This window comes from Zea mays, chromosome 6, assembly GCF_902167145.1.
Source record: "Zea mays cultivar B73 chromosome 6, Zm-B73-REFERENCE-NAM-5.0, whole genome shotgun sequence".
Lineage (NCBI taxonomy): Eukaryota > Viridiplantae > Streptophyta > Magnoliopsida > Poales > Poaceae > Zea > Zea mays.
The window spans coordinates 139,107,849-139,179,122 of NC_050101.1; the positions used below are offsets into that span (position 1 = coordinate 139,107,849).

At 44.7% G+C, this 71,274-nt stretch overlaps 4 protein-coding genes across 6 annotated transcripts in view; 2 read left to right on the plus strand and 2 right to left on the minus strand.

The window, feature by feature from the left end:
- The first annotated feature begins 12,471 nt into the window (after positions 1–12,471).
- LOC103630073 (serine/threonine protein phosphatase 2A 57 kDa regulatory subunit B' kappa isoform) lies at positions 12,472–21,963 on the plus strand. Its single transcript, XM_008651167.4, has 2 exons — positions 12,472–14,049; positions 21,297–21,963. Exons 1-2 carry the CDS (start codon positions 12,958–12,960, stop codon positions 21,663–21,665), a joined length of 1,461 nt encoding a protein of 486 aa, XP_008649389.1. The 5' UTR covers positions 12,472–12,957; the 3' UTR covers positions 21,666–21,963.
- A 6,121-nt stretch (positions 21,964–28,084) lies between these two features.
- ga3ox2 (gibberellin 3-oxidase2) lies at positions 28,085–29,812 on the plus strand. Of its 2 annotated transcripts, none has more exons than XM_008649524.2 (3): positions 28,085–28,646; positions 28,807–28,965; positions 29,088–29,743. In XM_008649524.2, the coding sequence occupies exons 1-3, from the start codon at positions 28,153–28,155 to the stop codon at positions 29,557–29,559; spliced, it is 1,125 nt and encodes a 374-aa protein (XP_008647746.1). In that variant the 5' UTR covers positions 28,085–28,152; the 3' UTR covers positions 29,560–29,743. The 2 variants fall into 2 exon arrangements, with proteins under 2 accessions (XP_008647746.1, NP_001146525.1); NM_001153053.1 differs by having other exon boundaries at positions 28,116–28,646; positions 29,097–29,812.
- A 1,246-nt stretch (positions 29,813–31,058) lies between these two features.
- LOC103631433 (Putative ankyrin repeat domain family protein) lies at positions 31,059–35,024 on the minus strand. Its single transcript, XM_020539496.2, has 6 exons — positions 34,187–35,024; positions 33,988–34,084; positions 33,769–33,880; positions 32,980–33,633; positions 32,212–32,894; positions 31,059–32,085 (listed from the first exon to the last, which is right to left on the minus strand). The coding sequence occupies exons 1-6, from the start codon at positions 34,375–34,377 to the stop codon at positions 31,186–31,188; spliced, it is 2,637 nt and encodes an 878-aa protein (XP_020395085.1). The 5' UTR covers positions 34,378–35,024; the 3' UTR covers positions 31,059–31,185.
- A 27,998-nt stretch (positions 35,025–63,022) lies between these two features.
- LOC103630074 (uncharacterized) overlaps positions 63,023–71,274 on the minus strand; it is an 18,989-nt gene continuing 10,737 nt past the window's right edge. The window contains exons 2-6 of one of the 2 annotated variants that reach the window (XM_008651169.4): positions 64,826–64,966; positions 64,442–64,752; positions 64,278–64,356; positions 63,551–64,140; positions 63,044–63,463 (exon numbers count right to left, since the gene is read on the minus strand). In XM_008651169.4, the coding sequence (XP_008649391.1) occupies positions 63,554–64,140; positions 64,278–64,356; positions 64,442–64,447 (672 nt within the window). In that variant the 5' untranslated portion in view covers positions 64,448–64,752; positions 64,826–64,966 and the 3' untranslated portion in view covers positions 63,044–63,463; positions 63,551–63,553. Of the gene's footprint in view, positions 63,464–63,550; positions 64,141–64,277; positions 64,357–64,441; positions 64,753–64,825; positions 64,967–71,274 lie in introns of both variants that reach the window. The other variant, XR_002262843.3, reaches the window with a different exon arrangement.

The window sequence follows — 71,274 nt, forward strand, 5'->3', positions numbered from 1 at the left end:
CAACATAACATGTGGACTATTGTGTTTGCTAATGTTTGTATTTATAGTTCAAATGATGCTAAAGTGACTTGGACTAAGACATTGAGAAAGCAACACCTCAAAAGAAGATATTATGAAGACCATACATAAGTGAATATCAACAAGTATCAAGCAAAGTCCAAGACATGAAGAAAGTGTAGCCACTCACGGAATGTCCGGCTGAGAGCAGCAGACTGTCCAGTGGCACACCGAACAGTCCGGTTCCACCCGACGGACTATCTGGTGCACCAAGGAACAGTAGTCCAATTGCTAGTTTATGGTGGCACTGTGAAGGAGAGCCACTAGACTGTCCGGTGAGACAGCCACTACAGGAAACGCCTAAATTTTCGTGGGCCTATATATTTTCGTCGGTCGGCCCACGAAAATAAATAGTTATTTTCGTCGGCCTACGGAACCGACGAAAATACACCTTATTTTCGTGGGCCCGAACCTATTTTCGTCGGCCTGCCGACGAAAATAGGAACGACATTTTCGTGGGCCCCAAGACCGACGAAAATGAGGTTTATTTTCGTCGGTCCACGCCAGGCCGACGAACATAAGTCATGTATTTTCGTCGGTCTTCTCCCGGCCGACGAAAATACGGCATTAACTGACCACTATTTTCGTCGGCCTCACTGAGGCCGACGAAAATAATGGTCCGTTAATCGGCCTCCCCGCGCAGTTTCTCTCTCTCGCTCGGCATTCACTCTTCGCGCCGCCGCCCGCCCGACCTCCGTCGCCGCGCCGCCGTCGTAGCCCTCACCCGCTGCGCGCCCGCCGTCGCCTTCACCCGCTGCGCGCTCTCACCCGCTGCGCGCCCGCCGTCGCCGCTGCGCGCCCGCCGCCGCCGCCGCGCGCCCGCCGCTACGCGCCCGCCGAGCCGCTGCGTCGCCGGCTCGCGCCCGCCGAGCCGCAGCGCGCCCGCCTCGCGCCCGCCGCGCCGCTGCGCGCCCGCCGCGCCGCCCTCGCCTCGCGCCCTCGCCGCTCGCCCGCCGCGCCGCCCTCGCCTCGCGCCCTCGCCTCGCGCCCTCGCCGCTCGCCCGCCGCGCCGCCCTCGCCTCGCGCCCTCGCCTCTCGAAGGGGCACCCACTGCGCGGCAGCCTCGCCCCCACCACCGCCCTCGGCCCGAGAGCCTCGGGCACCGGCTCTCTCCACCGCACCGAGCTCCGCCTCGCCTCCTAGTCCGACAGGTAAAATTTTAAATTTTTTTAGTTACTTAGCACATGGTAAAGTGAGTATATAGTTAGTGAGTATATAGTTAGCATATACTTGTAGGAAAGTTAGTGAGTATATAGTTAGCATATACTTGTAGCATATTGTTTAGCATATACTGGTCAGCATATTGTTTATTATGTAGCTATCGTGTAGTTTTCTGTGTTGGCAACCATCGTGTTGTCGTTTATTTGCAGGTTTTAGAAACATCAGTTTATAGGGGAGGTGCTGCCGAATTTTTTACTGACAATAATATTTTTTGTACATAGGTGTTCTTCCGACTTGACCTTCTCCACCGTTAGCTAGACTCGTACATTATTCTCAGGTATACATTGTTTTCGTAATTTCTCAGGTATACATTATTCTCAGTTTTAATCGTTAACCGTAGCGAACCGTATGCGTCACCCGTTCGGGAACGGCGAACGTCACATTGGCTTGTGAGGTTCGCCGTTCCGGAATTGTCCACGTATTTTGGACAGCCTGAGAGTGTAAGCCGATGCTTGTGATTTGTGACATGTGCCTTACGATTGACGCGGAATTTCGGTTGTGTAACCCAGTTGTTCTCCAACACACCATGTTCAGGCGTGTGCTTGGAGAGCAGCGGGGTTATGCTGCCGAAATTTAGCGACAATCGTAGGCTACACGTCATAAATCACAAGCATCAGCCTACACTCTTGGGTGGGTTTAGGGCCTTTACCTAATAGGGAGTTCACCTAATTAAGCCACGGACGATCGTTGATGTTCTTTGACTTTTGTTTAGCCTTTAAAATGGACGGTGATCGGAGGGTGATGTATGACGGGTGGAGAAAGGATGGGGCACATTCGAATGAATGGATGGGTGTAACAAAGGCTTTTCTTGAGCACGCTTTCAAAGATGCAACTGGTCGTCTAGTGAAGTGTCCTTGCAATCGCTGCGAGAACAAGTGGCCTCAGAAGAAGGAAGAAATGGAGAAACACCTTTGCAAAAGTGGGTTTATGTCGAACTACCTTGTATGGTACCGGCATGGAGAGTCTATTAGACACGTTGACGCGGAGGTGGAGCTTGATGACGATCATGATAGGATGGACGATATGTTGCATGATCTTGGTAGGGAGGTTGAAATGAACGCTGAGGAGCCGGGGCAGCTTCCACGCGATGCTCAAGAATTCTTCCGGCTACTCGCCGCGGGAGAAGAGAGACTGCACGAGCACACTCAGATGTCAGTTCTTGGGACTCTCACAAGACTAATGGCGATAAAGTCGAAGCACAACATTTCAAACAGTGCTTACAACGACATCGTCCAACTTATGGGCGAGGTTCTCCCGGAGAATCATAAGTTGCCAAAGAATATGTACTTCGCAAAGAAGATGTTGGCTGGTCTTGGGATGACATATGAGAAGATCGACGTGTGTCCCAACAGTTGCATGCTATTCTTTGAGGAGGATGACAAGCTGGACCGTTGTAAGCATTGTGAAGCTTCTAGATATGTCGAGGTGACAAATGATGAGGGTGAATTGGTAGTTACGAAGGTCGCAGCTAAGCAACTTCGTCGGTTGCCCATCATTCCTCGGCTTTCAAGGCTGTTCCTCAACAAGGAAATAGCTCTGCATATGACGTGGCCAAAGAATGGTGTACGTCTCGTCACTGATCCAGACATAATGGTCCATCCGTCGGACGGTGATGCGTGGAAGGCATTTGACGAGTTTGATCCCGAATTTGCAAATGACCCTAGGAGTGTACGGCTTGGTCTATCGACGGACGGATTCACACCTTTCAATACCAGTGCAAGCCCTTACTCATGTTGGCCTGTCTTCATTGTGCCATATAATCTTCCTCCTGAGTTGGTCAATAAAGAAGAGTTCATGTTCCTTGCACTAGTCATCCCAGGCCCCGAGCATCCAGGGCCAAAGCTGAATATGTTTGTTCGCCCTTTAATCGAAGAGCTGAAACAATTGTGGAGAGGTGTGAAGGCTTATGACAGCCATACTGAAAAGGAGTTTACCATGCGCGCTGCTTATTTGTGGTCAGTGCATGATCTGCTGGCGTATGGAGATTGGTCTGGATGGTGTGTCCATGGTCGGTTGTGCTGTCCCATATGTATGAATGATACGGATGCATTCAGATTGAAGCATGGTGGGAAAGTGTCATTCTTTGATGCTCATCGACGTTGGACTCCATTCAAGCATGATTTTAGGAATTCGCTTACTGCATTCAGAGGTGGAGCCAAAATCAGAAATGGGCCACCAAAGAGGCAAACTGCACCGCAGATAATGGCATGGCATGCTTGTCTGAAGCAAGGAGAAAATGATAGGTTCCAAGGCTACGGGGAGGACCATAACTGGACCCATATTTCATCAATATGGGAGCTTCCGTATGCAAAAGCCTTGATCATGCCGCACAACATAGACTTGATGCACCAAGAGCGTAACGTTGCTGAAAGCATCATAAGCACATGTTTCGATGTGACTGATAAAACGAAAGATAATATGAAGGCAAGAAAAGACATGGCTGAAATTTGTAAGAGGCCGATGCTCGAGTTGAAAGTAAGCGATAAAGGGCATGAAAGTAGGCCGCGAGCTGATTACTGCCTCAAGCCGGATGAAAGGAAAGAAATATTTAAGTGGTTGAAGAATCTGAAATTTCCAGATCGGTATGCGGCAAATCTGAAACGGGCAGTCAATCTGAAGACCGGTAAATTGATCGGTTTGAAAAGCCATGACTACCATATTATTATGGAGAGGCTGATGCCCGTGATGTTTCGAGGCTATTTTAAGGATGAGCTTTGGAGCATATTTGCAGAGTTGAGTTACTTCTATAGGGAAGTATGCGCAAAGACGGTATCGAAGAGGTTGATGCAGAAATTTGAGAAAGAAATTCCAATTCTTATTTGTAAATTTGAAAAGGTTTTCCCGCCAGGATTCTTCAATGTGATGCAACATCTAATTGTGCATTTGCCTTGGGAAGCTTTGGTAGGCGGACCAGTGCAATTCAGGTGGATGTATCCTATAGAAAGGGCGTTGAAAAAGCTCAGGGCGTCTGTTCGGAACAAGGCTAGAGTCGAAGGGTGTATTGCGGAGGCTTTTGCCCTTAAGGAGATATCTCAATTCTCAACCAGGTATTTCGCTCGAGCCAACAATGTGTTTGCGCCTTCAGTGCGACTTCATGTCGATAATGAATCACCCCAAAGCACCCTTCAAATTTTTGCGAATCCGGGTAAAGCAGTTGGAAAAGGGAGTGTACGTCACATTGAAGCATCAGATTTGAACACGCTAATGCTATATATGTATAGCAATATTGACAGCACACAGGAGGCGTTCGAGTAAGTTTTCCTCATAGTTACGTCCATTTTCTCATCTCATAATTTCTATAGTGTGTAATCTCCATGTTTGTAATATGTCCAGCATGTTTGATGAAGAATGTTGGAAATCTACTAGTAAACCTACGGCCATCCAATTAGAAAATCTTCGACGTGATGGGTTGAAAGGTGGACCAAACTTCGTGCAGTGGTTTCGTAATTATGTTAGTAATTGTCGTTCTCTCATTGTCCATACTTAATCTTTGAATTTTGGACTTGGAAGATATAATGCATATACTAATTACTTGTATAGGTTTCCAAAAACTCTGTGCACCCGGACTTGCAGCAAATGGCACATACCTCTGTGTCCGTCCGAAACTATACTCGCTATGATGTAAATGGATATCGCTTCCGAACCGCGAAATTGGAGAAGAGTCGACCATTGGCAGCCACCACCAATAGTGGTGTGTTGGCAAGTTCATATGTTGACGATGACAAAGTAGTGGACTATTACGGTGTTCTTCAAAACATTGTAGAGTTGATTTTCGATGGCCCCAAAGAACTTAAAGTCGTGTTTTTCGAGTGCGACTGGTTTGATGCTCATAGTGGGACTCGTGTCGACAAGTATGGTAATGTCGAGGTGAAGCATAGCTCTAGGATTCCGAGCAGTATGAGCGATGTTGTCCTTGCAAATCAGGCAAAACAGGTGTACTACCTGCCATATCCTCACCCAAGCCTTAGGGCTTGGTGGGTTGCAATCAAAGTCAACCCACAAGTCGTCGCTCCAGAGAGTGCTGACTACGTGAGTATAATCAGGGACAACGATGATGCTGTTTTTCAACCAGAAGCGGCGTCGAATCAAGACATAGCTCACCGATTCCATGTGACCAATGGAGAAGGACTTGAAAATCTCTGTTGCAATTCAAGCGACTTAATTGAAGAACCTAGGTCAAAGCGCAAACGACCTGTCGTCGTTAGAAGATCAGTAAGGATCCAACGAAATCAAGAGCGTATGAATAAACAACGAGCCGAAGAAGCATCATCGGATGCGGATGACTTTTGATTAGTATGTTTCTTTTAGCTATGTATTCCAATTTCCACATTATTAATTTTCATATTATTTGTTTCATATACTGTGGTTTGACATTAATTTATCTACAGTTGAACATGTTCAAGCATAGGAGATCGAGGAGGAGTGGGGGCAGCGCGGCCAGCGAGGACAGCTCGGGCAGTGGGCTTTTTCAGGGCACCTCACAGAGCCGACAGAGGCAGCAACAACTTCTCGACTGTCTAGACGAAGTGCAGGGTGAGGAGGGTGAGCAGGAGACTCCTCAGCAGGATGCTCATGTGCAGGGTGAGGAGGGTGAGCAGGATGACGAGGGTGAGCAGGATGAGGAGGTTGACCCAATGGGGGCAGGCAGCGCGGGCGACGCGTCAGATGGTTCTACGTCCTTCAGGTATTATTATGCATATTACTTTAATTGATATTAGTTTCTAATCATTTCATCATATTGAATTTACTTGTATACTTAGGTATAAGAAGAGCAATGCGCTTGGTCCGAGACCTGCCGAGAGGAGGCTCATCCGGCCGCATGGAGAATGGTGGGGCTTATTTCTGTTTTGTTAATTTTTTAATGTGAACGTGATTGCACTAGTTTACTTGTTTTATTAATTTTTGTAGGTCATGGGAAGACTTGACTTGGGACGGTACAGGCAGACGTCCTAAGGTGAACGCGGTGTTGGGTAGCCTCTGTCGCTTCTACTACCCTGGCATGGTGGAGCTCAATGGCGAGAGGTTCGCGGCTATGCAGTGGGCTGACTGGGGTCTAAAGGACTATGTCGAGCCAGGGGAGTCAGGGGAAAGCAGTAGCGGAGGGGGAAGTTCGGAAAAAAACGAAGGACTTGTCAGGTGGCTGTGTGGGACGAGTTCTGGGTGAGTTTACTTTCGTATATAAGCAATTCATTGAATTATTGCTTCACCTAATCTTACTTTAACTTAACTTCTCCATTGATATGTAGGGGAGGTTCCAATTGCCGGATGACATCGAGGAGGATCAGGCTCAGTGGACACGTGTGAAGAGGCACTTTCGGAAGTGCGCTGATAAGATAATCAAGGATGCCATGTACAATGCTCGCATCGCGGCCGTCAACTACTACTACAAGAAGATAAAGGGTCAGAAAATGAGCAAAGCATTAGGGGCCAATGAGATCTACCTCACAGAGGAGCAGTACCTGGAGAGCGTTGTGGATTGGCTGTCCAAGGACATGGAAGCATGGAGGTGGTTGGCTAAGAGATGGGCGTCGCCTGAGTGGATTGCAGAGTCCAACAAGCACCGTGTCAACCGTGGCACTGAAGGACCGGGGCATAGGTACGGCGCCGATGGACACCTTGGTACCGCACGCCGCATGGTCAGTATATAAATCAAACTTGTATGTTACATCTATCAAAATTATATGGTTTAACTCTTCTTTTTCATGCAGGAAGCTGAAAGTGGAGTTGCTCCAAGTTTTATGGAGGTTTACGTCCGTGGTCACCGTGGCCCTGATCCGACGAACCCTGATGAGCTATGCAGCGAGGCGGCAAGGGAGAAAATGGTAAACAAGTTTGTATTTACGAATTAAATTGCATGTTTTGTGTCTAACTCCAACTTTAACTTTCTTTGCAGAATGCATATGGGGAGGAAATGACTCAACGCCATGGGCCTGATTTCGACTGGATGCATTCAGACTTAGATGCCTCGGCGTTGTACCATAGTGGTGGGGGTAGAAAGCATGGCAGGTGAGGTGTTTGTGTTTGATTCGACGATTTCATTAACAAGAATGTGTCCACTTAATGGCTCAACTATGTGTATCATGCAGGTTTGCCTTTGGCACCGGCGTTGTGGAATATAACAGGACAATAGGTCAAGGGAAGGCATCGTCTTTGGGAGGGAGTTCTCGCTCCTCCAGGTCTGCTCGAGAGGCTCAGCTGGAGGAGGAGACTCGGGCAGCACAGGAGCAGGCTCGAGCAGCACAGGAGCAGGCTCGAGCAGCGCAGGAGCAGGTTGGACAGCTGACGCAATATATGGCTTCTTATTTTCAGGTAATTCGTCTATCTCATCACGTGTCGTCATTGAATTCAAAGTATAATGTTGTGATTCTAACGTTGCATCCATTTGCAGGAAATGACTACTCGACTCGGCCCTGATATGAACTTGCCCGCTTTTCGCCCTCCCCAGGTAACACTTTCTGAACACTTCAATTCCATAGCAACTTTTTCTTTATTATCAAAAATGGCTCGCAGGCACAAGGATGGGGACAGTGGCCAGGACAAGCTCCAGCGTCGCAGCCACAGTGGACCGGTGTTGGGTGGACGCAGGCACCTCCAGGCACTTGGACGCCTCCACCACCCCAAGGATCGCAGCCAGTCCCGGGATGGGTGCCACCGGTCTCCCAGCCACCGGCGGGCTCTCAGCCATATCAAGCGTGGATGGCACCGCCACCGACGGGGTGGGTGCCACCACCTCTGGGGTGGCCACCACAACAGTACTCGTGGATGCATGCACAACCTCCTCCTCACCATGGATCACAGGTGATATTCCATGTTTAGTTTTACGCAAATATTGACCAAACACAACAATGTATATGTATACAGCCTTATTTGAATGATTGATGAATTGCAGGGTTCAGCGTCACATGCTCATGGATCGGAGGGTGGTGTCAACGTCCAAGACTTCCTCGTCCATGGTGCTGGAGGGAGTGGCCACCTTCCTGGTGGCGGAGGAGGGAGTGGCCAAAACTCCCACAGCCCGCCGGAGTGAGGAGTGAGTAGTGAGTGTGTACTATGGACTGTTTATGGACTTATGGACTATTTATGGACTCTGGACTGGACTTATTTGAATGGACTATGGAATGTGTTTTGTGAATTATGTGAATGTGTTTTGTTAATTATGTATTTTGCTTGTGAATGTGTATATGTTAATTGTGATAATGTTTATTTTGCTGTGAATTATTAATAGGTGCAGAAAAATCTGTTTTTGGGGGGGAAACATCAATTTTCGTCGGCCTCGGTGGTGGCCGACGAAAATAAGTTCCCAGGCTATTTTCGTCGGCCTCAGTGTTGGCCGACGAAAATAACCTGGGAACTTATTTTCGTCGGCCACCATCGGGCCGACGAAAATAGTTGGTCCACTCACTATTTTCGTCGGCTCTGGGAAAGCCGACGAAAATAGCTATTTTTCGTCGGGACCGACGAAAATAGTTGCCTAATTTCGTCGAATTTATTTTCGGCGGCTATTTTCGTCGGCCTGCCGACGAAAATATTCTATTTTCGTCGGTTTAGGCTTATTTTCGTGGGTTTTTGGCCCACGAAAATTTAGGCGTTTCCTGTAGTGAGCAGACTGTCTGATGCAAGGCTGACGTGCGACAATGGTCACCTGCATCGGACATATCCAACGACTAGTGGGGCACCATACATGGCATTGGACTATCCAGTGGGCTGCAGAGAGCAGCAACTTTTCTCCAACGACTATATTCGAGTTGGGGCCTATATATACTTCACCCAACCAACCATTTGAAGGGATGGGAGCCCAAGCAACATACCAACACATGTTATAGACATTTTCAAGTGCTCAAACACCCAAGTGCTTAATAGAATCACTCGTTGATTAGTGTAGGTACTTTGCGAAGTGCTTAGGTTAGTTAGACTGCTTATGCGCTTGCTCTAGGTGATTCCTAGTTAGTTGAGTGAGTTTAGAAAAACCCAAAAAATCCTCGGCTCTTGTGTGAGTCATTGTAATATTGTATCGAGTGGGGCAAGAGTGTTGCAAGACCGTGACTATCGAGTTTGTGTCACGGCTGCCACCGTGTACCAGAGGGAACAAGGCCCACAGTATTTCGGCCGAAAGCTCGATAGTGGAGACGGAGGGGAGCGTCCGAGAGGAGCCGGAAGTGGAGCACCACTTGCGCGTGGAGAAGGTTCATGGCTGTCTACGGAGTTACTCGACCATGGTGCTTGGCCCTCGTGTGGGCTACCCTTTCCATAGGTACACCAACGAGGATTAGTCGGGACCTTGCATGGTTTCGGATACCTCGGTAAAAATATCGGCATCTCTACTTAAGTTGCAATCTTTACTATTCTTAGTGTAGTTTATATAGGATTGGAACTTAGGTCGCATAACTTCTTTTGCGGTAGAGATAGCAACAAATAGACAAAACCTAGTTTGCACAATCTAGTTAAGTTATTTGCATAGGTTTTGTTCTAGGGATATATTTTGTGGCATAGTTTAGAGATAGTTTTTGGAAGTCCAAATTCACCTCCCTCTTAGGCGTCACCGTTTCCTATAGATGGATCTCCGCTCTGCTCGACCAGTCTAGAGGTGGTGTCGCGGCTGGTGGAGTGTGGATCCGGAGGGCATGGGATGGGAGGCGTCGGCGCGGTTGCGGCACAGTATGGGGCAGCGACGACGTGCTGGGCTACTTTCGTCGTCGCCTCGGTTAAAAGTCTAGTCAGGGATCCTTTGGAATATAGGAATTCTAAAGGAATCATATAGGAATTTTACAAGAATCAATTTATTTTTACACGGAAAACACAGGAAATGGAAAAAAATCCCGCAATCTAAAGAGCCCTCAAGGTTTGGTGCTGGACTTTTTCTAAAGTGGCGAACGTCAAGGCGACTGTGTGATCCAACAAATATTAATCGTTTGATGTGATTAAGAGATGTGAGGGAAATAAAGCGATATGTAATGTTGGTTTTGATAGTGGGATTTGGCTAGGGTACATTTGATGGGTGAATTTAATGTAGGTTATGAGTGTGGGGGTGTTTGGTTGTCTGGATGTAGCGTTTTTGAAGTGGTGAATTTTATAAGGGGTATAGAATAGATAAATTCGTCTCCCATTTAATCTTCACCTGTGTATTTGTTTTTTTTAATTAAATTATATTTAATACTTAACATTCAAACACTTGATATGACATATGAACCGAGTCAGGGAAAACAAACACCGTCAGTTTAGCTAGGCGAACCATATTTGCAGTAACCATTAGTAATACCTACGTGAAATTCAAACATAAGGCTAGTTCCAGTGCGGGCGACAGCGTGAGCGGGAGGGAGCCGCTGCCGCCCGGACGCGGGCGAGAGGCGGGCGAGAATGGGTCCCCCGGCGACGGTGCTTATGCCCGACGAGAGCGGGTGGTATCGCCCCGCTCTCGTCCGCGCTGGAGAGCATGCCCGGGCGAGTGGGAGGTGACATGGAGGCGAGGCACTGGCCAGGCACGTGCGTGGGCGAGATGGCATGAGTCGATTGGTCCATGTGGCGCTATCTGATTGGTCCATGTGTGCTAGTCGTTGCAACTATCCATTTTTGATCGTTTGGAGTCCAAAATTTTTTGTAAAAATTCACAAATTTCATCCCCAATCCCTCTATAATACCCCTACCCGGGTGGAGCTCATTCCACACACCATTCCATCTCATTTCTCTCTTCCAAACTCGCCTTTTCTACTCATCTTCATGCCATGTCTTCCTCGAGCACAATCTCAAGTGAAGGAGCTAAAGGTGCAATGTGCAAATGCATTGCAAACAACCATGGAGGAGGCTATGCTCAACCTCAATGAAGAGTCGTCGACGCTACATCAATCATGATCGTGTGTTTGCCCATGACCGGCTTCATCAATACTACTTTGCCAATGACTATTTGTATCCTCCAAATTACTTTAGGCACATGTATCGCATGAGGCGACAATTTTTTGAGTATTATGCGACAAATTTTTTGAGTATTATGCTTAGATTAGGTGAATACTCTCCATATTTTACCCAAAGAGAAGATGCTCTGGGTAGACTCGGTCTCTCTCCCCTACAAAAGTGCATTGTAGCTCTATGCTTGTTAGCCTATGGATTCGCTGTAGATTCGATAGATGAGTACTTAAAGCTAGCTAGATCAACTACATTAGAGTGTCTAGAGAAGTTTTGTGAGGGTATCATTCATTGTTATGGGAAGGAGTTCTGTCGTCGACCAAATGTCGTGGATTCTGAGCATCTACTAGCAAAAGCAGAAGAGCATGGCTTTCTAGGCATTGCTAGGAAGTATCAATTGCATGCATTGGCAATGGAGGAATTGTTGAGTCAGCCATGTCGATCAATTCACAAGGGGGATATCAAACATCCCACCATCATCTTAGAAGCTATTGCATCGTATGATCGGTGGATCTAGCATGCTTTTTTGGGGGTAGCCTGGTCCAACAATGACATTAACGTACTCAATCAGTTGCCATTATTCAAGGATGTCCTTTAAGGTCAAGCACCCATAGTGAACTTCATGGTTAATGGACACGACCACAATATGGGATACTATCTTTCTGATGGCATCTACCATTCCTGGCCGGTGTTCATCAAGGGTATTTCTCTTCCACAAAGCGAGAAACATCGGTTATTCACAAATGCTGAAGCAACATGGCGCAAAGATGTTGAGTGCGCTTTTGGATGTTGAAATCTCGGTTCAACATTATAGCAGTTCCTGGACGTTCTTACTATTAACATACTCTTGGTTTGATCATGCGTGCATTTGTCATTTTGCACAACATGATCATCGACGACGACGTGATGCCGATTTGGACGATACATATGAGACAGTTGATTCTACAGTCAGCCCGTCGATCTACTACAATGCAACTCCGAGCCTGGCAGCTAGGATTCAAATGGACAACGAGATGATAGACACATGGATGTATACATAACTCCTAAATAATTTGGTTGAATATATATGGGGACATAATAATCATTAGATTTACGTTATATATTTTTAAATCATTATATAATTTTATTTTAATTATTATGTATTTTATAATTTTTAATTCAATAAAATATTATGTTGTGTGATTTCTGAACGTTAAAATAAATTCTTGTGATTTACTTAATTGTGAAATAAAAAACTGACGTGACTATAGACTAAAACTGAAGCCTATTGAAGTCTGTGCATTGCAGCAAAATGGCGACGAGAGTGGAGTCGACAGACGTGGGCGAGAGGAGGCTGTGCACGGGACCAACCTAAGTAGACACATGCCAACGGTCGATACATCACGCTCCGTGGAGATCGACGGCTGAGAATGAGATGGATGGAGCTACCATCGTCGTCTTCCGTACGCCCACCCGACACCAAGCTGTAAACTCGAGCTCCCCCACACTGCGAGTCCGCCGAAAACTCCAAAAGCTCTGCGCTTTCTGCCCCCTCCTCCACTCCTCGAGATCCCATCCATGGTGGCGGCCTTCGCACCTCGCCCCCGGATCTGAGCCCCTCCAGCTACTGCGGGATATTTTCTCCAGCGCCTCCGCTTCGCTGGTCCGACCGCCGCACGGTTCTCTGCCGTGCAAGATTCGCCGCTCAGTTTTCGTGGAGTCGGTAGTTGTCCGTGGCTCGGCCATGTGTTCCTGAAACGGGCCTTTGATGCCAGTGGTGGGCGCCCACGCTCTCCTGCCGCTATGTGGAAGCAGTTTCTCGGCAAAATCTCGCGGAAGTCCCCCAAATCAGGCGGGCGCGGGGGCTCGCGGCCGGCGAAGTCGCCGTCGTCGCGTGGCGCCGCCAATGGGGCGCCGCCGGAGCTGAGCGCTTCGTCGCCGGCGGCGGCGGCGTCGCCCTTCCCCCCGCCGTCCGGGGCGGAGACCAGGGAGGACGTGTTCCTCCGCAAGCTCAACGTCTGCTGCGTGGTGTTCGACTTCGCGGCCGAGCGGGGGAAGGACTCGCCGGAGGTGGAAAGGAAGCGGCAGGTGCTCGTGTCCCTCGTCGACTGCGTCTCTGAGGCGGAGGAGCCCCTCACGGAGGCGATGCTCTCGGCCTGCGTACGCATGTTCGCCATCAACCTCTTCAGGGTCTTCCCGCCCAAGCTCCGGTCCGGTGCCAGTGCCGCCACCGACGAGGACGAGCCGTTCTTTGACCCCTCGTGGTACCACCTCCAGGTCGTGTATGAATTGCTCCTACGGTTCGTCATGTCCCCGGTCGTCGATGTCAAGGTTGCTAGGAAGTACATGGACAACTCCTTCATCTCTAGGCTTCTTGACCTTTTCGATTCTGATGATCCTAGGGAGAGGGAATGCTTGAAGACAGTGCTGCACAGGATATACGGGAAATTTATGGGCAATCGCCCGTTCATTCGCAAGGCTGTGAGCAACATCTTCTATAGGTTTGTGTTTGAGACAGATCACCACAATGGGATTGCCGAGCTACTGGAGGTGTTTGGGAGTGTGATTACCGGCTTTGCGAAGCCATTGAAGGAGGAGCATAAGTTGTTTCTATGGAAGGCATTGATTCCACTTCACAAACCAAAGACGGTTGGAGTATATTTACCACAGTTGACATACTGCATTACCCAGTTTATCGAGAAGGAACCAAAGCTCACAGGGACTGTTATCAGAGGCCTCCTGAAGTACTGGCCGGTGACGAACAGTCAGAAGGAGATGATGTTCTTAGGAGAGTTGGAGGAGGTGCTGGAGCTGACAGAAATGGCAGATTTCCAGAAGTGTGCTGTTCCTTTGTTTCGCAGGATCGCACAGTGCCTGAATAGCTCTCATTTTCAGGTAACGTTTCTTCCATGAATACTGGATATTGTTTGTATACGTTTATTTAGTGTATTTTTCTTTGCGAGACCCACTATGCAGACACTCATATACACTCACCTGTTGAATAATTAGACAAATTCCAAATTAAATTCCGAATATAAATCATGACCAAATCAGAAGAACTGAAATAAAAGCCAAATCAGATGATGCGTACTGATTAGACTTACTGATTGTTGGCGCGCGCCAGGATCAGCTGGGTCGACGATGTCAGAAGATCACGAGCAGTCGCGTGAAGACGCTTCCCAAAAACCTTATTCGCCCTCTCCCGGTGCAGGATCTAGAAGACGAAGGGTTCCGGAGACCTGCTCTCCTGATCGCAGATGCACCTCTGCGGTCGGGACGAAGGGAACTAAAAGGCGGCTCAGCTATGAAGAGAGGCGAAAGCGAACTGGGATCTGGGATGATTTGGAGGCTGGCTGCCGGGCTCCTTTTATAGGGCCGAGTCCGTGACCCCCGTGCTTATCCGCCCACGAAAATCTCGCAATCAGTTGAGATTTTATAGGGATCGGTTAGGATAAGCGTAACAGCCAAGAAACCAAAAAATCAAATGGCAAAAGGTAGTCGTGCCCCCGCAAGGCGAGGGGCCGGATTTCGGCGGACCATTCACGCGCATGTCGTGCGCCCGCGCCCTTCGCCCCGGCCCGGCCCGGCCCGGCCAGGCCAGGCCAGGCGAGGCGAGCGAGCGCGCGCGCGCGTGTGGCTCTCCACACTCTCTCCTCTCATCCATGACTTGGTGAGTGAGTGTGGCTTCCATATTTAAGCTAGCTCTACTCCACAAGAGCTAGCAATATGGTGCTATTGGTTCCACCTATCCCTTTGCCATCCACTTATATGGGCTTTTGAGATTTTCCTGGAATTATTAGAAATTCTTAATTGGGCCAAGCCCATAAATCCTAACAATCCCCCACCAGATCTCAAATGCCCATCTGCAGTTTTCGCCACTGTTCACTACTGTTTAATATACTAGTTTTTCAGCAGAGACTGTTAAGTTGAACTTCCGCCTAGAACTCCAAGTTACACCAACCCACAACTTGGACAATGGACTATGCCTTGAATTGCAAGTTTTGCGTGAATGGGTTTCACTTGAAGTCATGACCAGTACTTGGCTACCAGTAGTCCCCTTCTCGGGTGGAGCATATACGTCGTACTCCAAGGTCTCTTCATGAGTTTACTAGAGATCACCCAAATCTCATAGACTGCGACGTTAGACAGTCTAACTCATATAGGTGTGTTCTTTCAAAGAATGTTCTGCAGGACAACATCTTCGCTAATACAAGCCAACAGAACATATTAAGGCACAAAGCCAACCTGCCTTACAGCATTTGAGAGTATTGCATCTTTACTTAGAGAGGGTCAAAAGTTACTCTCCTCAGTTCACCAATGGCTTGTTCTTCCCAGGACCTAATTCACGGGATCTCCGATCACATAGACTGGGTTTCCACCATGGCAACTTTATTCGGGTCTCATACCCATCTCTCTCGATGCGATTTCTATCACATTACGTGGTAGTCCCTTGGTAAAAGGATCTGCCAGATTCTTATCTGTTGAAATATAAGTCACACTTATAACTCCGGAGTTTCTCAACTTTCTGACAGACTTCAATCGTCTTTTGACATGTCTTGATGACTTTCCATTATCCTTAGAACTCGTCACTTTAGCAATCACTGTCTGATTGTCACAGTTCATAAGGATAGCTGGTATTGGTTTCTCAACCACCGGCAAGTCCATCAAGAGTTCACGCAACCATTCTGCCTCAACGGTTGCTGTGTCAAGTGCAGTTAGCTCGGCTTCCATGGTTGACCTCGTCAAAATGGTCTGCTTGCATGACCTCCATGATACCGCACCTCCACCAATAGTAAAGACATAACCACTGGTGGCATAAAGCTCGTCTGCATCAGATATCCAGTTCGAATCACTATATCCTTCAAGTACTGCATGCTGACCAGAATAGTGAATTTCATAACTCATTGTACCTTGCAGGTAGCGCATAACCCGCTCAAGTGCATGCCAATGATCAGTCCCGGGGTTTGACATGAACCTACTCAATTTGCTCACAGCAAACGAGATATCGGGCCTTGTTGCACCAGCAAGATACATGAGTGAACCGACAATCTGAGAGTATCTCAATTGGTCTAAACCAATTCTCTTGTTCTTTCGCAGTGTCACACTGGGATCATAAGGTGTTGAAGAAGGTTTGCACTCAGAGAAGCCAAATCGCTTCAAAACCTTTTCAACATAGTGAGATTGCGAGAGAGTAATCCCACCATCTGCCTTAATCAGCTTGATGTTTAGAATCACATCAGCTTCTCCCAGATCTTTCATATCAAAACTCTTTGATAGAAAAGACTTGACTTCATTGATCACATCAATGTTTGTGCCAAATATCAATATATCATCAACATATAAGCACAAAATAACTCCTTCGCCCCCACCACAGCGATAATATACACACCTGTCTGCCTCATTAATGGCAAAGCCTGCAGACGTTAGAGTAGTGTCAAACTTCTCATGCCACTGCTTTGGTGCTTGCTTCAGACCATACAAAGATTTCAATAACTTGCACACCTTGCTTTCTTGACCCTTTACTACAAATCCATCAGGCTGTTCCATATAGATTTCCTCGTCCAGCTCTCCATTAAGAAAAGTTGTCTTTACATCCATCTGATGAACAAGGAGACCATACGAGGCAGCCAAAGAAAGTAGTACTCGAATAGTGGTCATTCTAGCAACAGGTGAGTAAGTATCAAAGAAGTCTTCTCCTTCTTTCTGAGTATAGCCTTTAGCCACAAGCCTAGCCTTGTACTTTTCAATTGTACCATCAGGCTTGAGCTTCTTTTTAAACACCCACTTACAACCCACGGGTTTGCATCCATAGGGTCGATCAGTGACTTCCCACGTACCATTTGAAAGAATAGAGTCCATCTCATTATGAACTGCTTCTTTCCAATCATCTGCATCTGGAGATGCAAATGCTTCTGCAATGGTAGTAGGAGTATCGTCCACAAGGTACACAATGAAATCATTACCAAAGGATTTTTCAACCCTTTGTCTCTTGCTCCTTTTAGGAGCATCATTGTCATCCTCCTCTAGGACAATTTCATGTGGCTGTTCAAAACTCTCAATAGGTGTATTATGTTCAGGAATTATCTCAGAAGAGTATCTAGAATTGCTATGAATGTCTTTCATTGGAAATATATGCTCAAAGAAAGTAGCATCACGTGATTCCATAATAGTATCAACATACACATCAGGAACTTCAGATTTAACTACTAAAAATCTATAAGCTATGCTACACGAAGCATATCCAAGAAAGACACAATCCACTGTCCTTGGACCAAGCTTGCGCTTTTTATTAATTGGTACATTGACTTTCGCCATGCACCCCCAAGTGCGCAAGTATGAAAGTGATGGTTTCCTCCCAACCCACTTCTCATAAGGGGTTTTCTCTTCTTTGCCCATAGGAATTCTATTCAGAACATGACATGAAGCCAGGACTGCCTCCCCCCACCATGCCTTAGATAAACCACAAGTGTCTAACATGGCATTCACCAGGTCAGTCAACGTACGGTTTTTCCTTTCAGCAATCCCGTTTGACTCGGGTGAATAGGGAGGAGTCCTCTCATGAATAATGCCATGTTCTGCACAGAAATCGTCAAAGACTTTGGGAAAGAACTCGCCACCACGATCTGATCTAAGACGTTTGATCTTTCTCTCTAGTTGGTTTTCAACTTCAGCCTTATAGATTTTAAAGTAGTCTAAAGCCTCATCTTTAGTTTTTAGCAAGTATACATAGCAAAATCTAGACGCATCATCAATCAATGTCATGAAGTATCTCTTACCACCTTTTGTCAACACACCATTCATCTCACAAAGATCAGAATGTATGAGTTCTAGTGGTGCCAGGTGTCTCTCCTCAGCAGCCTTATGAGGCTTTCGAGGTTGCTTCGACTGCACACAACTATGGCACTTAGAACCTTTGACTATGGTGATATTCGGAATTAAACTCATGGTTGCAAGCCGAGACATAGAGCCAAAATTAATATGACACAAACGAGAATGCCAAATACTCGCAAGATCATCAACATTAGCACAAATATGGTTCACAGACTTATTATTAAAATCTAACAAAGAAAAGCGGAACAAGCCTCCGCAATCATAGCCTTTACCAATAAATTGTCCAGACTTGGACACAACTAATTTATTGGACTCCAAAACTACCTTGAACCCATCTCTACATAGAAGGGTTCCGCTAACGAGATTCTTGTGTATAGAAGGGACATGATGCACGTTCTTCAGCTGCACGATCTTTCCCGAAGTAAACTTCAGATCCACCGTGCCAGTGCCATGAACAGAAGCATGTGACCCATTCCCCATTAGCACGGAAGAATCCCGGGCGCCCTGATAAGAAGAGAACAAGTTAATGTCAAAACATACATGAACATTAGCACCAGTATCAAGCCACCAACTAGGTGATTGAAATACTGAGAAGATGAAAGGTAGATTACCATACCCTTTGTCTTCCTCATTGCTAGCGATCACTGTGTTGACATTGCCCTTTTTGCCACGGCGATCCGCTCGATCAGGACAATCCTTGGCAAAATGACCCGCCTCGCCACATGCGAAACATGTCAATTCAGCCTTGTTCTTCTTCTTCTTGAAGTTGGTAGTTTTGTTGGGCTTGTTAGATTTTGGCTTTCCTTTGCCCTTGTTGTGGTTCTTCTGAACCATGTTGGCGCTGGAGTGGCCCTCGCCTCCTTTAGATCCCGTGTCCTTAGCCCGAGCTTTCTCCTCAACATCCAGAGACGCTATCAGATTTTCAACTGATATCTCCTGTCTCTTATGTTTCAGAGCTGTGGCGAAGTTCCTCCATGTAGAAGGCAACTTTGCAATAATGCACCCAGCCACAAATCGGTCAGGAAGGACTATCTTAAGGTGGTCGAGCTCCTTGGCTATACACTGTATTTCATGAGCTTGCTCTACAATAGAGCGATTATCAACCATCTTATAATCATGAAAGCTCTCCATGATATACAGGTCACTGCCAGCATCTGATGCACCATACTTAGTAGTAAGTGCATCCCACAACTGTTTCCCGTCTGTGTACTGCATATTCGCATCAACCAGACGGTCAACAAGGGCGCTAAGAACGGCTCCCGTGAACATAGTATTGGCATGGTCGTACTCTTTCTCCTGTTCAGGAGTCAGTGGACCCTCAGGTCTGCCTTTACTAACATGGAAGACATTCATAGCAGTAAGCCAGAGCGTGGCCTTGACTTGCCATCTCTTAAAGTGCATACCATTAAACTTTTCTGGCTTCAGCGCGTCGGCAAAAGCAGCCATAGAAAAACTAGGAAATTGTCTACAATAAGGTTTTTGGATTGTTGAATAATTAGACAAATTCCAAATTAAATTCCGAATATAAATCATGACCAAATCAGAAGAACTGAAATAAAAGCCAAATCAGATGATGCGTACTGATTAGACTTACTGATTGTTGGCGCGCGCCAGGATCAGCTGGGTCGACGATGTCAGAAGATCACGAGCAGTCGCGTGAAGACGCTTCCCAAAAACCTTATTCGCCCTCTCCCGGTGCAGGATCTAGAAGACGAAGGGTTCCGGAGACCTGCTCTCCTGATCGCAGATGCACCTCTGCGGTCGGGACGAAGGGAACTAAAAGGCGGCTCAGCTATGAAGAGAGGCGAAAGCGAACTGGGATCTGGGATGATTTGGAGGCTGGCTGCCGGGCTCCTTTTATAGGGCCGAGTCCGTGACCCCCGTGCTTATCCGCCCACGAAAATCTCGCAATCAGTTGAGATTTTATAGGGATCGGTTAGGATAAGCGTAACAGCCAAGAAACCAAAAAATCAAATGGCAAAAGGTAGTCGCGCCCCCGCAAGGCGAGGGGCCGGATTTCGGCGGACCATTCACGCGCATGTCGTGCGCCCGCGCCCTTCGCCCCGGCCCGGCCCGGCCCGGCCCGGCCAGGCCAGGCCAGGCCAGGCGAGGCGAGCGAGCGCGCGCGCGTGTGGCTCTCCACACTCTCTCCTCTCATCCATGACTTGGTGAGTGAGTGTGGCTTCCATATTTAAGCTAGCTCTACTCCACAAGAGCTAGCAATATGGTGCTATTGGTTCCACCTATCCCTTTGCCATCCACTTATATGGGCTTTTGAGATTTTCCTGGAATTATTAGAAATTCTTAATTGGGCCAAGCCCATAAATCCTAACATCACCCACTCACCTCTATGAACACACGCACGCACAACCTACCCTTACGAGCACCTCCTATGAGCACCTCCGAAAAAGGTAGTAGCCAAGGGGTTGCCACATATCATCTGTCTGTTTTCCTTTGGAGGACTAGAAATTGTGAAGTATCTTGATAGTCAGATTTGAACAAGATTTGACATATTGTTTCGTCTGCATGTGTGGGGTATCTTATCAAGAAACAAAAACATGATTGAATTGGCCCTTTAGAATTTATGAAGCTTGAGATATGGTGAGGAAAACTCTGTAGTCATTTCAATCCACAAGGTTTATTAGGTATCTTATAAAGAAACAAAACAGGACATGACTGAATTACCCCTTTATAATTTATGAAGCATCAAGATGTGATGAGGAAAACTCTAGTCATTTCAATTCACAAGGTTTATTTATGTTTGGGCCATGTCTAACTTGCAAGGAAAAATGATACATAATAGTGGTACATCACATGTTAGGAACACAACGTAAATATATTTTACTCTCTAGTGAACTACCAGAGCCCAAACTTCATAGTCGTTTGCTAGAGGCTAAATATTCAAGACGAATTATAAGAGAAAGAAAGACATTATGATCCAACATGTAAGATTAGCATTACATAGCCTTTTTAGTTCTTAGATTTCATTATGTGATTAATGTGCAGGTTCAGGAACAGATCCTTCTTATTTTGTAGGAAATGTTTTTTCTTCTGTTTTGATCACAAATAACCTCATACTAGGATCAAAATCAAATGCTAATAATCCCATGTAAATTCCCAGAAAGTTTAATCTATAAGCAATTTTGTTTTTCTAGCTATCCATTAGAGAAATGCTCTGCACTTTACAGGATGCTTTGCACAACATGACATCCGTGAACACTATGAAAATGATATGAAAAAACCAGCCGCTGCTTTTATAATTTGAACACTAAGTCGAGCAGAAGCTTAGGAATATTCTTTCTTTGTAACAGGTTGCTGAAAGGGCCTTATTCCTGTGGAATAATGAACATTTGTTCGACCTGATCTCCCAAAACTGCCAAGTTATCCTGCCAATCATCTATCCAGCTCTGGAGAGGAATGCCCGTTGGCACTGGAACCAGTCAGTTCTAAATGTTACAATGAATGTCAGGAAAATGTTCTTTGACATGGATGAGAGATTGCTGCTGGCTTGTCAGACCAATTTTCAAGAGGAGGAAAAGAAGCGGGCTGCATCTGAGGAGCGAAGAAGACTTGTGTGGGAGCATCTCGAGAGGAATGCCGCATTTCATCCTGTAACCGGAGACATTGGCTTTGCAGTTCCTCCTACATCTGCTCCTCTGGTTGCTCCCACTATGACATGATTAATAATGGGCTCATATGTAATTCATACCGCCTGATTGTTAGCTAGGTTTGGGTGTTTGGTGTTGCCCCAGGAATTTTGTTGCCTTTGTAAGCCCCTTGTGAAGTCTGTAATTAATAGATGCTGGTTTGACAATGAATGCTTGATTCTTTGGTGTACTCTCAAGTTATGGTCATATCTTTGTATCTCAAGATAATGCCTAGTTCTACTTTGCTGGAGGGGTGAAAAGGTGTTTCCTTAGAAAATTTCCAGGGGAGCTGAACAGCTGATGCTATGCACATATTGATGCATTTCTTTTATCTTTTGGGTTCTCATGGATCTACACAAATGTCATGTTTAATGGGTGAACATGAAACTGAGGTAAGTTCATATCACTTATCACGATTTGATAAGTCCAATGTTTTTTTTTCTTTTTTACTCGTAAGGGATCGGAATTTGCAACTAGAATTTGTAGTTGTTCATGGAAATTGTAAGTCCTGTCAGGCCATCTTCAGCGGATCATCTATCTCATTTTCCATTTCATCATCTATTTCAAACTTTACTCTACAAACACTATCAAACAATGTCATCTATAGTTTTGCGTCCCCCTATTTTACATAATCCACCGAAGACAGCCTCAATCTATGACCTGAACAGTTCTACCTAATTAATATTTCCACCTTGACTATCTCATTTTCCATTCCATCATCTATTTCAAACTTTACTCTGCAAACACTATCAAACAATGTCATCTATAGTTTCGTGTCCCCCTATTTTACATAATCCACCAAAGACAGCCTCAATCTATGACCTGAACAGTTCTACCTAATTAATATTTCCACCTTGACTTCTTTGCCCTTGGTACTTGAAATGAGGAGTCATTATGCATTTTTAGGTACAAAATAGTGTTGAACAGCGATAAAGCCTAAATGGAATTTAACATGGTAAATCTCAAATCCAGATTTTGTCATGCTCGATTTGGGGGTTTCTTAGCTAAACAAAAACTAGTTTAGGTAGAACATTTCTAGAAGTCTTTCTAAAGCTCACTCTTTTCATAGTCATCATTTGGAGCCATTCATATAAAAAATTGCTCTCCATATCTTTTCGTATTCGAACACTTTTTCTATATTTTGTTTCCATTCTAGAGAGTTATTCTCGTTTTCTGTTTTTGGCAATCAACATGTGAAAATAGAAAATGACTATATTTAGTTAACAAATAAAGAATCATTATTTGATATTTTTTTATAAAAGTTTATATTCTTTGAAATTATGAAGAGTATAGAGAGTATCTTTGGAGTTGCTCTTAATATGGTAAAACTAGGCTAACAAATGTTCGAATTATGGGCTTTCCATTCCGGTTTGTTTTTCATGAAACTAGAAAGTGAAGGTGAGTTAAGGCACCAGATAATATTGAGTGGTCAAATCTGCGTTAATAAAGGAAAAAAAACATCGAGTTAATTATTGCATAGAGATAGTTTTTGATATTAGGTGCCAGAAACCTTTTATTTTGACCTAATCTTAGGTTCATATATATTAGCTCACCCATAAAAAGTAACTGTTTGATTCAAGATTCCTAAAACTTTTCTAGAAGATGTACACTGAAGAAAGTACCGTATTATCCCTCTCCCCCCTCTCGTCAGCGCGAGTTTTATCCTTTGTCATTGCGGATCAATGGATGTTGCAGTTTAAATGATGGCAGTTGGTCCAGATAACAAGCGTGGTCCCTCATGTGACCACTTGTTAGTGAATGTGGGAGGGACCTAACTTCACATTAAAATCAGATCACCATTTTCGATCCAGCTATGAGCCTACTGCAGACTTTCAGCTATAAACCTGTAAATATCTCTATTTTTCACCACGTAATTAATCCATGTGGATTAGATGATGTTGAGTCGGTTTAAATTCATAATAACTTAAAATCCAATCCAATATATTCCAACCCACATGGAATTGGAATAACCAAACAAGGTCTAAGTATGATCCTCGTAGTGTTCTTCGATTTGTGACGGTCAAAGCAATCTCACCCTAGCTGGTGTGTGAACCGAAATCAATCAGTGTCAACGCACATACAACTAACAGACTCTCTGTACAGCTCCCTGTTTTGTTCAGAGCCCTTTCTCTTCTGTCCTTGCAAATCGAAGATACTTAACAGGGATCTTCTGTCCTTGCATGAGCGTCCACAGGCTCGGGCAGTCCTGTAGATACGGCCTATTTGCGCGTATGGATGGAGACAAATAAGCCTAGGCTGCATTAGTGTGTGTGCACCTAGCTTAGCGAACTAAATACGTGCTAAACTATAGTCCATATATATGAGAAGTCCGACTCCTATGATGCAGCCAACCAAACACATATAGGGTGTTTGGTTTAAGGAATAAGCTAATCCATCATCTTCTCACTCCTCACTATTTTTGTTTGGTTTGTGGAATGGAATGAGTTGATCCATCATCACCTCATTCCTCATAGTTAGTTAGTTAGTACTAATTTGAGGAATGAGGTCATCCCACCAAATTTGAGGAATGAACTCATGATGCACCACCTCAATTTGGATGTAGTGATTTCTTAAACTAAACACACCCATAGAAAGTGAATCCATTTTTTGTTTGTTTTGAGGAACCAGATCAACCAGGTGAGCCTTCAATGACCAGCTCCCTGGCAGAAACTAGCCTTCCGTGGTCAGCTCCCTGGCAACAACAAGCTGGCGATTGTTTCATGCCAAATAGACCAAGTGTTGATGGTTCAAATCGAAGCACATTTTTATCCAATTCAAAAGGTTGCTCTGCCTTATACAGCATACATAAAACTGGTCAAATCCAAGAGCAGACAGGAGACGGCAAACAATTAAAAATGTTGCATTTTTATTCAGCATACATAAAACTGAAAGTTCTACCATAGACCCCCATACCATCTGATCTACTTTTTTGACACCCATACATAAAAACTGAAAGTTCAGATACCCATACCATACACACCCATACATAAAACTGAAAGGTCAAATACCGATACCAAAGACACCCATACATAAAACTAAAAGTTCAGATACCCATACCATAGACACCCATACATAAAACTGAATGTTCAGATACAAGTTTTAGGCTAATCTGTTTTTTTATGCATCAGTTATATCGTTTGCTCCATTTATATCATTTATAGGAGCACGGCTAATAGCATAACCAGTTACTGGTTATACATAATTGTCATAACATTTACATCCTTTTAATAGCCTTCATATAATAGTTGGCTACTAATATATACTATATCATTAATACCTGACCTGCCTTACTCTCTTATAAAATTCTTAAAGCCCATGCATAAGCAAGCTGTATGTAGAATGGAAATGGGTCAGATTTATACGAAATCGGATCTAGATATCACCTTTTATCATATTTTAATTTAAATTTAAATACAGATACAAATATTTTCGAATACAAATACAAAATAGATGCCTTGAATTTGGCTCCTATTCTGATATTTACTTCAATTCAACTCAAAAGTGTATTTTTTAATTCAATATACATGAATAAAGAACTATACTTCTAATAATCTCCAATGTCGAAGTAAACTAAATCATAACTAATAATAATTAATAAAATAACAGATCAAGTGAGGAAGTACAAATTAAAATGGTAGAAAGCAAATAGTCATTTTACTTTACCAATATTTTGGGATTAAAAAAATATTACACAAATAGACATTAAAGTACTTGCGTATATGACATTATAGCATTGACAAGGATCACTAGTACAAAGAAACTCTATAAAGACGGTTTATAAACTATTTTCACTGACATTAAGACGATAGCTTATAAAAATAATATAGTTACCAATATATATTCAACAATTAAATGTATTCATTAATATTATATTATAAAAATATTCAACATAAAAAGTATAAAATATTCGACATCCATAAATAAAAAATAAAAGTATTTAAATAATTCAAAACGATAAATGGTTTGAATTAAATTACGAAAATACTAAATATTTATGTAACATTAGTTATTTGTAGATATACTATTAAATGGTATCAATGCATCATTAGTAATAATAAAATTAAATAATTGGACATTCCTTATAGAGAGAAAACTTTTTAAATAGGTTCATGATACATTGCTTCTTTTGCGGATATGGATAGTCACTACAGGAAAAACTGGAAAAAAAACGTCAGCCAGAATAAGAACGTTGGCCCCGACGTTCTTAAATCGCCTAAGAACGTCGGTTCCTACAGACCGGCGTACTTAAGTCTAAGAACGTTGACCTTTGCTTTGCCGACGTACCTTAAGTTAAGAACGTCAGCCCTGTCTGGCTGACGTTCTTATATGAATTATATAACAGCACGCGATCCTTCTCTTTCTTGTGTTCTCTCGCGTGCATACCCTATAGCGCCGCCACCAGAGCCCGCCATCGCCCCACCGCGTGCCCGCCCGCCCCACTACGCGGCCGCTGGAGCCCGCCACCGCTAGCCACCATCGAAGCCCACCAACGCCCCACCACATGGTCACCCAAGCCACCGCGCGCTGCCACCGGCGCCCGCCACCGCACCGCTGACCTCCTCCTCACCACGCCGCTGTCCTTCGCGCCACCGCACCTGCTCGCCGCTGCACATCGAGATCGCGCAGGTGATTAGTTTATGCTTTTATTCCATTATGAGTATGAATGCCTAATCTGAATTTTTGGAGCGCAAGAAATAATGTATGATTAGTTTATGCTTTTATTACATTATTTTGCTTGAAAATGGTTTAATGTATAGAAAAACCATGTGTTGTATTGTGAAATAGCGCTGAATTTAATCATATCGTGTTTGAGTATGATTGTGTATCTTGGCATATGTATGTTAGGTTAATGACAAATAGTCCTCGCCCCCGACGCTTGGTGGTCGCCCCTTCCCTCGCCCGTTGCCAGCACGCTCGCCGGTTTGCTCCGTCTAGGCCGCCCTTCGTCCACCGTCGAGGCCGAGTCCACGCCGGTGCCTCCACTACCACTCGCTTGGGGGCCCACCTCCAGCACCGTCCCTACGCTTCAAAGGTTTAAAATCTTTTGTGTTTAGATTCATCTTTTGTGTTGCTGCAATTGCAATCGCTATTTGGATATGATTGTAGGTACTGCCATTTACCTCAAGCACTTGTGTTTAAAGTAAATAGTGATACCTAATGTTTTTCACACATTTATTTTGTCATTGGCACATTTACTTACACGTAGGACACACACTTAGAAAAACATATGCGTCACCCGTTCGGGAACGACACATCTCACATTTACTTGTGAGGTGCATAGTCCGAATTGTCTAGCTTATGTTGGACATCCTGAGAATGGTAGCGGTTGTGTGTTATTTGGTCTCTGACTCGTGTACCTCCCGCTCGTGATTTCGGTAGTCCGGAGAACAATGGGGTTATGCTGCCGAAATCATGAGCATAAGGTACACGAGTCAGACCAAATAACACGCAACGGCTAGCATTCTTATGTACGATGGTTCCAACAGTGACACCCTAGGGCACTCTGATGCATGGGTTAGGGTTGCTGACGAAATTTGTGGCACGCGCATTTGCTGGCGAGCCTCGTGTGGCGAAATGCCCATGTACTAGGTGTCGAAACCTGATCCGACTGGACAAGTTTGACCTCTCCATTCATATTTGCAAATATAGCTTTAAGCTAGACAATCTGGTGTGGCGTGAGCATGGAAAGGTGGATGCTCCTCCGGAGTCGAATATAGACGAGGTCGTAGACCGAATAGAGGACATGCTAGATGACATCTGACATGAGTATCCATCACTAGAGACCGACTGACACCCGTCGGTGGAAGTGCAGTAGTTGCTCACGAAGGCACCAAAGTAACTGTACTTCATATCGTAATACGGCTTATGGAGATGAAGTCCAAGCATAACTTCTCAAATAACTGCTACAACGATATCGTGACAACGGATATTTATATTACACGTTTATCCGATAATGAGGTTGGATAATTTGGATATCCATTTCTATTTTCCATCGCTAGCTATAAGCCTATAATAAGTTTAATTCAATTTGTCCTATTTCCTGCTTCTTCACCTCAAGTCCTCAAACTACATGTTGTAAAGATGAGGAAGTCGAACACTCCACGCGGTGCCCACCTCTTTTCATGCACTCACCAACTGATCATTTGTTCATGGTTTTCATCACCACGCGTGCATCAAAAAAAACCTAGCTGATAAGCTCAAGCCGCATCTCACAGAAGGTTCAAGAAATTATACTGAAATCACTGCCAGCGCCCAAACAAGTGTCAGCCGTTCTTGCCATTTGCATGCCACGCGTGCTGCAGGCTTACGTGGCAGAAACGTTGCACGGACATGCTGGCACAGTTGTCACTCGCCCCATGAATTGCTTGCCTTGTGTTGCATGCATGGTCGCTCACACACATGAATGATTTCATGTTATTCGTCTTGTATGCTATATAACTGCAGTTTGTGTTGACCTCCATTTTGATTATCTCTATCCTGTACGTGCCGAGAGTCCTTCAAAGCCGACGACGAGACGACGATGCAGTCGTCGTCGTCATCAGCCTCGACGCCGGCTGCCGCTTCCGGCCTCGTCTTCGATCTCGGGTCTGCGGCGGGCGTGCCGGAGACACACGCGTGGCCGGGGGTGAACGAGTACCCGTCGGTGGAGTCCGCTGGCCGCGACGTGGTCCCGGTGGTGGACATGGGGGTGGCCTGCCCGGACGCGACGCGGGCGTTGGCGCGCGCCGCAGACGAGTGGGGCGTGTTTCTGCTCGTCGGCCACGGCGTGCCCCGGGAAGTGGCGGCGCGTGCCGAGGAGCAGGTCGCGCGCCTGTTCGTGCTCCCGGCTCCTGACAAGGCCCGCGCGGGGCGCCGCCCCGGGGAGCCCACGGCCACCGGCTACGGCAGGCCGCCCCTGGCACTCCGCTTCTCCAAGCTCATGTGGTCCGAGGGGTACACGTTCCGCGCCGCCACCGTCCGCGAAGAGTTCCGCCGCGTCTGGCCCGACGGCGGCGACGACTACCTCCGCTTCTGGTACGTACGAGCGCCATGTCACGTGCTTGTGCTTTCATGCCTCGTACCGTCGTCGTGCTGTACGTGTTATGTTTATCGGCCGGTACGTCACGCGTGCTACACTGGTTAACGACGTGAGCGTGCCCACGTTGACTGCATGCATGTGCATGCGCGCGCCCAGCGACGTGATGGAGGAGTACGACAGAGAGATGAGGGCTCTCGGTGGCAGGCTGCTCGACCTCTTCTTCATGGCGCTCGGCCTCACCGACGTCCAGTTCGCCACCGGCGAGACGGAGCGGAGGATCCGCGAGACCTGGACGGCGACGATGCACCCAATCCTGTACGTACGTCAAAAACGAATATCTGACCAATGCAAACGTTTTTCTGCAATGCCAGTCATCCACTCATCCTGTACGTACCTCTGGACTCTGCTTGTCCATCTACTGATGACACGTATGGTAGGTACCCCAGGTGTCCGGAACCGGAGCGCGCCATCGGGCTGACGGCGCACACGGACTCGGGCTTCATCACGCTCATCATGCAGAGCCCCGTGCCCGGGCTGCAGCTGCTCCGCCGCGGGCCGGACCGGTGGGTGACGGTGCCGGCGCCGCCGGGCGCGCTCATCGTCATGCTCGGCGACCTGTTCCAGGTGCTCACGAACGGCCGCTTCCGGAGCCCTATCCACCGCGCCGTCGTAAGCCGAGAGCGCGAGCGGATCTCCGTGCCCTACTTCCTCTGCCCGCCGGAGGACATGACGGTGGCGCCGCTCGCGTCCGCTCTGCTGCCGGGGAGGAAGGCCGTGTTCCGGGCCGTGACGTGGCCAGAGTACATGGAGGTCAAGCACAAGGTGTTCGGCACGGATGCGCCGGCCCTGGAGATGCTGCAGCTGCAGGTGGATGAGGAAGAACAAGGTGAAAGGGCCGCCACCACCTAAGCCCTAAGGAACTACTAGCTGAATCCATAAACTAATAAAGAATTCGTGAATAAGGGCGTTGGAAGACTGGACACAACACAAGAGAGTTGCTATATATCGTATTTCTGAAATTTAAGGCAAATATCTTAGTTAAAAAACTGGTATATTTAAATAGACAATATATATCTAAAATAAAGATAGTTCACCATTTTTACGGTCGAACAATGATAAAGTTATATATTGTCTGAATAGTAACAAATTAAAGATTTCCAGGAGATGGATGCGATTGTTTCTTGTTCATCCACTCGTTCATACCATGTTGCCAGAGTATTACACACAGTTATGAGAAGGGCGCTGCTATCTCGTATGGGATATGGTGAGGCACTCAAACATACAACAGTGGCTTTTGGGTGCTCTAGTTTCTTACATAGTTTTCGGTGTGGTTGACTATGAGATAGAGGATACAATTTTGAATGGACTCACGGCGCCAAGTGACGGTGATTTTGCCGGAAACTTGATAAAGATTTTGCCAAGTGTCACTTGGTACTCGCAAAGAAAAGTCGCCGTCACGGCGCAAGTGACGGTGACAAAGACTTTGCCGAGTATCCTCCAACACACTCGACAAAGACTCCCTCTTTGTCGAGTGCTTACTATCCTAGTATCAAACAATTCAGCTCGGGGACGAGTTGCCTCTCGAGGAGGGGAGAGATGTCACGTCCAGACGTACACGAGGCGTCGGGCACAAGATGTGCGACGTGCAGCGGAACGCGGCGCGCACCCAGGTGCGAGTGAACATGAAGGCAAGGAAAGTGGCTAACTAGGAAATAGAGATAGCTTCCTATTAGCTCCTAAATTAGTGGGCTGATTGGTTCCTATTATTTATTAGATCCTAAATTAGTGGGTTGATTCCTTCCTATTATTAGCTCCTAGATTGGGGGGTTGTTCCTTCCTTTTTATTAGTTACCAAAGTAGTGGGTCTTTCCTATTATGAGGCCCTAAATTAGTGGGCTGCGGGCATATATATCCTTGTAAACCACAGGGAGGAGGCAAGCAATAAACTATCTCTTTCACTACTCCTATTAATTCTCTCAAGCTCGCGGTTGAGGTGCTGATCCTCACCGGAGAAGACGGATGGCAGCTACGAGCTACGTAGCCGTGGTCCGGCTAGTTAGGGGTTTGACGCTCTTGACAAATGTCGAGGAACCCACTCACTACTAATTCAGAATTTACAAGGTGTATTTACATAGAACTTGCTAGGCTAGACCATCTGTATTTTCAGAATGTCATATGAGAAGGTCTGTTAATCAAGTGTGTAAAGTCTAGCCAGAGTTCAGTTTTTAGTCCTCAAACTCCATCTTTCTGCATTGAGTTACAAAGTGAGGAGGTCAATTAAGTGTCCATCAAAGAAAAAGACCGTAGCGTGTAGAGAAGGAATGATAAAATAGATCACAAATGCTATCAGCTTTTAGGATAGATAAATCCACTACTGATTCAAAACGGACTATACATCCATCTTTAAGTAATTCAAAACAAATGATGTTTATATTATTTTGAGAGCAAGTTAAAAAATACAATTTATTACAATAAGCACATCTATTATCATCGAAAACACTTAATCAGTAACGAAGTGGATTATAATGAAGTGCCTTAATCAGTAACGAAGTGGATTATAGCGAAAACTATAGCAGCAATAATGCCGCAGATGATGGCAATGACGCCAATCACCGTAGCCACTGTTAAGATAGCTGCCAAAATAGGGGCTAAGCATAGAAGAATTGAGGATCTGACGCAGCAACTGTTAAGTACGGGAACTAGATCTGTTATGATGGCTGAGAGGCTTTGCGGGAGCTTGGCTTTGATACATCCGACTATTGGAGATATGTGGTTCTGGAAGAATCCCCTTGCGAATTGCAATGCATTGCGAAGTTTGGGCGATGCGTGCTTTTGGAAAAGCCTTCTAAGAAGTGCCTGTTCATGGAGTAACAGGATGATGAAGGGTGTGAGGAGTTGCGGCGAAACCGCGAGAAGCGGGAGCACACATGCCGCAGCGGCGATGTGCGGATCGATTGGAGCGAAGGCAAGGTACGCCGCCAGCACGAAGACAGCGACCACAGCCAAACATGCAATCCGGAGGGAGAAGCCCGCAATGCCGAGGTGCACAAGGCGCGTTGGACGATCCATGGTGGAGAACCCAGCGAAGATGCTGCAGAACGCGGCCAGTGAAGACGAAGCGAATGTCAGGGCGTCAGAGACTATGAGTGCCCTGAATGCACGTCCCCTCGCTCGGCTGATGAGCGGAGGCGGCAGAACAACAGCATCAGCAGATAGATTCTGTTTCGCAACGTTGTAGAATGTGGCTACCGATATGTTCAGCATGAAAATGGCACAGACAGCCGTGAGCCCTGCGGACTTGCTGATAGACTCTGATAACTTGTCTTGATCGAGCTCTCCTCGTGCCTTGTCCTCACCCTTGAGCAGATCCCTTCGATAGGTACCATGATCAGATCCAGACAGTCTCAAGTGATACTTTATCAATACTCGGGAGTTCTGCACAACAACAACAACAACAACAACAAAAGAGTTTGGTTTTTTATATTAACCTTTGATGAAAATTAAGGTAATTAATCAATGGAAAGAAAAGAATTAAAGACAGAAGGAAACAAGTGATGGTACCAGTAAGAGGTGCAGTCCAGGTTTAATGCATAAGATGGAGAGGTCGAGAGGTGTGTGCCCCTCCTTGTTCGCGAAACTGAGGCCGACGCTGATGTTGCTCACCAAACTGCAGAAGATGCGGGTATTCCCAGTCTTCACCGCCAGATGCAGAGCGGTATTCCCATCCCAATCGGCCAAGTTCAGTATCCCCGCCAAGCTCCGTTGGCTGCATACGTGGTCCACGACGCTCTCCATCTTCTTCTCCACAGCGAGGTGGAGGAAAGTCTGGCCTGAATCGTTGCGTGACTGCGTGCAGCCAGGGCACACCTCCACAAGTTTCCTGACGATGTCAAGCCTTCCATTTGCCGCAGCGACATGTATGGGAAACCAGCCATTGGAGTCCTTCTTCAGCGCAGCAGCAGTACAAGAGCCCCCCTCTCTCGTGTCGTCGTCGTCGGCGGCGGCGGCATTCCCAGCTGGTGATGTACACGGACATATCTTTGAGCGTAAGCGGCGTGCCCACGACATTTCTCTCGCATCAGAAGAGAGCAGTAGCTCTGCGACAGATGCGCCTCCCTCCGAGGCCAAAAGGTGGAGAGGAGTGCTCCCTGATTTGTCACCCATACATATAAGATCCCGTGCACCTCCCGGGTAATTCTTGCTGGTCGTCCACTCGAGGAGCTTCTTCGTTAGCACTTTGGCATCTGCAAAATCTTACATTTGCCTTTACGTCTTATCATATGAAATTACCCCTAAATTTACATCTGATGAATAACTAACCACACGTACCTCCCTTGGCAAGAACGGCAGCATGCATGGCGGTCTTTCCTCCAGGCCCGGAGAAGGATGGTGAGTAGTGATTTTGGGAGGGGTGCGTAAGAATCCCCACGATGTCACCACGGCGTAGAGTGGTAGCCAAGTAGAGGGGAGAGACACCTTGATAGTCTACTCTCTGCACCAGCGATGGGGTTCTGCTGGTCCTGCCGCCATCCACATTCTCATCCATCCAGATCAGGGACTCGACAGCTTCCCTGTTGCCTCGCCTCACTGCCTCGTGTAGGCAGGTCTCCCCTCTGTTGTTTCTTGCCCTAAGCGACTCGGCAAACAGAGGCGCCATCGCGGTTAGCCACCCTCCGCCGCTTATGACACTCCCCCCTGAACCTGAACCTGAACCTGAACTCGTCATTTCGATGCTTACGGCACCTGCTGAAGGGACAAACAGTCCTTTCATGGCTTCCAGAACCTCCAGTTTGCCATGCCTGACAGCAATGTGCAGCATCCCATCTCCATCACAGGTTGCCCCTCGGAGCAGCTTCTCTTGTGCTTCAATTATTGGTGGGTCGTCAATTCGGGGAAATAACTTTGTGAACTCGTCTTTGTTGTCTTCTGTCAGGGCCTTGTGCAAACGGCTGTCCATCTCACAGCGTGTCCAAGGAGCTGGACCTGCGCGCACACACAATATCTTTTGACCTAGCTACTACTACAGGGTACGTAGAGGATGATAAGATATGGCTTGTTTGTTTGTTTGTTTTTTCCTCCCTCTAAAGTTGAAGCATTTTTATCAGTTTTAATTTGTACCTCCAGGAAGATTTTGGATCAGCTGAGAAGCTCGAGAAGGAAGCTGGTATGCTTCGTTGTCCTTGAAAGAGAGAACATATGCAAGGAATTGTTTGCGCATCTCTGTCCAATCCTGTCAACGGATAACCAGAAGAAAAAATAATAATGAAGTGATGATTATTGATTACTAACACAATAAAGTAACAAAACTACGGTACCATTTCTAGCTAGAAAACTTACAGCTGTTGGAATCGATCCTGGATTAGGCGGCAGTTTGCCCCAGAGGCGCATATGCTCGAATACCAAGAACCCAGAGTCATCATCCCTGCAACACAACCTACGAGAGAGAGAGAGAGAGAGAGAGAGAGAGTCAATCGATCTTTATTTGAAGCCATGAAATGAATCATGCATATGATCGAGGTCTGAAACATGCCAGCACCTGTTATTATTAGTTTGGCTGCATTCTTTGACAACCTCATGCCCCCAGCTGCTGAAGTTATTGGACTTGTTTTGGAAAATGTTGAATTTGAACTTAACAAACTCAAGGGCTTTGCAGATCTTCGGCCTAATGTCCTCGTGGCACTTGCATTTTTGTTTTGGCTCTAAAATGCTGACCCTGCGGTCTTTCATGCTGAAAGCATACAGACTCCAGTGGCCACCATGAAAGACTGGAGTACACAGCTGCAATATATAGTAATATATACATGCCAGAGGAAGATTAAAAAAAGAAACAAAACTAGATATACAATTGACTCTAGAGATGTCAATGAGAATTCCCCATCGGGTTATAGCATCACATCCCTATCCCCATCATGTTTGATCCATCCCTATACCCATCCCCATACCCATCATGGGTGCAAAACTCATCCCATACCCATCCCCAATTAAGGGATAACTAGGTACTAACAGGTAGCACAAACAATCTAGATTTCAGACATCATCACATTGGCAAGCACTCATCCATGAACCATGATTCATTCATCCATCCATCAGAAAAGAAATAAGTACTTCGGGACCGATAGAAGAAATGGAGAAATGGAGTTTGCTCACCTTTCTTGGTCACCATCTGAGTTCGTTGCCGCCCGAGAATCCATAGTCGTCATCGTCGTCTCGGTAGGGCGTAGCATATGACTAGTTATTTTAGAGTTTTATTTTTTGCTAGTCTGCTAGTTGCCTTGCCGTGTTGCCTTATTGGGCTAGGACCTAGGGCCTGGTGCGCTGCCATGCTGGCCCAGCTGGGCTTGGTGGCCGGCTCGGCCTCAACTCATTCATACAAACACGGCAGGTGTACACATATGAAATACCCATGGGTAATCGGGTTCGGATTATTGCTTCTCAAACCCATACCCGTTTACTCAATGGGTGGAGATTTTGTCCCATATCCATATCCATGGGTACAATTTTTGTCCCATACCCATACCCTAATAGGGGAATTCCCCACGGGTTGACGGGTATCGGGTCCCCATTGACATCTCTAATTGACTCTGTAGCAAAAACTTTCTCAGTGTATGTGTATGCAATAACGACTAATGGTGATAAACGAATACATACCACTTCTGAGTTGGGGTGACTGGGCGGCCGATTTAAATCTTGGTTCAGATCAGCATTGTTGTGATGGTCCACAAACTCATCATCTATGCAACTTTCCAAACTAGAATACTCGTCCTCTTCGTATTCGGATATAGCATGTGTCTTTGAGTGAAAAAAAAGAGAGGTAAAATGAGTGGGAACAAACATTTTCACACGATCACAGGCAAAAGTATTTGTAAATCTCCAAACATTTGTTTACAAGAATGGACGAAGAACTTACCGCGAAATCTGTGTTGACATAGTGCTTGGATCCTAGACACTCGTGATTTTCTCTCACCAGTTTCCTGATTGCAAAGTTTAAGGTATCAGCATCCATACAGCCGTTAGCTTTCACAATTCACAGTTTCCTGGATGTCCCGGAGCTTCAAACTAATCGGCGATGGGTATGAATGTGATAGCCAAACCGCCCTGTCGCTCAGGAGGACCACAACATAGAGAAGGAAGAGTGAGGAGGACACACCCATTCATGTCACATTGGTGCGGGATTATAGCATGCATATGTATCATCTTTTCTTTCTTAGCTTACTCTATTTCTTTGGTGTCCACTATTGACATGGTGTAGGCGTACAACTCATCACCCACCGCCGAGGGAACACCCTCAGATTGTGTGCTTGATGAAGCTGTGGATCCTGCAGGAATGATCAAAGGAGCTGGGAGTAAATATAATGAAGAGAAGGAGAACAATCTGAAACCAGACTGATGATTTACAAACTGAAGACAAATCTTCAGAAAACGTATATACCAGAGGAACCCTGCGGCACTGTGCCATCGACAGAAGAATCCATTGACGACATCCTGAACAAACAGAGGGACACTGCCGGGCAACGATCGATCTCTGGCTATAGCTACCTGGATCTGTTAACAGGTCAACTCTCATCTAAACAGCGATGAGTACATCAGTGGAAGGGACAAGCAAATCGTCACAACCGAGAAGGGCTTTTATACACCCTAAAGTAAGGCCAGCAACAGCAAGCATGGGGCCGGCCTGATGTGCTAAAATATGACGCAAGTCTTCGCAAGTCACGGAGATGCGCATACTAATTAAAATTTAAAATATGACAGATGCGTCAGTCTTCGAAAGTTTCATCGTCATTATGCTTATCTGCAGAAGGCTTGGGTGAATGTTTATGGGGTCCCTTTTGAAATCCGCTCTTTTCTTCCTTTATGGGCAATAGGCACTATTTTGGGTGCTACTCAGAAAGTTGATATGCGCTACACTAGGAAAATGGGGGTGGTTCGTATTTTGGTGGCAGTGACTAATGTAAATCATATTCCGGAGTCTGCTGAAATAGTAGTTGGTGAAGGGTTATATGAGATTTTTTTCAAAGTTGACAAGGTTCTCATAGCGGGGAAGTGGACGGATACAGATAACAGGGGTAATCGAGACGGAGATGATAAGGAGCAAGGAGAGGATGAAGATTACTCTGAGAAACATGGAAATGATTCTTTTCAGCTAGAGAAGCTAGCGGAAGATACTGTCATGGAAGATAACTCTTTGCATGGTGATCCTAAGAAGCCTCAAGATGGGGCCTGTGACATGGGGTTGGTGACTCAGCTTGAGAATCAGATTGTTAATGGGACAGTGATAAGCACGGGTTTGAGGTCAGAAGGGCTGCCTCTGGGCATGCCGACAGGCTTGTTGGCACTTAATTCCCCTTTTGCTGATCAGTATGTCTCCACTCTCACATCTGGCGCTCTTGATCAGACACCAGGCTGTGGTAGCGGTGATGGGAAGTCCAAATCCCGGCTCGTGCAGGATCCCCATTGCTCTTTCCTTGCAGGCGTGTCACAGGAGAGTGAGGCCGTGTGGAACTTGTCAGGTCCTGCAGCAAGCCGTTTGTTCCTGAATGAGTCTGCATCTCGGGCTGGCATGGTTGCCGGTATGGATGGTGAGGCGGTCTGTGCTCAGCCAAAGGTTGGAGTCGGATTGGATAATGAGCATTTTAAAGCTGCTGGTAACTTACTAATTCACCAGAATATTTTACATGTTTCTCCTTCTTTGTTTAATATTCCCGTTCAGGTATCTGATCAGTCTGTTACTCTGCCCTTTGTATCAGATACTCTGGCGAGTGGCTGTTTTCTGGGACAGGTTAATTCATTTGCAGGGGTCCCTCGCTCAGTTCTCCAGGTATTATGTAAAGAATTTAATATTAAAGCCAACACTAAAAATGATGATATGAGACAAGCTCTTTCCTTAAGATCTCAAACTGATAATAAAGTAATGGTGGCATTGCAGGATGCGCTGGAGGCTAATTCTGTTTCTAAGAGAGTGAAATCTGAAAAGCTTAATAATGATGATCTCATTATAAGTGCGAAGAGGACTAATACCGATGAAGATATTTTGACCAAAGCGCAGCGATTGGCAGCAAAGCGTAATCTGGAATTAAGTGAGTCTTCCTTCATCTCCCTTTCCCCGGAAGTAATCATTTCCAACTGCGAAAAGATTGGGATTTCTCTTGGTAGTTCTGAAAACCAAGTGTTACAATCGGTGGTTGCTATTAAAAATATTGAGATCGATAGACTCTCTGTTGCTCCATCTTCCTATAGCAGAAATCTTTTAAGTGATGCTGAGGAAGCAGAGTTCGATGCTGCGTTATCTCACGCTGCTGATAGGTGGGATGATGAGTCTGAGTTGACCACTTTAGATAGATTTTGTGAGCTTTCTGCTGCGCCGCGTAGAAAGAAATCGAACAAGGCTTTCTCAAATAGAAAGGTTAATCGTCCTTCTATAAAGCCATTTTCACCCTCTAAAATTAGTTTAAAATGAAAGGAATTTTTTGGAATTGTAGAGGTCTTGGGGATTTGGCTAAACACAATTACTTATCTCACCTTTCTAGAGAACATAGACTCGACTTTATTGCTCTCATGGAGACAGGTCGTAGTGCATTCTCAGAGTCTACTTTGAGACATTTTTGTAGTGGCGTCGATTTCCTCTGGCACCTTATGCCACCTAGAGGAAGATCAGGAGGGATGTTGTTAGGGGTTAACCCGGGGGTGTATGACATTGGAGCTATTGATGAAGGTAATTTCTATTGTAAGTTCCGGCTCCGAAACAAAGAGGACGGATTCATTTGGGCCCTTTTTGCTGTTTATGGCCCTGCTCAAGATGATTTAAAGAATGATTTTTTAGCGGAAATTGCAGGTGCGTGTAGTTCTGAGACACATCCGTTTATCATAGGGGGAGACTTCAATATCATGCGAAGTGCGGAAGACAAAAGTAATGATAACTTCAGCCTTCGATGGCCTAATTTGTTTAATAGTGTCATAGCGAATTTAGATTTGCGCGAAATTGAAATGGTGGGACGTCAATTTACTTGGGCAAATGATTTGAATCCACCCACATTTGAGAAGCTTGATAGGGTTTTAATGAGTCCGGAATGGGAACTTAAATTCCCTAACGTCTCAGTGAAAGCGCTTGATAGATCTCGGTCTGATCATACGCCTTTATTACTGAATGGTAAAGCCCCGACGAACCTGGGGAATTTCTCTGAGTTTAAATTTGAGTTAGGATGGTTCATTCGAGAGGGATTTTTTGATATGGTTTCTTCCATTTGGCAACAAGAAAAGAGAGGTGAAACCGCCATTCAGATATGGCAAAACAAGATAAGGTCCCTTCGACAATATTTAAGGGGGTGGGCAAAGAACTCAGCGGGGTTAGTAAAAAAGGAGAAACAACATCTTTTGAAAATGATTGATGATCTTGATAAAAAGGCGGAGTTTACTTGCTTATCGCCTAACGAGTTGGAGTCTAAATCTTTTGCCAATGATAGGCTTGCCAATATTTTGAGAGAGGAAGAAGTTCGTATCTTCCAGAGGGCCAAGGTCAATCATCTTCTTGAAGGGGATGATAATACAAAATATTTCCATTTAGTGGCCAACGGCAAGCATCGAAGACAGCAGATCTATTCTTTGGAGGATGTGAATGGCGGCTGTATTACTGACGAGGAAGAACTTAAAAACCATATAACAAGGTATTACAAAAACCTCTTTGGGAAGCCAGACACATCATCGACCAAACTTAATGAATCTATTATCCATGACATCCCTCAAGTCTCGGATGTAGAGAATGAAATTCTAACTGCTGAGTTTACTATAGATGAAGTTAAAAAGGTGGTATTTAGTATGGAGCATAATAAAGCTCCTGGACCGGATGGTTTTCCAGCAGAGTTTTATCAAGTTTTCTGGGAAGTTATTAAGGATGATCTGTTTGCGTTGTTTGTGGACTTTCATCAAAATTCCCTTCCGGTTCACAGTTTAAATTTTGGAGTAATTACTCTAATTCCAAAGAAGGACAACGTAAATAAAATCCAGGATTTTAGACCTATTTGCTTGCTTAATGTTTCGTTCAAAATCATAACTAAAGTTCTCACAAATAGAATAGGTCTAGTGGCAGACAAAATAGTCAGCCCCTCTCAGACAGCCTTTATGCCCGGTCGAAATATTCTTGAAGGGGTTATTATTCTCCACGAATCAATTCATGAATTACAGAGGAAAAAATTAGATGGAGTTATTCTTAAATTAGACTTTGAGAAGGCATATGATAAAGTCAAATGGGAGTTTCTCCAGCAAGCGTTGCGTATGAAGGGTTTCTCCCCTTCCTGGTGTGCTTGGATCCATTCAATAGTCTCAGGAGGTCATGTTAGAGTTAAAGTGAACGATGGACGAGGTCCATTTTTTAGTACTTTCAAGGGCCTTCGTCAAGGGGACCCTTTATCGCCAATATTATTCAATATTGTTGTAGATATGTTAGCAATTCTATTTGCAAGAGCGAAAGAGGTGAATCTGTTCAAAGGAATTGTCCCGCATTTGATTCCGGAGGGATTGTCTATACTTCAGTATGCTGATGATACGCTGGTTTTCTTAGACCATAATCTGGGACATGCTCGGAACGTCAAACTTCTTTTGACACTGTTTGAGCAAATGTCAGGACTAAAAATAAATTTTCATAAAAGTGAGTTATTCTGCTATGGGTTGGCGAAGGAATATGAAGTGCAATACTCTCACTTATTCGGGTGTGGAATTGGGGCAATGCCTTTCAAATATCTCGGGATTCCTATGACTCATAGAAGATTGAGAAATAGTGACTGGCAAGGTGTGATTGATCGGTTTGAAAGGAGACTTAGTACTTGGAAGGCCAAATTTCTATCTTCAGGTGGTCGACTGGTCCTACTCAATTCTGTGTTGAGTAGTCTTCCTATATTTATGTTGTCTTTCTTCGAGATTCCGGCAGGCATCTTGAAGAAATTGGATGCGATCCGTTCCAGATTCTTCTGGCAGGGAGGTGTCAGTAAAAGAAAGTATAGGCTTGCTAAATGGAATGTTGTTTGTCAACCCAAAGCGATAGGTGGTTTAGGAGTCTCTAATCTGGCTGTTAAAAACATCAGCTTACTCAGCAAATGGCTCTTCAAACTATTCAATGAGGATGGGATGTGGCAACAATTACTTAAAAATAAATACCTAAGAGTTAAATCCCTTACTCAAATATCTAGAAGACCGGGTGATTCCCATTTCTGGTCAGGTCTAATGAATACTAAGGATCAATTTCTCAGATGGGGACACTTCGAAGCGAGGAATGGTCAAACTATCAGATTTTGGAAGGATAAATGGTTAACCAGTCGGCCTCTTTGTGAGCAATTTCCGAATCTATTTAATATAGTGCGGAATAAATCAGCATTAGTGGTAGACGTTTTTTCAGCTACGAATCTTAATTTATCTTTTCGTCGAACAATTAGGGGGATTAAATTGATGGAATGGCACAACATGTTAATCTTATTATCTAATGTTACTTTGAATCCGTCTAGCGACAAATTTGTTTGGGATAGTCATAAGAATGGAATTTTCTCAGTCCAATCTATGTACCATTGTTTGATGAATAATCCCAACGACGAACGGAATAAAAAGCTCTGGAAACTTAAGCTCCCCTTGAAAATAAAAGTTTTTTTGTGGAATTTATGTCGGGGAGCGATCCTTACTAAAGATAACCTAGCCAAAAGACGCTGGAATGGCAGCTTGTCTTGTAGCTTTTGCAACCAGAATGAGAGTATTCATCATCTCTTTTTTGACTGCTATATGGCCAGCAACATTTGGAGATTAATTTACTATGCCTTAAAAATAGACAGGCCCGTTAGCATTAATCACGTTATTGGGTCTTGGGGAAGCAATATGAGTCCAGGATACAAAAAATTATTACTCTCTGGAATCTCAGCTTTATTTTGGTCTATTTGGCTTAGTCGAAATGAAGTTGCTTTTAATCATAAACCAATACCATCAATTCTGCAGGTCATTTTCAGAGGTACTTACTGGTTCAGATTCTGGAGACTTCTACAGAAGGAGGAATCACATCAACAAATCCTCGATGTCTGTCAAGCGTTGGAAGTGGTGGCGATGGAAGTCTTTGCAAATCATGGATGGCGCTCAAATGCAAGAATTGAGGATGCCTAGAGTTACCTACATTCTAGTGATTTTGCTTCTTTAAGTTAGTTTCATTATCTATGCAACGTTTCTCGGATGTAATAATTGTCTTGTGTTGGCTGTACGCATTACCATGCTAAAGCCGGAACTCTTGTTTCCATTATCAAAAAAAATGTAAAGTTTCCTTAATAAAATGGCAACCAACGATCACTTATGGACCAGCTTACCCTAGTTAGGGAGCGTTTGGTTTCTAAAGACTAAATTTTAGTCTCTGAATTTTTAAATACAAAAACTAAAAGTTTTCGTATTTGATAATTTAGAGACTCAAATAGAATAAAATGTAAAGAATAAAAATTAGTAACAAGAAACCGAACACCACTTATTCATGAGAGCCATTGTTTTTCTACATATTCTGGCACATCATTTTTTATTTTCTTCTCCATTGCCTTACCTCCAGTATGGATTGTGAAGGTTTCTGACACCATAATTTTGAATCACACCACCACCATCGTTTGAAATTGACACCAAAAATAATATAATTGATGTACCGTTAGTATAAATTAAGAAGCTGTGATTTAAGTAAGTCACCACAACGGCTCACGCGGTCAAAATTAAACTACGGCAGAAAAAGAGCCGAGCGAGATCAGCCGGAGAGGAGAAAACAGGAGCTGAACCTTGAGTTATTCTTTAGATTTACTTTGGCTAATTACTCAATAGCCGTAGAAAGATGATTTCCGACCATCAATAATTAGCAAACGCTGAATCACAACAGTAAACCATAAAATTTTCGACAGCATAAGCCGTTGGATATAAATCATAAACCATTAGACATAGACTATATTTGACGGTCTAAGCCTTATCTTTGACGACAGGCACCCTCCACAATATGCTCGGTAAAAAGTCGTGGCAACGTCCAATGGCCCTACACACGGCTTACATGCAGGCCGTTGCACATAATAATCTTATCTTCAACAGCTTGCACTAGGCCGTCGGTAATTACTGTCTTATATTTGATGGCTATAAGTACCCATCATAAAGGACCGATGAGACGGCCAGAGGGAGGGCTAATGGAAGACAGTCCAATTTTCGTTGCCAAACATTAAAAATGAGTAGTTCACTTCAATTGAGATGAAGTAAGCGCTCAATACAAAAACACATTAAAAAACTAGTGATCTCATGATTACAAAATGTTTCTAAAACTCACATGAGACCAACAAAATGAATGGATCCCAAATCGGACACCGAAAAGTCCGATTCGTTCCAAAACAATGTCGCTATCAAGTGCTGATTTCAGCAACACGAAATTCAGTTCTCTGATGCGAAATTAAAGCAAACGAACTCCGATTGAGATAAAATTTTACACACACCTTGGCAAATGTTTTTACAAGGTCTCCACAAATTTTGAGCTCAATCAAACTTATAAATCAATTGCAGATTTCAAAATACGGTCAGAATTAGGGTTTTGTTGGGGTTTTCTCAACTGAACTCAAAACGGGATCAACTCGGATCACGACCAAGAACTACACCGACTAGGCATACACAGTGATACAAAGAGTTTATATCCCCACAAATCAATACCCAACAGCACCCAAACACAAGAACTCAAAGGTTCTTCACAAATCCGCAAGAGAGGAGAGGGAAGAACACAAGATCAAAGAGACTCAATATTTTAACAAGAATGGAAACTGAGATTGAGAGCCAACCAAAGCCATGGGCGGAACCGGCCACCCTTCCTAGGATTAATCGATGAAGATTACAAAACACAGTTGTGGCGGAACCACCCAGATTATTCCAGTTTAAGTGTCCAAGTCTTGCCTTAGAGGCAACGACACACTTAAATCAGAATAAACTGTCAATCTCTCGGATCTAGTCCGATAAAGCCACTTACCAAGGATCGAATACCACTAGCTCACTCGAAGGTGAAGCACAGAGAAATACAATAAAACATAATACCACAAATTAATAAAGTACTTAGAGTTATTACATCATCGGAATTCATAAGTGGTAACCATCTCATTGAAGCGGAAAATGACTAACGATAATTAAAAGGGAGTCTGGTGAAGCCTGTCCAATCACTCCTCAAGATCCTCTCCTGCTGAGGCAGGGTTCCACTCGACTGTCCATTCCAATGACAGGGTGGATGGCCAAGTCAATTCAGTAACCATCTTCCAAGGAAGTACCTGTAAAAAATTATGCCACAAGTAAGGCTGAGTATACTAATACTCAACTAGACTTACCCAGTGTGACGAGTCTACTCTTCTACGTCTAGACCATGAAGTTATTTGACTGAGAGGTTTGGTTTGTGAAAGGGAAATGTGCCCTTGGGCCATTTCTAAGTATTTTGGTGATTGAGTGCCAACACAAGTGCTTTTGTGTTAATCTATGCAAAGTGGTGGACAAAGTGCAAATCATGTCAAAAGGTATGTTTCTAGACTTAGTATATTGTTTTATGGACTAATGTATTGTGTCTAAGTGCTGGAAACAGGAAAAATCAAGTTAGAGAAGAGATGGCTTTGTTCAGCCAAAGTCTGCTCAGTCTGGGTGCACCGGACAGTGTCCGATGGTGCACCGAACAGTGTCCGGTGCGCCAGACTGGCTCTAGCGAACTTGCTGCTCTCGAGAGTTCGACGACGGTGTACGGCTATAAATCACCGGACTGTCCGGTGGTGCACCGGACTGTCCGGTGAGCCGTTCACAGGCGAACTCGTCGCTCTCGGGAAACCATCAACGGCGTAGGGCTATAATTCACCGGACTGTCCGGTGAGCCAACGGTCAGCCGGGCAACGGTCGACCGAGGATTCCGCGCGTGACGCGTGGCCGAGCCAAAGGTCACATTGGGGCACCGGACTGTCCGGTGTGCACCGGATAGTGTCCGGTGCGCCAACGGCTCTCAATCAGCAACGGTCGACTTCGCCAAACAAGGAAACAAATCCGCACCGGACAGTGTCTGGTGGTGCACCGGACTGTCCGGTGCGCCAGGCGACAGAAGGCAAGACCAGCCTTCCTGGAATGCTCTCAACGGCTCCTAGCTGCCTTGGGGCTATAAAAGGGACCCCTAGGCGCATGGAGGAGGACACCAAGCATACTCAAAGCATTCCTAAGCACCAAGACTTTGATTCCACGCATTTGTTTCTTCGTGATAGCATCTAGAGCTCTAGTTGAGTTGTGAACTCGTCGGGTTGTGTTGCGAGCTCTTGTTGCGACTTGTGTGCGTGTTGACATTCTGATTTTGTGTCTTGTGTGCGTTGCTCATCCCTCCCTTACTCCGTGCTTCTTTGTGAACTTCAAGTGTAAGGGCGAGAGGCTCCAAGTTGTGGAGATTCCTCGCAAACGGGATATAGTAAAGCAAGCAAAACACCGTGGTATTCAAGTGGGTCTTTGGACCGCTTGAGAGGGGTTGATTGCAACCCTCGTCCGTTGGGACGCCACAACGTGGAGTAGGCAAGCGTTGGTCTTGGCCGAACCATGGGATAAACCATTGTGCCATCTCTGTGATTGATATCTTTGTGGTTATTGTGTTTTGTTGAGACTCCTCTCTAGCCACTTTGCATTATGAAGGAGTCCTTCGTCAACGAGCCAAAGGATGACAAGCCTACCGACTCGGGCTCGGGCCACAAATGCAAAGATGGGAAGAAGAAGAAGAAGACGAGACGCATCAAGGAGATCGTCTACTACGACGACAGCGATGAGTCCACTTCTTCCCAAAAGGACGACTACGACTACGAGAAACGAAAGACGGTTAATTCGAACTTTTCTTTCGATTACTCTCGTATTCCGCAGAGTTCAAATGCACATTTGCTTTCCATCCCTCTTGGCAAACCTCCACACTTTGATGGGGAGGACTACGGATTTTGGAGTCACAAAATGTGTAGTCACTTGTTCTCTCTCCATCCAAGCATATGGGAGATTGTTGAGAATGGAATGAAATTTGATAGCTCGGATAGTCCTATATTTATTAATGAACAAATTCATAAAAATGCACAAGCTACTACTGTGTTGTTAGCCTCTTTGTGCAGGGACGAGTACCATAAGGTGAGCGGCTTGGACAATGCCAAGCAGATCTGGGACACCCTCAAGATCTCTCATGAGGGGAACGATGTCACCTTGCTCACCAAGATGGAGTTGGTAGAGGGCGAGCTTGGAAGATTCGCGATGATAAGGGGCGAGGAGCCAACCCAAACATACAACCGGCTCAAGACCCTTATCAACAGAATAAGGAGCTACGGAAGCACGCGATGGACGGATCATGACGTCGTTCGTCTAATGCTAAGGTCCTTTACTGTATTTGATCCACATCTGGTGAACAATATTCATGAAAATCCTAGGTACACCAAGATGTCTCCCGAAGAAGTCCTTGGGAAGTTCGTAAGCGGGCGAATGATGATCAAGGAGGCGAGATATGTGGACGACGCGTTGAACGGTCCAATCCATGAGCCTCAACCCATTGCTCTCAAGGCAACGAGGAGCAAGGAGGCGCTACCTAGCAAGGTGGCGCAAGTTGAGGCGGCCGGGCTCAATGATGAAGAGATGGCCCTCATCATCAAGCGCTTCAAGACGGCGCTAAAGGGTCGCAAGGGACAGCCAAGCAAGACCAAGACAAAGGGGAAGCGCTCATGCTTCAAATGTGGTAAGATTGGTCATTTTATTGCTAACTGTCCCGATAATGAAAGTGACCAGGAAAAAGGGAACAAAAGGGAAAAGAAGAAGAATTACAAGAAGGCCAAGGGCGAGGCACATCTCGGAAAGGAGTGGGATTCGGATTGCTCCTCCTCCGACTCCGACAATGAAGGACTCGCCGCCACCGCCTTCAACAAGTCATCCCTCTTCCCCAACGAGCGTCACACATGCCTCATGGCGAAGGAGAAGAAGGTATGTACTCGAAACAATGCCACTTATGATTCTTCTAGTGATGATGAGTCTAGTGATGAAGAAATAGATTACTCTAGTTTGTTCAAGGGATTGGATAGAACTAAAATAGATAAGATTAATGAATTGATTGATGCCTTGAATGAAAAGGATAGACTTTTAGAGAAACAAGAGGACCTTTTATATGAAGAGCATGATAAATTTGTTAGTGCACAAAATTCACTTGCTCTAGAAGTTAAAAGGAATGAAATGCTTTCTTGTGAACTATCTACTTGTCATGAAACCATTTCTACTTTAAAAGGTGTTAATGATAATTTAAATGCTAAATTAGAAGTAGCAAGTAAATCTAACTCTTGTGTAGAACATGTTATGATTTGCAATAGGTGTAAAGATTTTGACATTGATGCTTGTAGTGAACACCTAGTTTCAATTTCCAAATTGAATGATGAATTGGCTAGTCTTAATGCCCAACTTAAGACTAGCAAAAGTGAATTCGATAAGCTAAAATTTGCAAGGGATGCCTACACGATTGGTAGACACCCCTTAATTAAGGATGGACTTGGCTTCAAGAGGGAAGCCAAGAACTTGACAAGCCATAAGGCTCCCATCTCCGCCAAGGAGAAAGGAAAGGCCCCTATGGCTAGTAGTGCTAAAAAGAACCATGCTTTTATGTACCATGATAGGAGACAGTCTAGAAATGCTTATAGGAGTTGTAATGCTTATGATGCTTTTGATTCTCATGCCATGTTTGCTTCTAGTTCTTCCTATATGCATGGTAGAGATATGTCTAGGAGAAATGTTGTTCATCATATGCCTAGGAGAAATGTTCCTAGGAAAGTTAATGAACCTTCTACAATATATCATGCTTGCAATGCTTCATTTGCCATTTGTAGAAAGAATAAGAAGGTGATTGCTAGGAAGTTAGGGGCAAGATGCAAGGGAGATAAAACTTGCATTTGGGTCCCTAAGACAATTGTGACTAACCTTGTAGGACCCAACAAGAGTTGGGTACCTAAGACCCAAGCCTAAATTTGCCTTGCAGGTTTATGCATCCGGAGGTTCAAGCTGGATTATCGACAGCGGATGCACAAACCATATGACGGGGGAGAAGAAGATGTTCACCTCCTACGTCAAAAACGAGGATTCCCAAGATTCCATAATATTCGGTGATGGGAACCAAGGCAAGGTAAAAGGGTTAGGTAAAATTGCTATTTCATCCGAGCACTCTATATCTAATGTGTTTTTAGTTGAGTCTCTTGGATATAATTTGTTATCTGTTAGTCAATTATGCAAAATGAGATATAATTGTTTATTCACAAATATAGATGTGTCTGTCTTTAGAAGATGTGATGGTTCACTAGCTTTTAAGGGTGTACTAGACGGCAAACTTTATTTGGTTGATTTTGCAAAAGAAGAGGCCGGTCTAGATGCATGCTTAATTGCTAAGACTTGCATGGGCTGGCTGTGGCATCGCCGCTTAGCACATGTGGGGATGAAGAACCTCCACAAGCTTCTAAAGGGAGAACACGTGATAGGTCTAACTAATGTGCATTTTGAAAAAGACAGACCTTGTGCAGCTTGTCAAGCAGGGAAACAGGTGGGAAGCTCTCATCACACCAAAAATGTGATGACCACATCAAGACCCTTGGAGATGCTTCATATGGACCTCTTCGGACCCATTGCCTATCTAAGCATAGGAGGAAGTAAGTATGGTCTTGTTATAGTTGATGATTTTTCCCGCTTCACTTGGGTATTCTTTTTGCAGGATAAATCTGAAACCCAAGGGACCCTCAAGCGCTTCCTCAGGAGAGCTCAAAATGAGTTTGAGCTCAAGGTGAAGAAGATAAGGAGCGACAACGGGTCCGAGTTCAAGAACCTTCAAGTGGAGGAGTATCTTGAGGAGGAAGGGATCAAGCACGAGTTCTCCGCTCCCTACACACCACAGCAAAATGGTGTGGTAGAGAGGAAGAACAGGACGCTCATCGATATGGCGAGGACGATGCTTGGAGAGTTCAAGACCCCCGAGCGCTTTTGGTCGGAAGCCGTGAACACGGCTTGCCACGCCATCAACCGGGTCTACCTTCACCGCCTCCTCAAGAAGACTTCGTATGAGCTTCTAACCGGTAACAAACCCAATGTGTCTTACTTTCGTGTATTTGGGAGCTAGTGTTATATTCTTGTGAAGAAAGGTAGAACTTCTAAATTTGCTCCCAAAGCTGTAGAAGGGTTTTTATTAGGTTATGACTCAAATACAAAGGCATATAGGGTCTTCAACAAGTCATCGGGTTTGGTTGAAGTCTCTAGCGACGTTGTATTTGATGAGACTAATGGCTCTCCAAGAGAGCAAGTTGTTGATCTTGATGATGTAGATGAAGAAGACGTTCCAACGGCCGCAATGCGCACCATGGCGATTGGCGATGTGCGACCACAGGAACAATTGGAGCAAGATCAACCTTCTTCCTCAACAATGGTGCATCCCCCAACTCAAGACGATGAACAAGTTCATCAGGAGGAGGCGTGTGATCAAGGGGGAGCACAAGATGATCATGTGATGGAGGAAGAAGCACAACCGACACCTCCAACCCAAGTTCGAGCGACGATTCAAAGGGATCATCCCGTCGACCAAATATTGGGGGATATTACCAAGGGAGTAACTACTCGTTCTAGATTAGTTAATTTTTGTGAGCATTACTCCTTTGTCTCTTCTATTGAGCCTTTCAGGGTAGAAGAGGCCTTGCTAGATCCGGACTGGGTGTTGGGCATGCAGGAGGAACTCAACAACTTCAAACGTAATGAAGTTTGGACACTGGTGCCTCGTCCCAAGCAAAATGTTGTGGGAACCAAGTGGGTGTTCTGCAACAAACAGGACGAGCACGGGGTGGTGACGAGGAACAAAGCTCGACTTGTGGCAAAAGGTTATGCCCAAGTCTCAGGTTTGGACTTTGAGGAGACTTTTGCTCCTGTGGCTAGGCTAGAGTCCATTCGTATCTTGCTAGCATATGCCGCTCACCATTCTTTCAGGTTGTACCAAATGGATGTGAAGAGCGCTTTCCTCAACGGGCCAATCAAGGAGGAGGTGTACGTGGAGCAACCCCCTGGCTTCGAGGATGAACGGTACCCCGACCACATGTGTAAGCTCTCTAAGGCGCTCTATGGACTTAAGCAAGCCCCAAGAGCATGGTATGAATGCCTTAGAGACTTTTTATTTGCTAATTCTTTCAAGGTTGGGAAGGCCGATCCGACTCTTTTCACTAAGACTTGCGATGGTGATCTTTTTGTGTGCCAAATTTATGTCGATGACATAATATTTGGTTTTACTAATCAAAAGTCTTGTGAAGAGTTTAGCAGGGTGATGACACAGAAATTCAAGATGTCGATGATGGGCGAGTTGAACTACTTCCTTGGGTTCCAAGTGAAGCAACTCAAGGACGGCACCTTCATCTCCCAAACGAAGTACACGCAAGACTTGCTAAAGCGGTTTGGGATGAAGGACGCCAAGCCCGCAAAGACTCCGATGGGAACCGACGGACACACCGACCTCAACAAAGGAGGTAAGTCCGTTGATCAAAAAGCATACCGGTCAATGATAGGGTCTTTACTTTATTTATGTGCTAGTAGACCGGATATTATGCTTAGCGTATGCATGTGTGCTAGATTTCAATCCGATCCAAGGGAGTGTCACTTAGTGGCCATGAGCGAATTCTTAGATATTTAGTCGCTACGCCTTGCTTCGGGATCTGGTATCCAAAGGGGTCTAACTTTGACTTGATTGGATATTCAGATTCCGACTATGCTGGATGTAAGGTCGATAGGAAGAGTACATCGGGGACGTGCCAATTCTTAGGAATGTCCCTGGTGTCGTGGAACTCTAAGAAACAAACTTCTGTTGCCCTATCCACCGCTGAGGCCGAGTACGTTGCCACAAGACAGTGTTGCGCGCAACTACTTTGGATGAGGCAAACCCTCCGGGACTTTGGCTACAATCTGAGCAAAGTCCCACTCCTATGTGACAATGAGAGTGCTATCCGAATAGCGGAAAATCCTGTTGAGCACAGCCGCACAAAGCACATTGACATCCGACATCACTTTTTGAGAGACCACCAGCAAAAGGGAGATATCGAAGTGTTTTATGTTAGCACCGAGAACTAGCTAGCCGATATCTTTACCAAGCCTTTAGATGAGAAGACCTTTTGCAGGCTGCGTAGTGAGCTAAATGTCTTAGATTTGCGGAACTTGGATTGGTTTATAGCATACATGTGTTTATGCCTTGATCATGTTCCTTATGCATTTCATTGCTTCCTTGTGGTGCTCAAGTTGTACAATCACTCCCCGGACCTCACAAGTCCTTTTGCAAGTGATGCACATATTTAGGGGGAGTTGTGTTACAACTTGACCCTTTGAGACTAACCGTGTGCTTGAGTTTGCTTGATTTAGTCTCAAAGGAGGTTTGAAAGGGAAAAGGTGGACTTGGACCATGAAAAACTTCCACTGCACTCCGATGAGAGGATAACTTATTCCAAGTTCATCTCATGTACTCCTATTGCCTTTGTATTCTTATTTGAAGATTTTGGTGAGGCAATGGGGTTAAAGGGCCAAGATTGATCCCGTTTTGGTGCTTGATGCCAAAGGGGGAGAAAATAAAGGCCAAAGCAATAAATGGATCAGCTACCACTTGAGAAATTTTGAAAATAGTAGAATAGAGCTTTTGGTTTGTCAAAACTCTTTTATTGTCTCTTTTGTCAAAAATTGGCCTCTTGTGGGGAGAAGTGTTGATTATGGGAAAAAGGGGGAGTTTTTGAAATCCTTGATCAATTTCTTTTGGAATACCTCTCTTTATGTCTCTACAAGTGAATTTGACTTAGAGATAGGAAATTGAGTTTGATTTGCAAAAACAAACCAAGTGGTGGCAAAGAGTGATCCATATATGCCAAATATGAATCAAAACTATATTGAGTTTTCATTTGCATTGATATTGCACTTGTTCTAGTTGCTTTATGTTGTGTTGGCATAAATCACCAAAAAGGGGGAGATTGAAAGGGAAATGTGCCCTTGGGCCATTTCTAAGTATTTTGGTGATTGAGTGCCAACACAAGTGCTTTTGTGTTAATCTATGCAAAGTGGTGGACAAAGTGCAAATCATGTCAAAAGGTATGTTTCTAGACTTAGTACATTGTTTTATGGACTAATGTATTGTGTCTAAGTGCTGGAAACAGGAAAAATCAAGTTAGAGAAGAGATGGCTTTGTTCAGCAAAAGTCTGCTCAGTCTGGGTGCACCGGACTGTCCAGTGGTGCACCGGACAGTGTCCGGTGCGCCAGACTGGCTTTGGCGAACTTGCTGCTCTCGGGAGTTCGACGGTGGTGTACGGCTATAAATCACTGGACTGTCCGGTGAGCCGTTCACAGGCGAACTCGTCCCTCTCGGGAAACCATCAACGGCGTACGGCTATAATTCACCGGACTGTCCGGTGTGCACCGGACTGTCCGGTGAGCCAACGGTCAGCCGGGGCAACGGTCGGCCAAGGATTCCGCGCGTGACGCGTGGCCGAGCCAACGGTCACATTGGGGCACCGGACTGTCCGGTGTGCACCGGACAGTGCACCAACGGCTCTCAATCAGCAACGGTCGACTTCGCCAAACAAGGAAACAAATCCGCACCGGACAGTGTCCGGTGGTGCACCGGACTGTCCGGTGCGCCAGGTGACAGAAGGCAAGACCAGCCTCCCTGGAATGCTCTCAACGGCTCCTAGCTGCCTTAGGGCTATAAAAGGGACCCCTAGGCGCATGGAGGAGGACACGAAGCATACTCAAAGAATTCCTAAGCACCAAGACTTCGATTCCACGCATTTGTTTCTTCATGATAGCATCTAGAGCTCAAGTTGAGTTGTGAACTCGTCGGGTTGTGTTGCGAGCTCTTGTTGCGACTTGTGTGCGTGTTGACATTCTGATTTTGTGTCTTGTGTGCGTTGCTCATCCCTCCCTTACTCCGTGCTTCTTTGTGAACTTCAAGTGTAAGGGCGAGAGGCTCCAAGTTGTGGAGATTCCTCGCAAACGGGATATAGTAAAGCAAGCAAAACACCGTGGTATTCAAGTGGGTCTTTGGACCGCTTGAGAGGGGTTGATTGCAACCCTCGTCCATTGGGACGCCACAACGTGGAGTAGGCAAGCGTTGGTCTTGGCCGAACCACGGGATAAACCACTGTGCCATCTCTGTGATTGATATCGTGGTTATTGTGTTTTGTTGAGACTCCTCTCTAGCCACTTGGCATTATTGTGCTAACACCTAATCAAGTTTTTGGTGGCTTAAGTTTAAGTTTTACAGGATCACCTATTCAACCCCCCCCCCCTCTAGGTGCTCTCAGTTTGCCAAAAGCACTAGCTGAGTCTAGAACAAGTTTTAGCTTTTCAAGTTCTAAAATAATACTTTTAGACTAGATGAGCACCTAGCTATCCATACATGGTATCAAACATTATGTCAATCAACATCTTTTGCCAGTAACCTCATTTCCACTTATTAGTCAATACAATATAATGAATCAAGCAGTCTCATTAGTTACGAGAAGCAGACGATTCGAATCGAGTTTTAAATCTTGCAAGGTAAATCTAAACACACGACATGTACATGCATTCCATCCCCACACACATCAGTCGTCCCCATCGATTCCCCGTCAACAGAATAGGCCCACTGCCATTGGCATATAATGCTCCACTGACCCCGGCTGCTGCCATGCAGTGACCACACTTGTACCCACCATATCCAAAATGGGAGACCCTGTCTCATGAGCAAATGGGGAGGTATATCTGCGGGCAGGTTCACTCAGGTACTAGGCTTATCGATTTACCATATTTCTCGGCATGTCCTTAGTACTTTCAAATGCTTGACATAAGTATTCGTTAATCCTTATTCTAATTTCGTCTCGTAGACAATGCATCCCCATGGATCTGTGTTCACATACCATCATACTTTCATTATAAAAATGGATACAACCAATTTCTGGCCTCGCGCGAGTGCTAGAAAAATCACTCGACTTCTACCAAGATTCTTAATTAGCATAGCAGCTACTCGACCTAGCATACTAGTATCCATCTCAAAAGGAACCTGAGTTTATGCAGCTAGGGTTTCAAGCAATTCCTACACTTAAGTGCACACTACAAACCTACAAACATTAAGTGCAGTAAAATAGCATATATATAATTGTTATGCATAAAACCAGGGCTTGCTTTCAATTGCTAGGGCTGCAGGGAGATCTTTTTGCGGCAGGTTCGGGAGCTGGCTTCTAAACTTCCTCCTGGGCAACTCCTTGCTCCGGAATAAACACGTGCTCTCCGTCAGCGAGGTTGCAATCTAATGAATGCGATGCAGAAGATACATGTATACTATAGTATGCAAAATGATAAATATGATATGAGGTTGAGTAGGGTTTTATTTTTATTAACTAAGTCTTTTAGCAGTGTGTACTTATTGGTCTAGATTAAAGGTTCACTAGGGGAAATAAAGGGTGGTTTGAGACTTAACTAATCTCCTAAGAATTCAGTGAAGGCTAAGCTAGGTTTTTGTCTTAAGTTACCTACTGATCATTTGTTGGCCCTTAATTCCTCTTTTCTATTCTACTTATGCTTTTAAGGGTGATTTAAACTACAACTGTTATTTATAAAATTCCAACAATTCTATAAAAATTATAGTGGCTTATCACCGGCTAAGCTAGGTTGTCCTAAAATTTTGAGGTCAAAACAGATTAGAATTTGTTCTAGACAAAAATAACAAAAAATAGGGCAGGGGATTCACTTTGCACACCTCCTATCTAGAAGTGGTTACTGCTCTATGGTTATTTTTACTGGTAGCTAGGTGCAATAATATGGTGTTGTGCCAAAAATTATTTAGTAAAACTTAGTGGATATTTAATTGTATTTTTCTAAAGTTCTTGTGCTAGAGGGTGCTTATAACTAACTTTTTTTTTGAAAAATGTCAAAAAAATTTCTAAATTTTTCTTTGCACAAGTGCAATCATTCCTAAGGTTGGAGATTTTTCTCTACAGGGAAAGGTTTCTAGGATTTTTCTAAAGTTTTCTCTCAATCTCTCATGGGGCAGAGAGAACCATATTTCCTTGTTGAACTATGCCCTTTTTAAATTTTTCCTTGAAACTTTTTTACTTAAATATTATAAGAAAAATGAGTTGGTATGTTGTTTTATATTTTTAGGTCTTGTTTTAATTTTCTAAAGAAATAGGCAGAAATCTAAATCAATTTATGAATCCTACTTAAATAGGGGAACTAGGGTGTATAGTATTTTGTATGGGTTCACTGTTGAGTAGGTATCTGCTAAATTTTTTCTAGCCATAGCACAATAGTTCTACTATTTTTTACTTCAATTTTCATATTTTACTCTATATCCTAAATAAAATAAAAACTTCCAAAAATAATACTGGACTAGGGTGGTTTTTTATTTTTGTTCTAAAGTTTACTTTGTCTAGAGCTTAGCAAAATTGGTTTGACCAAATTTGGATAAAGTTTACTTAAGTTATGCAATTTTAAAGTTTGTTGTTGAATAAATGGAGTAGGTACACTAAAAGAAAAAGAAAAACATCTTGCTCTCGGGTCCCTAGCTTTTCCTTCCCTTTTCTCTCTCAAAACAGTCCCTGGTACACTATTCATCTGAGTCTACGGCTTAACACTTAACCCCCTGGGTTTTCCTGGCATCTAACCCATGATCCTTGGCTGGGAAAAATAGTAACCGAGGCGAAAAAGATGGTAGAGCGACTTACCGGCGGAGGTAGAGCTCTAGCAATGGATCGAGTGAGGTCAAGGAGTCTCTGGCGGTCACGTCGATATGCGGGTTGGCATCAGTGGTGACCGGAGGTGTCCCGACCACGAGCTCAGGCGGTGGTGTTCGTCGACGGCGCCTGCTCCGGCCAAACCATGGCGGTAGAGGTCAATCAAACTACATAGGGAGCTTCACTAGGTGATAGGGTGTGTGTGTGCAAGGAATCGAAGAATGGCTCGCTAGATTACCTGGACCACGTGCACTGGCAGGCGGGTGAAGTCCGGCGAGGGTGATTTGGCTTCTCTGACGAGGTAGCATTCGGTCTGAGGGCTTGGGAAGCTTCACTGGCCTCTGGGGAAGCCAATGGTGAAGCTCGATTGAGTGGAGAGGGGATGGATGGTCGAACCACAGTGGTCGTGGCTCGGGAGATCTTGTGGGCGGCGACGAGCTCTGATCTCAGGTGATCGCCGGCGTTGGGGCCTTGGTGAGGGTGAAAGGCGTGCGAGAGTGTGAGGGTGAGGGGTTGGGCTGTCTTATAGGCGCAGGCGTGATTGTGGGAGCAGGGTTGGGCGCGTGGTCGGGCCGGCCGACACTTAGGGCGCGCGAGGGCACGGACAGGATGCGTTCCCGAGTGCCAGCCGAGGTCGAGCACGTGGCGGCTTGCTTTTGCCCGTGTTCAAACGCCCGTTTGGCAGCCCCTGCGTGCATATCTTGGCAAAGATCTCGTGTATGGTGTCTTCACTATTCCAAACTCTATCTCTTCCGTGCATGTTCCAAGTGTAGATATGGCTAGGGTCAAAGATCATGGGGTGTCAAGTTGGATCTGTCAGCCGTGTTGCCTTCGAGACAAATCCCATGCCAAATCATGTCAAATGATTTTGGTTCGATTTCAAACTTTACCAGGGTGTGCCTAGGGTATTTTGACGCCAATTTGTCCATTGAGCCATGTGGTTTTAGGTTTTGGAACTAGGTGAACACGGTTGATCTTTGCAAGGGCCAAAAAATGAACTTAGAGAAAAGCTTATTGTTCTCTTGAGTAACCTTTTTTTGGTATTTTTGTAGGACCTTTTTGGGGCAACTTTCTTACTATTTCTTATAGGTATTTTGGTGAGTTATAACTTTTATAAATAGCCCAAGTCATGATAATGTCATTTACATTGCCTTCTTACTTATTCTCTTTTGGTGCTCTATTTGTTTAAAGTGGGTGGACTTAGGGTTTAAGCACTTCTCCCTTTTTTATGTGCTAAGTTAGGTATTCTAAGATGATTAACACTCACTTAGAACCTTGATTCTAAAGTTTGGTGTCTTTTTCTCAAACTAAACCATATGTGATGATAGGTCAAGGGTGTGAATGCTGAGTAGAAACCCTAAGTAACGCTAGGGGTGTTACAACAGACAAGAAGGTTCAAAGCGATGTGTATCTCTGGCTACAAAACTGGAGTACTGTAGATAATAGAAAATAACTATGCTAAAACCCTAAGCCAATGAGATAGCTGAAACAAGCAACCCTAGCCTTCTATTTATAGAGGGTTATTACTACTTCCTAAACTACCCTAAATACATAGAGCCTATCCGCTTAGACAAGGGCTAAATGGACCAACTCCTATGATTTTGATCTGACGGCCACATGCTCCACACAAAGTTGCTTCGCCTTGATGCACCCTTCGCGATGATGCCATGTGCCGCCTCTGATTCCAACCGGAACTAACACCACCGAGTTTTCGAGGATCAACCACCAAACTGCTGTGAGTAGCGCACCGCATGCGTGTCCCCCACGTCCTAGGCACATGTCTTGCCAGTCCTTGACCACATCAACAACATGTCCCACTCCACCATGACCTCGCGCGAGTGCGTGTCCCAGGTGTCAGCCACCACGACTAGTCACCTGACGACTCTGGTCCCTCGGTCAAGTCCTAGTGCTCGTCCTTCACCGCTCTAGGTCCATCAGCACGAACCCACATGACCTTCACCTTCGCCATCGACCACCGTACTTGTGCTCCTCACCTGCACACCACAAGCCGACCAACATGGTTGCACAACACATAATCTCACATATCGGTCAGTCCACAACTCGACCCAAGACGCTACACATTGACAATCACTCATCATCAACCCGAACCGCAAGGGACAAGTCAACCTTGTGTTTGTAATCTCTCCCATGATGAGTGCATTGTCCACACCACCACATGAACATATATAGCAGAAAGGAAGAAGAAGGATAGAAACTCACTCGAACTACCAAAAGCCAGATAAAAGCCAAAACAAGTCACTCAAAGCAAGCAAAGCTTGGTCCCCAAAGAAATGAGCAACGACTCAACACGAAGCAGAGAGGGCTAGTCCTTAAGAATCCAGCAGACAAAGCCAAATCAGAGCACAAAATCAGCACAAAAGCTGAAATCAAAGCTAGTTCCTCCAGAAAGAGGCCAACGGCTCAACACAACTAGCAAAAAGCTCCTACCGGCTAAAATCTCTCCCCCTATCAAAGCACTCTCTCTAGAAGGGAACTCAACATGCTCAAAACCTCTCCCAAAGCAAAAATCTTCTCCTTGTAAGGAGTCAAGGTTGAAACACTAAAAACTCAAATTCTCTTCCGCTTTGACGATGGGAACAACATAAGCCTGAAAAGTTACAAAATCTCTCTCCCTTGTTGGCAATTGGATTCATCAAGCACAAACAAGGATAGAGACTAAAAACTCCCGCTTGACAAGAGAAACTGCCTAGAAAATGTAGAAAAATACAAAGGAGAGGAGAAAATAGAGAAAATGTAGGAGTTTCAGGAGTATACCTGTCAGAGTGTAAAAATGCTCTAAGTGGTGATGTGCTATGTGGGCAACAATAAATGCACGTGCTAGCAAATACTCAAACTGATCATATGCACAAGATATGTGAAGTGAAAGCATTTTGATTCGGTTTGAAGTAATTCAAAAGAGAAGTTCACCACTAAAGACAACACTAGGCATATAGTAAGCAGGAAATCAACTATGTGCCAGTCAAGGTAAACCAGGTGAACTACCCCAAATAGCGGTCACTCATCATGCTAGAAACATATCTGAAAATGATACTAATTAAAATTTTCAAGATTTATCCAATTTTGCAGGGGATTACAACTTTCAATGAAAAGCATGTGAGCGCGAGAGGTTGTAAGCATTGTCATTGTCTAACTTTTCAACCGGGTGTAACCTATACAGAAAAGCAATCAGAAGCTAAATACACCGGTTTCGATCATCCACTACCCTGCTCAAGTTCATCCAAAGGTGCAAATGGAAGTAGTCTCGATACAGAGATGTGATGACAAATGCAAACTCATCTTGATTTTTCTGAATTTTTCACTTATCTTGATTTTGATTTTAAGCACAGAGTTTATGAATCAAGAAAACGAATGACTCATAGCATGAGACATAGCCACCTAGCATACTAGTGACAGCACAAAGGCTTTGAAACACATCCTACACATGCGGTTCTAATCTCAATGGGGAACATGTTCTGGATTCAACAAGTAATAGCCAAGTTCACAATTATGAAAATAAGCTTAGCTCAACAAAATTGTAGCAATATGAGCAAAAAGAGTCTTCTAGCCAAAGTCTAATGAACTCCCTAGCTTTCCTATAGCATCTCTATTACTATATCAAACTTAATTATATTGTTAGGTGGCGCTATATATTTTTATTAATTAATTTTAGCTCCTCTAGGATACGTCAAGGAAAGGGTGTGCAATTATTATCCCACCGCCTATCTTACTCGCTATTTCAATCTCCACTTTGTAAACAGTGCAATTCATAGTACAAAACAATGTTTTGCATACCCATATATACGCTCCACTGATGACGGCCTTATTTCTCAATCCTACCTAAATGATTCAGAAGACCCTTTACTCAAATGAAAATAGACAAAATTTTAAATCTGCCCTTGGCTTAGATAAATCACATATTTTAGATAGATATAATATAGAATTCTAACATGAAATGTTGGACAATTATGGCTCAAGATTTTTACAGACATGCTGACCACAAAAGTGCATACCTCTTCGTGCTTTTAGGAATGTTTCATTGGTATTGACCTGCAAAAAATTAATGTCATAAGCATCTACGCATATCTTTTAGCAGAACGCTTCGTTCAGGAACTTATCAGTAGAGAGATACTTTTATTTCATTTCTATTTTTCCTTACAACCTGCATGTACTTACTTTAGGATAGTCCTTTTACTGTCTGAGGTCAACTGAAAAAATAAACTATTTCCGTGGCATTTGTTGACTTTTGGAACCCCACGTCGCAGCCAGCACGATGGGAGAGATAGAGAGAGGAAGGGAGGCAGTGGTAAAGGAGGATGTAAGGGTAGATATGAAGGAGAGAAGGGCGGTAAATTAAAGAGGTGATTGCGGTAGAGGAGTGAGACGAGGTAGGCAGAGGCGACGGCAGTGAAGGAGAGAAAAAGCAAGTGCCAGCTGAGCAAAGGAAAGGTGGAGGTGGTGGAGGAAAAACAAAAGGAGAGGATTGAAGAAAGAGGGGGTAAGAACTCGAACATATACGTATTGGTTGTGCTAAAAAAATCGAAAGCTAGGGATAGCATAAAAAATGACATGCTTGATATAATTTGGGTTTGGTAATCTCTGCTATATTTAAAGCATCAGTTTCAATGGTTTTCTTTTTTAAAAAAAGTCCCTACATTTCTTCTAAATCAACTTAGCGTTAAATGTTAAAAAGCGGTGCAGAAGTTGGAGTTTAAACCTACACCCTGATGAAAAAGGATGGAAGACACTAGACGAAGTTGTCTACCCAGTAGAACATCATGCTCAGGTGTTTATAATAATAAATATAAATTGTACATATGTATATATGATTTTTGTAAAATAAAAAATAATCGTGTCGGACCGGGCCAGCACCGCACTATTAAATGGTCGTGTGTCGGACCGGTTCGCCAGACACGGCCCATGCCGCCCATCTGGCCATCTATATCTCCACACGATAATGATGGTTCTCGCCTCAGTTGCCATCACCTCGAATTCTACCTCTTTTCCCTCTCCCCTCATGCCTCCACCTCCGCACCACCCCATTCTCAGCAGATGGCGTAGTAGCATGCGCCTCATCCCTGTATTCGTCTGACACCAGCCCCCGACACCGACTCGCGTAGTGGCTATTGCACGACCACGAGGGCGTTTCACATCATGCGCACACCATCGTTTTCGCCGTCATCGGACGTCCCGTTCGTCTTCCCGGTCTTCGCCCTATTCTTCCTCCCCAACCTGCTGCCCCCGCCCATAGTCGCAGCCACGAGCCGACGGATTCTCGTCGACGCGGGTACAGGGCGAGTCGGTCATGCTCCTGGCCTCTCTCCGTGCGTGCCGTCGAGGAGGGTATGGTGGCGTCTGCCACGCTTAGGTTATCTTGGCGATGAGGAGTCTAGGTCTGAGATATTGGACAACCAAGACCCGTAGCGTGGCAGCAGTCGGCATATGCTACGGAGTTGGTGGTGGTGTTGTGTCACTTCGGCGGGTCCAGGACTGGGAAGACACTCACATTCTCTTGCCCTTCTCGGATTGACGCCTGGTGTGAGTGCCTCTCGGTTTGGAGCTGATCCGGCTAGACTTCTTTCTCCGCTTGCGTGCTCTCTCTCTCTATATCTAGCGCTATACTACCTATGTCGGCTCCAGATGCCTAGGTCTTTATCGTGTCCTTCTCCGACAACGAACAGATATGTCCGCCTCTTCCCTTCCCCTCCTGCTCTACGAAACCTTGAAAGTGGGGGAGACGAGGGATGAGGGTCTCTGATTTGCTGCCTATGGTACTCGTGCGTTCATAAAAATATTATGCAAAGAGCGGAGTCAATAAATAAAAAATCTTGTGATCTTTTTGGTGGATAATTTACGTAGATATTGTTGTGTGCCGTCGCAATGCACGGGTAACCGACTAGTATATTTGTATACGTGACTAATTGATTACTTCGGTTGTTGAACAATTATTTGCTATAATTGAGAGCTTGGTCAATTAATTAGTAGCTTGGTATGGCGGTGCAACTTGCAAGACAAGACCAGCGTGAAAACCATGGTTTGTAGTTGTACATGGCTAAACAGCTAGTGTTCACCAATCATCGATTCACCATAGGGGGTCTTGGCAAGATGCATTGGCTGTTGTAGTTAACAGACAGCGACGTGAGTATACACACACATACATATACCGAGTGGCATTCGTTGGCAACATCGTGGTCCGCTCTTTCTCTATTCTTTGCAAACGAAGAACCACCCCACGGTCCCTTTGCAACGGGCAGATGAACCCTCGGTAACATGCTCTATAATAAACTAGGGCTCACCTACAATATGAGCGGACTCGCTTTTTATATATGTGGCCTCACACCATGGTGGTCGGCCACATTGGTAGATTCCCTCACAATACGTTGTTAGAAAATGAGTGGTACAACGTTGAACGTTGATAAGAAACTAAGTTCATCAACATATCACGAGAAAACAAAATCACCGGCTGTAGAAAAAGAAAGCATTCAGCCTTCAGAAACGAAATGTACATAACAAACAAAGAACAAGTAATAAGGGATTGGAAAATTATTGTTGAACACCATATTTGGCACCTAACACGGCCGGACGGTCCGGCCGTATGGCCCGGACTGTCCGCACCCTCGTGACCAGATAAGCACAGGCGAGAGTACTTATCTGTGGTTATCCTAACTTATCCGCAAGGATCTGTTGAATCTCGCTTAGCAATAGGTTCATACCTCCTCCCCTATAAATATAAAAAATATAAAGGGGTACGATCGATGGTGAATCCAAAACACATTCCAATCGAACAAATCTATTTACGTGCATTTATATTTCATACCTTAGGAGTAGACATAGTGTAGCCTTAGTTTAGATCTATTTGTGGCTTGCCACAACCAATTCTCTTCGACTCTACGCCGACCAGAGACACCCCAGGTGGCCTACTAATCCCGAGGCATGCCTTGAAACTCTCCTCCTCAACAGGATCTCTCCTTGGGGCGAGTTCTAGGATTCTTCACAGAGAAGACGACTCTCTGCGTCATCATAGATCGTCCGACTCAGGGTGCAGACAGTCCGGCCAGCGCGCAGGGAAGATCCACTCTTGCAGCAGGGTCGCAGACCGCCCGGTCTCGTGCCGCGGAAAGTCTGCGCCGCCGCAGGAAGCACCGTCAGTCGCCACGGTGACCTGTCACGAACCGCCATCGTCGTTCACCTCGCAGAGCCGAACCTAAGATATTTCTCTTCATGAGAAGGCCCTAGGCTTCGTTACTATTTGACCCAAATAGGTGGTGACAATAATGGAGGTGTTGTCCTATAAAGCAGGATAGAGGTAGAGTTCAAGACCACATTCGAGATAGTGTTATTTATCTTACATCTTATCTACTATCTTGCTCCCCAAGGTCTCGACCTCAGTGGGCAAAACCTAGGGATTATCCCTAAGGTCCAGCCTCACTGCGAGGACGCTATAGGGATCATTAGTGATTGGTATTCAAATCGGCGCCAGCAATTATAGAAAGGAAACACAGAAACAAAATAACAAGAAGCATAGGAATAGAAGTAAAAGGAGAGATAGAAAATAATAGGATTCTGTTGAGCGGAGATGATAAGCGCAAAGCCGTTGGAGTCTCTAAAAACATGTCCAGTGCATGCTAAAAAAGAACAATTTAGATGTAGTCGTTGACTCACCTTCAAGGTTTCTCTCAGTCGATCAAGCCTAAGTTCTAGATATAGTCCTCTTCAACTTTCCAGTTTAATGCTATTCATTTAGGCGCCGTTCGGTAGCATAGGATTAATTCCAGAGCTGTAACTGTTCCAGGCCAGAATTTAGTGCATCCGGGTCTTTCACTCTTTCCAGCCCAAGAAGTAATCCAACTGGAACGCTTCCAGCTCCAGCAATTTTGCCCTGTTCGGCAGCAACATACATGGTTGAAAGGCAAATTATAGTCTTGCCAACAAACGCAAAGAACAATCTTGATAGACTGACATCTTCAACAGCTAAGAGATAGAACAGATGTGCTAAGAAGAAACATCACTTTAGAACTAAGCATGTCAGTTCAAAATAAGAAACCTCCAGATGTGCTAAGCATCACCGATTGATCACCCAAACCTGTCCAAACAAATGGAACAATTAGATTGGAAGATAAAGGCCCAAGTGAATATGGTTGAGTGGAAGGTAAAGACACAAATATCATACCTACTAAGCCATCTCATTTCTTAGCCAAATCAAAGCTGATTCTTGATCCGCTTCACATGCACATATGAAAGTCTCTCTATTCTCTTTGCTCTTGGTGAAGACTGAATATGCTTTTGCCTTCTCCAGTTTGGTCACTTCTTCCATTGTGTTCAGAACTGATATGCACCTTTTGATGGAGAAATCTTCACTTTGAGCTGCCTCCTTTTCTCTTGTCTCCTTTTCTCTTGCTTCCTTTTCTCTTGCAGCTTCATCTTCTACTTGCTTGCTCCTCATTTCTAGGTATTTGTTCATCATATTTTCTATGTTATCAGTCTTTCTAGGCTTCTTTGGTTCCTTTTCTTGCTTGTTTCTTGACGTAGCAGGTCTTCGCTGTCCACTTTCTTCATCTCGTGACAGAGTATTAGCCCTTCCTTGAAGCATATCTTCATTCCTTTCAGTGAGTGCATCATCAACTTCATCATCTACATCATGAACAACATTCAGATCAAAGCCTTGTGGTCCATCTTCTGCATCCTGAAGTTGCTCATTCGGTTCTTCCTCTTGCGGTGCCTCAAGAGAAGTGCAACTCCAAGTCCCTTCAGCCAAGTGTCCTACACAATAACAAGGAAATATGAACTGACCGATAGTTAACTAATATAAGGAAATCCATCAACAACACCTACTAAACAAAGCTACAGTTATAGCACCAACATAAAGCTACTAGAATCATGCATGTTTGGAAACTTACCATCATAAAGCTTTCCCAAAGCATCAAAGAGCGGGAAGGTTGCCTTATTGTTGTTAAACTTCTTGATTTTAGGAAATGTCTGCATAATTAAAGAAAACGTTAATCAAATATGAGATTCTCCCACATAACTAATTTGATAACTGAATTTCAAGAAATAAACTTACCACCATGAGATTCTCTCACAAAGCTGGTGGTCCTTCAACCATATTCCTTTTCTCATTCCAGGTTGACCCGCTCTGTTGCTTTGCTGCTTTGAGCATCTTGTAGTCTCTCTTCAACTGACCTTCTTTATCCTGAATCTGAGCCTTTGTAAAGGAGACATACTTGTTCCTCACATAAAACTCCTTAACCATCCTATTCCACCCTTCAGAGTTCCAACCATTGTCACCTCTATACCCACTATCTTTAAATTCATGGAGAATATCAACAAGAGATCTCTCAAGTCCTGGATTCCAATCTGCTCTTTGTTTCACTACTACATAAACAATGGCCACACATTAGTAATACAAAACTTACAAGAAAGCATGAAGAAACATTGAACACAATACCTCTTGGAGAACCTCCACTCTTTTTTGCCCCACTGCATTTAGGAGAAGGCTTCTTTTTAGTAGCACTTGTTGTAGGAATATACCTACGCAGCTTTGGGGAACTGCTCATGTTGAACCTTGGGGAGCCTTTTCCAACCATAGCTTTTCAAAGAAAAAACTTCTTACATGTTACGATACTACTAACTTAAAGTGTTGATTTATATGTTACAATACTACTAATTATTACATCTTATTCAACCGCGAAAATACTAATTTAGATGTTGTTGGTACTGAGCCCACATTTCTTGGGCGATGGTATCTCTTAAAGCATTGCCTTGTGTAGTGCCTGGGTCACTCATTTGATCACCACTTGGTAGAGCAACAAAGTTTGATGGATCAATACTATCTGGCTGATGATCTAACCATTCCTCATCACCATGAAGTGACCGAATTAGATTGTGGAAGATGGCAGCAGCTATAGGTATCTTTACTTGGTTTTCCAGCGTGTGGAACGTGGCAACTTTGAGAATGGGGAAGCGCTTTTTAAGCACCCCCAAAGCCCTTTCCACATGGTTTGTCAGAAGTGTGTGGCGATGGTTGAAGAGCTCCTTCGGGTTCTGTGGTCTTCGATGTCCAGCCCCAAATTCCTTCAAGTGGTACCGAACTCCTCGGTATGGAGCAAGAAAAGATGGAGTATTTGCATACCCACCATCAACTAGATAGAATTTTCCTGGAGGTACGTGAAAACCCTTGCTCATAGCTGATCTTAGCACTCTAGAATCCGTAGCAGATCCCTCCCATCCACTAGAAACAAAAGTGATACTGAGATCGAAATCACATGCCACCATCACATTTATGCTAAGTGTTCCCTTCCGATTTCGAAAAGGAGAATGTTTATTAGGAGATATAGAAATAGGAATATGAGTTCCATCAATGGCACCGAGACAATTCTTAAAGAATGGATAGAATCTAGGATTATCTTGTATTTTTTGATGCACTTGATTGGGCTCAGGAGGCTGAATGAAACGACGAGAGAGAACAGGAATGACCTTCTTAAAGAAGTGGTTGATGTGATGATGGAAGGTGTCATTACTATGACCAAAGTACACTTGGAGATCCTGATATGAGGCGTTGTGACTTAGCATGTATAAGAAGAATGCCAACTTCTCCTCGACCGTGATCCTTGTATCAACAACGATCTTTCTCCTTCTAAGATAAGTTGCCAGCTCTCTGAAGATGTGTGGTTCCATCCAAAATGTAACTTGACAATTCTTGACATGTCCATCAGATATAAGGCAGGGAAAATAAACAACATCATGTCATCATCTTATTCTTCCCTCCTCTTCAAAGGGAAATGTGCCTTTGGGCCATTTCTAAGTATTTTGGTGATTGAGTGCCAACGCAAGTGCTTAAGTGTTTATCTATGCCAAGTGATGGACTAAGTGCAAATCAAGATTTTGGTGATGTACTAAACTTAGTACATTGTTTTGGAGACTAATGTTTTGTGTCTAAGTGCTTGAAACAGGAGAAATCACTTTGGAAAAGAGATGGCTCTGTTCAGCCAAAGACAGCTCGGACTGTCCGGTGGTGCACCGGACAGTGTCCGGTGCGCCAGGCTGGCTCGGGCTGACTAGCTGTTCTCGGGACTTCGATGGCGGTGTACGGCTATAAATCACCGGACTGTCCGGTGGTGCACCGGACTGTCCAGTGAGCCATTCACAGGCGAAGTCGTCGCTCTTGGGAAGTGATTAACGGCGTACGTCTATAAATCACCGGACTGTCCGGTGGTGCACCGGACTGTCCGGTGAGCCAATAGTCGGCCGGGCCAACGGTCGGCCGCGTGATCCGCGCGGGACACGTGGCCGAGCCAACGGCTAGAAGGGGGCATCGGACTGTCCGGTGCGCCAACGGCTCTGAATCTTCAACGGTCGGCTTCGCCAAATAAGGAAAGAGATCCGCACCGAACAGTGTCCGGTGGTGCACCGGACTGTCCGGTGCGCCAGGCGACTGAAGGCAAGAATTGCCTTCCTGGAATGCTCTCAACGGCTCCTAGCTGCCTTAGGGCTATAAAAGGGACCCCTAGGCGCATGGAGGAGTATACCAAGCATCCTTTGAGCATTGTTGATCACTCACACTTCATTCTTGCGCACTTGTTCGACATTCTTAGTGATTTGAGCTCCGTTCTAGTGAGAACCTCGTGATATTCTTTAGAGCTCAAGTCTGGGTCTTGTGTGTGCGTATTTGCTGTGATTTTGTGTCTTGTGTGCGTTGCTCATCCTTCCCTTACTCCGTGCTTCTTTGTGAACATCAAAGTGTAAGGACGAGAGGCTCCAAGTTGTGGAGATTCCTCACGAGCGGGATATAGTAAACAAAGCAAAACACTGTGGTATTCAAGTGGGTCTTTGGACCACTTGAGAGGGGTTGATTGCAACCCTTGTCCGTTGGGACGCCACAACGTGGAATAGGAAAGTGTTGGACTTGGCCGAACCACGGGATAAACCACTGTGTCTATCTGTGTTGATTTTCTTGTGGTTATCGTGTCTTGCAAGACTCCTCTCTAGCCACTTGGCATTATTTGTGCTAACTCCTAATCAAGTTTTGTGGCATTAAGTTTTCAAGTTTCACAGGATCACCTATTCACCCCCTCCCCCCTCTTGGTGCTATCAATTGGTATCAGAGCCGTTCTCTTCAAGAAAGGGACTAATCGCCCGAAGAGATGGATCCTAAGGGCAAGGGGATTGTGATCAATGATAAGGAGAAGGAGTCCTTCGTCAACGAGCCAAAAGATGACAAGCCTACCGACTCGGGCTCGGGCTACAAACGAAAAGATGGGAAGAAGAAGAAGACAAGGCGCATCAAGGAGATCGTCTACTACGACGACAGCGACGAGTCCTCTTCTTCCCAAAAGGACAACGATGACAACGACTACGAGAAAAAGAAAACGGTCAATTCAAACTTTTCTTTTGATTACTCTCGTATTCCGCAAAGTACCAATGCTCATTTACTCTCCATTCCACTTGGTAAACCTCCTCACTTTGATGGAGAGGACTACGGATTTTGGAGCCACAAAATGCGTAGTCACTTGTTCTCTCTCCATCCAAGCATATGGGAGATAGTCGAGAGTGGAATGAAATTTGATAGTACTGATAGTCCCATGTTTATAAATGAGCAAATTCACAAAAATGCACAAGCTACTATTGTTCTTCTAGCCTCATTGTGCAGGGATGAATATCATAAAGTGAGTGGCTTGGACAACGCCAAGCAGATTTGGGACACCCTCAAGATCTCACATGAGGGAAATAACGTCACCATGCTCACCAAGATGGAGTTGGTGGAGGGCAAACTTTGGAGATTCGCGATGATCAGGGGCGAGGAGCCAACCCAAACATACAACCGGCTCAAGACCCTCGTCAACAAAATAAGGAGCTATGGAAGCACGCGATGGACGGACCACGACGTCGTCCGCCTAATGCTAAGGTCTTTTACTGTCCTTGATCCACATCTTGTGAACAATATTCGTGAGAATCCTAGGTACACCAAGATGACGCCCGAGGAGGTACTTGGAAAGTTCGTAAGCGGGCGGATGATGATCAAGGAGGCAAGATACGTCGACGATGCATTGAATGGTCCAATCCATGAGCCTCAAGTCATTGCTCTCAAGGCATCGAGTAGCAAGGAGGCGCTACCTAGCAAGGTGGCGCAAGTTGAGGCGGCGGGGCTAAATGAGGAAGAGATGGCCCTCATCATTAAGCGCTTCAAGACGGCGCTAAAGGGACGCAAGGAGCATCCCAAAAAGAACAAGACAAAGGGGAAGCGCTCATGCTTCAAATGTGGTAAGATTGGTCATTTTATCGCTAATTGTCCCGATAATGATAGTGACCAGGAACAAGGGAACAAGAGGGAAAAGAAGAAAGCTTACAAGAAGGCTAAGGGCGAGGCACACCTTGGCAAGGAGTGAGACTCGGATTGTTCGTCGTCTGACTCCGACAATGAAGGACTCGTCGCCACCGCCTTCAACAAATCGGCCCTCTTCCCCAACGAGCGCCACACATGCCTCATGGCGAAGGAGAAGAAGGTATGTACTCGGAATACTACTTATGCTTCTTCAAGTGATGATGAGTCTAGTGATGATGATGAAATAGATTATTCTAGTTTATTTAAAGGTTTAGATAGAAATAAAATTGATAAAATCAATAAATTGATTGATGCTTTAAATGATAAGAATAGGTTATTAGAAAAGCAAGAGGATCTTTTGTATGAAGAACATGATAAGTTTGTAGAGGCACAAAAATCCCTTGCTTTAGAAATTAAAAGGAATGAAATGCTTTCTTGTGAATTGTCCACATGCCATGACTCTATTTCTAGCTTAAAGAGCATAAATGATGATTTGAATGCTAAGTTAGAAATAGCTAATAAATCAACATCTTGTGTAGAACATGTTATAATTTGCAATAGGTGTAAAGATTTTGATGTTGATGCTTGTAGCAAACACCTAGCTTCAATTTCTAATCTGAATGATGAAGTGGCTAGTCTTAATGCCCAACTTAAGACTAGCAAAAGTGAATTTGATAAGCTAAAATTTGCAAGGGATGCCTACACGATTGGTAGACACCCCTCAATTAAGGATGGTCTTGGCTTCAAGAGGGAAGTCAAGAACTTAACAAGCCATAAGGCTTCCATCTCCACCAAGGAGAAAGGGAAGGCCCCTATGGATAATAGTGCTCAAAAGAATCATGCATTTATTTATAGGAAATTTTCTAGAAATATTCATCATGATAGGAGTTGTAATGCTTATGATTCAAATGCAATGTTTGCTTCAAGTTCTTCCTATATGCATGGTAGAGATATGCCTAGGAGAAATGTCATTCATCATATGCCTAGGAGAAATGTTGCTCATGTTCCTAGGAAGATTAATGAACCTTCTACAATTTATCATGCTTGCAATGCTTCCTTTGCAATTTGTAGAAAGGATAGAAAGGTGATTGCTAGGAAATTAGGGGCAAAATGCAAGGGAGATAAAACTTGCATTTGGGTCCCTAAGGATATTGTCACTAACCTTGTAGGACCCAACAAGAGTTGGGTACCTAAGACCCAAGCCTAAATTTGCCTTGCAGGTTTATGCATCCGGGGGCTCAAACTGGATTATCGACAGCGAATGCACAAACCATATGATGGGGGAAAAGAGGATGTTCTCTTCCTACGTCAAGAACAAGGATCCCCAAGATTCAATAATATTCGGTGATGGGAACCAAGGCAAGGTGAAAGGGTTAGGAAAAATTGCTATTTCATCCGAGCACTCTATTTCTAATGTGTTCTTAGTTGAGTCGCTTGGATATAACTTGTTGTCTGTGAGTCAACTCTGTAATATGGGATATAACTGTTTATTCACAAATGTAGATGTGTCTGTCTTTAGAAGAAGTGATGGTTCATTAGCTTTTAAGGGTGTACTAGACGGCAAACTTTATTTAGTTGACTTTGCAAAAGAGGAGGTCGGTCTAGATGCATGCTTAATTGCTAAGACTAGCATGGGCTGGCTGTGGCATCGCCGTTTAGCACATGTGGGGATGAAGAACCTTCACAAGCTTCTAAAGGGAGAACACGTGATAGGTCTAACTAATGTGACTTTTGAAAAAGATAGACCTTGTGCAGCTTGTCAAGCAGGTAAACAGGTGGGAAGCTCTCATCACACCAAAAATGTGATGACCACATCAAGACCTTTGGAGATGCTTCATATGGACCTCTTCGGATCCGTCGCCTATCTAAGCATAGGAGGAAGTAAGTATGGTCTTGTTATAGTTGATGATTTTTCCCGCTTCACTTGGGTATTCTTTTTGCAGGATAAATCTGAAACCCAAGGGACCCTCAAGCGCTTCCTAAGGAGAGCTCAAAACGAGTTTGAGCTCAAGGTGAAGAAGATAAGGAGCGACAACGGGTCTGAGTTCAAGAACCTTCAGATGGAGGAGTACCTTGAGGAGGAAGGGGTCAAGCACGAGTTCTCCGCTCCCTACACACCACAGCAAAATGGTGTGGTAGAGAGGAAGAACAGGACGCTCATAGACATGGCGAGGACGATGCTTGGAGAGTTCAAGACCCCCGAGCGGTTTTGGTCAGAAGCCTTGAACACGGCTTGCCACGCCATCAACCGGGTCTACCTTCACCGCCTCCTCAAGAAGACTTCGTATGAGCTTCTAACCGGTAACAAACCCAATGTGTCTTACTTTCGTGTATTTGGGAGCAAATGCTATATTCTAGTGAAGAAAGGTAGAAATTCTAAGTTTGCTCCCAAAGCTGTAGAAGGGTTTTTGTTAGGTTATGACTCAAATACAAAGGCGTATAGAGTCTTCAACAAATCATCGGGTTTGGTTGAAGTCTCTAGCGACGTTGTATTTGATGAGACTAATGGCTCTCCAAGAGAGCAAGTTGTTGATCTTGATGATGTAGATGAAGGAGACGTTCCAATGGCCGCAATA

Bases quoted from the DNA above. Each gene is read 5' to 3' on its own strand.
- LOC103630073 (XM_008651167.4), top strand. From the start codon at position 12,958: ATGTGGAAGCAGTTTCTCGGCAAAATCTCGCGGAAGTCCCCCAAATCA. The intron at 14,050-21,296 runs GTAACGTTTCTT...TCTTTGTAACAG, and splicing joins TGAATAGCTCTCATTTTCAG to GTTGCTGAAAGGGCCTTATT.
- ga3ox2 (XM_008649524.2), top strand. From the start codon at position 28,153: ATGCAGTCGTCGTCGTCATCAGCCTCGACGCCGGCTGCCGCTTCCGGC. The intron at 28,647-28,806 runs GTACGTACGAGC...GCGCGCGCCCAG, and splicing joins GACGACTACCTCCGCTTCTG to CGACGTGATGGAGGAGTACG. The intron at 28,966-29,087 runs GTACGTACGTCA...CACGTATGGTAG, and splicing joins GCGACGATGCACCCAATCCT to GTACCCCAGGTGTCCGGAAC.
- LOC103631433 (XM_020539496.2), bottom strand. From the start codon at position 34,377: ATGAAAGACCGCAGGGTCAGCATTTTAGAGCCAAAACAAAAATGCAAG. The intron at 34,085-34,186 runs GTGCTGGCATGT...TCTCTCTCGTAG, and splicing joins AGCCAAACTAATAATAACAG to GTTGTGTTGCAGGGATGATG. The intron at 32,895-32,979 runs GTACGTGTGGTT...AAGATTTTGCAG, and splicing joins TGCCGTTCTTGCCAAGGGAG to ATGCCAAAGTGCTAACGAAG.